Below are 68326 nucleotides of genomic sequence, written 5' to 3'. Positions count from 1 at the left end.
TCGCGTCAGGTAATCGATTAACCCAGTTGGTAATCGATTATCTCGCAACTGAAACAGGGTAATTATGCAAGTGAGTGAGTGGTAATCGATTAACCCGATAGGTAATCGATTATCACAGTGAAATGTGTGCAGATACAGGGCATACTGTGTTTTGTGTGATTTCCTATTATGAGTGCACATACATCAAGTTTAAACCTATAAGTGCTTAGCAATTTCATGCATATTCACACAATCATACTTTAATTATGAGATTTAGGATAGATTGGACTCACTAATGATACCAAGATTGGTTCTTAGCTTGAAAAATCTTTCCTTTGGTAGAGGCTTTGTAAAGATGTCAGCAAGTTGATCTTCTGACATTATGAATTTGATGTCACAGTCTCCTTTCTCTACATGATCTCTGATAAAGTGATGTCTAACTTCAATGTGCTTAGTTCTTGAGTGTAGAATAGGATTCCTTGAAATGTTAATTGCACTTGTGTTGTCACACTTCAGTGGTATGTGATCAATCTTCAAACCAAAGTCTTGAAGTTGATGTTTAAACCAAATTGACTGAGCACAGCAGCTTCCAGCAGCTATATACTCAGCTTCAGCAGTTGAGAGTGCTACACAAGCTTGTTTCTTGCTATGCCACGATATGAGACATTCTCCAAACGTGTGGCACGTTCCACTTGTACTTTTCCTATCCAATTTACAACCAGCAAAATCGGAGTCAGAGTAACCAGTTAAAGATGGAGAAGTACCTTTAGGATACCACAATCCAACATTGATTGTGCCTTTCAAATACTTCAGTATTTTCTTTACAGCCTTCAGATGTGATTCCTTTGGTTTTGATTGGAATCTAGCACATACACATACACTGTACATGATGTCAGGTCTGCTAGCTGTTAGATACAGAAGAGATCCAATGATCCCTCTATACATTGATTCTTCAACATCTTTTCCTGCAATATCACTATCTAGATAACAATTAGTAGACATAGGAGTATTTGATATCTTACAATTCTCCATATCAAATTTCTTTAACAGTTCTTTGCTATATTTAGTTTGATGTAGAAAAATTCCATTTTCCATTTGTTTGACTTGTAGTCCTAGGAAGAAGCTTAATTCTCCCATCATAGACATATCAAACTCCTTCTGCATATTGGAAACAAATTCTCCACAAAGAGATTGGTTAGTAGATCCAAATATTATATCATCAACATAAATCTGAATCAGCAGAATTCTTTTAATGCATGTTCCACACATAATGGTTCAATTTGAGAAACAAATGCCATATCATCACTTAGAAGATTAAAAGAGTGTCTAGTAGAAACTCCCTTATTTATATCTCCAAGAATGTTATCCAGAGATAGATCTTTGGGTTTCCTCCATTCTTTGGGTAGTGATGTGTCTTCAGATGGTGTTTTCTGTTGTAGTTCCAGTTTTTCTTCTTCTTGTGTAATACTGTCACCTATCTCATCTTCATCATTAAGAGATTTTCCTTTTTCAAGGATGTTAGTTTCATCAAAGGTAACATGTATAGATTCTTCAACAGATAAGGTACTTTTGTTAAAGACTCTATATGCTTTGCTAATTGCAGAATATCCAATAAAAACTCCTTCATCAGCCTTAGCATCAAATTTTCCAAGAGTGTCTTTTCCATTATTCAGAACAAAACACTTACAGCCAAACACTTTAAAATGTGAAATGTCAGGCTTTCTTCCTTTGTAAAGCTCATATGGTGTTTTCTTTAAAATAGGTCTAATCAAGATTCTATTTAGAACATAGCATGCAGTGCTTACTGCATCAGCCCAAAAGCATTTTGGTAAACCATTTTCATTTAACATGGCTCTTGCTAGCTCTATTAGAGATCTATTTTTCCTCTCTACAACTCCATTTTGTTGAGGAGTTCTAGGGACAGAAAAATTGTGATTAATACCATTTTCTTCACAAAAAGTTTGAAAAGATTCATTTTGAAATTCACCACCATGATCACTTCGCAAAGATTTAATTTTCAAGTCCTTTTCATTCTGAATTCTTTTTGAAATGATTCTAAAGGCTTTAAAAGCATTGTCTTTATGGGATATAAATGCAACCCATGTGAATCTGGAGTAGTCATCAATGAGAACTAAAGCATAAGTGTTTCCACCTAGACTTTTGGTTCTTGATGGTCCAAAGAGATCCATGTGCAAAAGTTCCAGCGGTCTAGAGGTTGACATAACTTTCTTTGATTTAAAAGAAGCTCTAGTCTGCTTTCCCTTTTGACATGCATCACAAAGTCCTTGTTTAGAGAACTTGATCTTTGGAAGACCACTAACAAGATCTTTAGATGCAAGTCTATTTAACTGATCTGCATTTATATGTGCAATGCGTCTATGCCATAACCATGTTACATTATCATGTGATGTGAGACAAGAATTGGGTGATGAATACTCTAAGTCTAAGATGTATATGTTATTGACTCTTTTTCCTATAAGCAGGACTTCATTTGATTCCTTATCACAAACCATACAGCATTGATTATTAAAAGAGATATTGTAATTTTTGTCACAAAGCTGGCTAATACTAAGCAGGTTATATTTGAGACCTTCTACATACAGGACATTTTCAATGAGAGTATTGGAATTGTTACCAACACTGCCTGAGCCTAGTATTCTGCCTTTGTTGTTATCTCCATATGTTACAGATCCTCCTTCTTTTTCCTGTAATGAGATAAATTTGCTTTTATCTCCTGTCATGTGTCTTGAGCAGCCGCTGTCTAAGTACCACATTGATTGCTTTGCTCTCAAGCACACCTGCAACACAAGTTATTCAATTTGATTTTGGTACCCAATGGATCTTGGGTCCTGGAGAATCAGTGAGTACATAATCTAATTTCTTAATCCATTTATATTTTCCACTAGGAATGCCAAATTTCCTTATCATGCATCTGTAGTAGTTATGACCAGATTTCATACAATAGTTACATGAGTGGGAATTAATGGATTTCATAACATTAACATTCTGTTTTTCTTTATCCTTTGCTTTTAATGCAGCATACAATGTTTCACAGTTCTCACATGGTGACTTTAGTTTAGAGATATCTGAAAGTAGTTTCCTGTTATCATTCTCTAAATCAGAAATTTTATCTCTCATGTGTGTCATTTTCTTTTTGTAAACATTATTTGATTTTTCTAATTTCTTTGCTTCAGCATACAGTTCAGCAAATGCATTTTGCAATTCATCATACGAGTCAATAGATGAGTCAGAATCATATACCTCATAATCTGAATTATGTTTGGTCATGAGACAGAGATTTGCTTCCTGATCCTCATCACTATCACTTGAAGTTGTTGAGGCATTCTCTTCCCATGCTATGTATGCTTTCTTTTTCTTTGATCTGAACTTTTGTTTCGTCTCCTCATTCTTTTTCAGGCTTGGACAGTCAACTCTCATGTGTCCAGCTTTTCCACATTCAAAACATTTGAACTTTGGAGATGAGTTTTCATTCTTCTTGAAGGATTTCTTCTGACTGGAGAATCTCTTATTGTTGTTCTTCCTTCTCATGAATTTTCTGAAATTCTTCACCATTAGATTTAATTCTTCTTGTTCAGAACTTTCATTGCTGCTATCCTCTTCATCACTTGAGGATTCTTTTACCTTTAAGGCCAGACCTTTTGCCTTTTTATCTTTTTGTTCTTCATCAGCAATCCTTGACAGATCCATCTCATATTCTCTTAGCTTTCCAAATAACTCAGCACTTGTCATCTGAGCTAAGTTCTTTGACTCTGTAATTGCTGTGACAGTTGGTTGCCATCTTCTGTTTAGTGACTTCAGGATTTTGACATTTACTTCTTCTTCCACGAAGTCTTTCCCTAATCCTTTTAGGTGATTTATTATGTGAATGAACCTCTTTTGCATATCCATGACAGTTTCACCTTGATTCATTCTGAAGGTTTCATATTCCTGAATGAGTGTGTTCTTTCTAGCTCTTCTCACTTCTGGAGTTCCTTCATGTGTTACTTGGATTAAATCCCAAGCTTCCTTTGCTGTAGAACAAGCTGAAATTCTAAAAAATTCATCAGAATTTAGTGCAGAATGTATGATATTTAAAGCTTTTGCATCATTCTCTGCTCTTCTAATTTCACTTTGATCCCAGCTATCATATGGTTTCTCAATTTCTTTTCCTCCCTCTATCTTAGTGGGTATTTTGTAATCTGTGATTACAGCCTGCCAAATATTTCTATGAACAGATTCCATGAAAATTTTCATTCTAACTTTCCAAAAGGGATAGTTATCTCCACAAAACAATGGGGGTCTGTTTATAGAAGCACCTTCAGCAAACGGTAATTGATTACCAGCCATCTAACCTTTCTAAAGATCTAGTCTTGAATGTTTTACAAGATACAGCTCTGGTACCAATTGTTGGTCCCTACGGTTAGAATCTAGAAGGGGGGGTTGAATAGATTCTATGTTATTTTTCCTTTTCTTCTTTGCTTTCTAAATCTTTACCAAACAAATCTTGATTTAAAACAAACCTTTAAACAAAAAAGGTAATTCAGAGTTATAAATGCACAGCTTATCCAACAAGATTTGAATAACAAGATATGTAAAGATTGAATTTATCAATTACCAAGAATCTTTAAAGTTCAGTTTCTGCAGATAATGTTTTTCTTCATACAACATTAATCATGAAACTTATACAGAATGTAAAGAGTGTAAGAGTTAAGAAAATCATGCACCAAGATATATACTGGTTCAGCCATCCAAAGGCCTACATCCAGTTTCAGATTTAGATACACCTCTAAATCCAGTCAAATCCACTATTGATATTCTTTACATGCACCCTGCACAAGCAATATCCAATCAATGAATTTAACAAGCAAATCTTGACACCTACAAGATTAACAAACCATTTCTTGACTCCACAAGAAACATATAACCCAAGAATATTGATCCCACAATATCCTACTTGAGAAAAACCTATCTCAAGATTTCTCTTTACACAACTCTTCCAGAGATTCTCTAATCTCAAGAGTTAAAACCATTCAAACAATAACAAAAGATCAGAAACGAGTACACCTGTTCGTGTAGATATGATCTTCAACAATGTAAACCAGTTTAGAATGAATTTTCTATATGAACTTCATCTTCTTGAATTGATCTTGCACACTTCTTTTTCCAAAAGTTGATTTTCAGCAGATATGTTCTTTCTTTCTTTTTCAGAAAATCTTTTTCTCTTTTGCAGTAATGTGTATTAAAAAAAATCTCTCTAGTTCGTGTAAGTATTTCTCTTCTTTCCGTGTGTGAAAATTCTCTTTTTAAAAGCTTCAGTTTTAATCTTATTTAAAGACAATTTTCATGTGCAAGGAAACAGTTATTTCAGTTATATTCATAACAGAGATAATCTATTACCTGTGATGGTAATCTATTACCACGAGTTAGAATAACTGAACTAATTGTTTCAGCTCCTGTTTTAATCTATTACCTAACATGGTAATCGATTAACACGATGCCAAAATAACACAAAACTCACATTTTGAACAGAGGTAATCGATTACTTTAAAGAGGTAATCGATTAACACGATCCTTTTTCCTCTTGAAATCATCAGAATCAGTTTGGTAATCTATTACCACACATGGTAATCGATTATTCCAGTATCAATCAGTTTTTCAACATGAGTCAGGTAATCTATTACCAGTTCAGGTAATCTATTCCTTAACTCAGAAAATTTCTGATGTTTTCAAGTTTTCATTTAAAGTCTCAAACACTCAGTAAATTAATACTTCATGTTCTCAACAATGAATGAAATAAGAAAAATGAGTATTATGATATTTTCACCTTCATGTTAATTACTAATTTTTAACACATAACAAACAAACACATACAAGCCTAATCTTTTAAACAAACAATACATTATCCTTTTGACATAGGCTTAAAATAAAAAGCAACATGAGCAAAACATCAAAACTAAAACTTCTAGGGAACATCTTCCAGATGTAGATTCTTCAATCTTCAACACATAAGGTTAAGGTCCATCCTCTTTTCTCTTTACTTTCCAAATACAGTCATTCGTAATAGAAACCCAATCAATCTGCACCTTATTCTTAATAGCAAACTTAAGCAATAAATCATCCCCGAACATTTGAGCATGTCTATGGAACCTAGGCTTAATCATCCATGCAATATTAAAAGAAATTAACCTATCATTTTTTTATGCCTCCAGCCATAGACTTACTATAGTTTACAATTTTTAGGGTTCCTTTGTCAATCCCTGAAGGTAGTCATATCATTGAAATCACCAAAGTTGGCATGTTGGGGGTCTCTCAAAGCCTATACCCTTTAGACCATCCACATTTAGAAGGGTAGGTCCATGTAACGTCACAAGCACTCCCTTTATCACAACACTTGTAACTCCAACTGCACTAGTTCCTAAGAAAAAGAAAACCCTCACCAGATTAATTAGGATAGTAGAGACCTTGAAGTTCCACAAATTTCTTTAATCCTTGGAACTCCATAAGTGGTGCAAGAGTGAAGCCCTCATTAGTGAATCACTCCAGGTTGAGATTTTTTAATGGGATAATACTTTTTCCCACATACCACTCAAAGTGTTATTTTTAAGCTTTCTCTTTCAGGAACCATTAGTTAACCAGAGTTTGTCTCTCTAAAGGAAGAGGCCTTTTACTCCCCTTACTTTGAGCTTTCATGGTCACTTAGTTGAAGATAAAGCCACTGATGGATTCAGAGAATAAGAGATAAAGAGTTTGTAGGTTTGAAGTTTAGAATGGGTTAAAATTTGAGAATGTGAAGAGAACCAAAAATATATTGTAAAGACTAAATGTTTCCTAATTTTAGAAAAATAAAAATATAGAAAAAATTTCATGAACCAAAATTCATGTAAAATATTTATACTTATTATTAATATTTGATGGAAAAAAATTATTGAAAAATAATGTTATATACTGAGATAATACTTTTCCAAAAATTTCACCAATTTTTTATTTATAAACTCGCATAAATATATAACAAATTATTAATATAAAAAACTATAATAACATGACATAAACAATTAGTTATAATAATTATTTATAATGAAAGATTAATTATATTAATTAATAATTATTGAATGTTTTATAATAAATTAAAATTATAAAATTTTACAAAAATTCATATTAACAAAATTTTGTTCGACATTTATATTTAATTGTAACTGATTGTATGCGTTAAATTTGGATGATAATTAATGTCATTTAATTGAGTCATTAAAAATTATTATTTTTAATTTTGTTAAAAATCATCATTATTTTATATTTTAGAGAGATAAAAATAAAAAGAAAAAAAATTTAGGACCAAAATTAAAATTCACACATGTTTTACAAGAACCAAAAATATATTGTAGAGACTAAAAATAATGTTTACTAATTCTAGAAAAATAAAAATAGAGAAAAAAAATTCAAGGACCAAAATTCATGTAAAATATTTATACTAATTATTAATATTTGATGGAAAAATATTATTGAAAAATAATTTTATGTATTGAGATATTACTTTTTCAAAAAATTTCACCAAATTTTTTGATAAAACTCACATAAATATATAACCAATTATTAATATAAAAACTATAATAACATGACATAATAAAAAATTAGTTACAATAATTAGTTATGATGAAAGATTAATTATATTAATTAATAATTATTGAAATTTTTAAAATAAATTAAATTATAAAATTTAAAAAAAAATCATCTTTAAAACAATTTTGTTCCACTATCTTTAAACAAAGATACAAGTATTTTTTCAACCACTTTTGGCTCAACCCTAAGTATTCTTTGACTTGTCTCTTCAAGAAACTATCCAAGTATTTTTTTCACAACAAATCTCTCAAAGCTTAACAACTAAGTATTCTTTTTCAAAAAAGTCTCTCTAGGCTGACTAGGCTTTCGAAATCTGTTCTTCTTTATGTGAAAGTTTTTTAATCTTTCTTTCTTTTTGAGCATGTCCTTGAACTTCTTAGACATAGGAGATATCTCATTGTCTGTGGAGTTTTTGAAACTATTATCTGAGTTGTTTGGCTCAGATTCTACCTTTAGAACTTTTCTTTTTTCTCTATTCTTGTTGGTCTCATCACCGTTTAAAGCAATAGTATCATTTTCTCTAGGATGGTCTCTATTATTTCAATGAACCTAATGAATTTGAAGAACTCCAAGAAATTCATCAATAGTGAGAACCTTTATGTCACACGCTTCTAGACCTTTGAAAGACTATCCAAGATCTATAGGTTGTTCTAAGCTTTGTAGAACTTGTTTCCCATGGATTTTAACCCATTTAGAATTGTTTAGAATCTTCCAAACATTTTGTTAATGGACTCGTTATCCTTCATAGGAAATAACTAATAGTGTCTCTGAAGTGTAGCAACTCGTCTGATCCTTACATCTTTAGTACCATTATAAGTTATCTTGATAGTATCCCACATTTCTTTAGCCATTGAGCAGCTACAAAAACTTGTTATACTATGTTCTAGACAAAGAATAAGCAAGGATGTACCTTGCTTTGGTGTTGAGCTACAATGTGTTGTAGTCATCCTGAGTCTATTGTTGAGTTTTCCGTTGAAATACTTTTGTTATAATTGTAAATTAGTTTAATTTTATCAACGGTCTCAAACACGACAAGTATACCGGCCGTTCAAGTAGTAAAATTATCGTATCCACAGGAATTAGAAGGTAACATAAGCATTTATTGACTATTCGTGACTAAAGAATGATTCCAAATTCATAGTTTGTCATGCAAGTTGAATCAAACGTTATGACTATTGGAATGAAAGCTATAAAAATATTTGTTTGTGAGTGGACAAGGGTAGAAATGGTATTATGGTTTTTGTGAGATTGTCGGGTCAGATTTCACCAAACATTAAACTAATGAATCCTTAATCACTTGTTACATGCATTGCTTAGTCAACCCATAAGTTTACTCAAACCTAATCCCTTAGAGCCAAAGCCTAGATGCGGACATTGAATATCAATCCCTTGAGTACCCAATATCTACACCCGCATTATTACGGGCTAGGGTTTAAGACTACTAATGGGCTAAGCTCCATTCCTAGATACATCTCCCACTAGGCATTTGTTTCAGAGCTAGTTTCAATGGTTATTTTCCAACATCCAATGGAACCTATATCATGCAAGGAGATTCAATCCAAAGCAAGCATTAAGAATAGAAACATACACAACAATGAATGAAACAACATGTATATATCATTAAAAACGTAAGGATTACAATAGAGTACGTTGGTTACATCTAATCCCACAAAAATGGGTAGACCACTCAACAATGAGGGTAAATACAAAATAGAGATGAAGGGAGAAATGAAGAACCGAAGGAAAGACCCACACACGAATGGCTCCAAGCTCCAGGAATCCCTTCCACAGCTCCTAAAACGCGCCCCTGTGTGAATGAGGAGAAAACCCTCAAAAATGGATTCAAATACGAACTTGGGGAGTCAGATTAGGGTTTCGCGCCCGGCGCATAAGTATTTGCGCCCGGCGCAGGGCCTTCCAGTGAAGATAAGCGCATTCTGCCTCAAAACACACCCAGCGCATTTCCTTTTACGCTCAGCGCAATGTCTTCCAGAGACTTTGAGTCACTCTCTGTCTCGATCACGCCCGGTGCGGGTCATCTTGCGCCCGGCGCAGCCACTCTGCTCTGCTTCTTAGCTCCTTAGATTTCCAATCCTAAGGACCTTCAATCTTCAATTCTCTAGCTCAATACCTGCACAAAAATGAGGTGTATTAGGTATTGTTAGCTAAATTATGGGTTAGCTATATCTGCACACAAAATGAATCAAAAAGAGAACAATTATCTTGCAATGATGCAAAGGATGAGTGGAATTGTTCAATAAGTCTTGTCCAAAAAGAAGCATAATTGAGACTTAACATCTATTCACTCTAAGGCTTGGTAATAGCAGCATCACCTTGATTGATGATTCTCCAAAGGTGGTATTAGGTGAATTTAATGAACATCTCCATTTTATCCTTCTAATACGGGTAGTCCTCTCCGTTAAAGGTAGGATTCCTTGTGAGAAGGGCTCTTTTTTTGTAGATACTGATCTTCACTATTTCACACAATGAATCTTTTTCCCTTTAACATGGTTAAATGCTTAAACCTATCAAAGGCTAAGCTCTGATACCAAATTGTAGAGAAAAGATAAACATTAGAAGGGAAATTGAATAATGTGTATCAAAATCTTGCACATTTGTGGAGTGAAGTAGTAATGCTAGTTAGATGGTGAGCGAAGAGAAGTCAAACGAATCATTGAGTATTTTTATACAAGTTTGTCTCAACCATAGAGACTACGTCCAATTCTTAATCCAACCAAATTGAGTTCCACTATCTTTAAATAAAAATACAAGTATTCATTCAACAAGTCACTTCTAGCTCACCCCTAAGTTTTCTTTGACTTACCTCTTCAGACAACTACCTAAGTATTCTTTTCACAATAACCCTCTTTAGGCTTAACAGCCAAGTATTCTTTTTCATATAAGCCTCTCTATGCTTAACAACCAAGTATTCTTTTTCACACAAATCTCTCTAAGCTCAACCAAGTATTCTTTTACACAAACAAGCCTATACAAACTCAATCTTATTACAATAATGGTTATAGAGGTTACAAAGATGTTATTTTTCTCTCACATAGACGTTATACAACCAATATATAGTCTAATAAGCTTTGTACAAGAATGAATGAAGTTTATACACAAGTATAATTTACAAAGTGTGTTTCTTATTATATATGTCTTTTATATATTTCTTTTTGAGTTTCGAATCTTCTTAGATAATAGTTTTGAAGAAGATAATCGTTGCAACACTTTGAGTCCAACTCACAAGTTTGTTTTGTTTGTCTTCAACATCTTTCCTAGTAATGAGAGGTAGTCGTTGACTCATTTAATGCAAACATTAAATTCATTTCACCAAATGATACCTCTTATCTGATTAAGGAAGCTACTTTTCATCTTTCCATTCCAAATAGAGTTTGCAAAAGCAATATCGATGCAAAGTAGACAGTAGTGCCTTTATCTACTTTTCTCCATGATTTTAGAGATCTTCATCCTTGATTTTGACGGGAAACATGATTTTACTCTCTTAATTAATAGATTTGTGAGTTCCAAAATAACTTTCTAGTTCAATTTGTTAAGGAATAAAAGATTCAAATGAATTTTGTCCTTAGTCTCAATAAATAATGAACATTTAATGTATATAAGACAGACTGTATGCTTGTTCGATTCACATTGTCTTACAAATGATTTGTATTTTACACTTTGTCTAATAATCATTTTCGTAGACATTTTCTCTTGTAAAAATGTTTCATTTGTTAACATTAAAATTTCAAATCTTAAGGAATTCAAGATCATCTTTTGACTTGACAATCTTATTTTTAAGATTCATTATGATCCTTTATTTTTAAAATATTCATTTTAGTTCTTTATTTCCTAAATTTGAATCGATTGAATCATTTTGAAATAATGATTATTTTCAATTTTGAATCTTATTTTACTAATTTAAAACTTAAAACTTATCTCATTAAATTTACTTATATGAAAATGATTGAATACAACTAAAATTTAAATAAAAAAAGTTTCATGCACATGGTGAAAATCGTATAAATACAAATTCAAAAAATAATTAAAAATTTCAAAAAATTTAATTGTATATAATTTTCTAATTACTCGTGGGTTATAGTTTTCACTTTATAGCTCTTAGATTCGAATGCTAATTAAATTTTATAATTTTTATATATTTAATATAATATTATAAATTTCACATTTTAAATTAATCAATAATTAATTTAAAATCGTGTTATAAAATTAAAATTAATCATTTTTTGAAATAACCAAATTGATTTAAAATGAACATTTTAATAAATAATGAACTAAAATAAATTTTAAAAATAAAATAATGGACAAAAATATAATTTAACTTATTTTCACTTGTATGCAAAATTACTCTCACGTAATTATATATGCAAATGTTTATTCCCATAATTTAGATATTAAAATATTTTAACGTAACTTTTTACTATTCTCACAAGATAAATACGCCCCTTTGTAATTTAAACATTACAGCAACATATTAGAAATTAATAATAATTAAGATATTAGCCGCGTCATGTATATATCAATTTTATACATTAATTGAAGTATATGAAAATATAAAGAAACGAAAAATATAAATTGGCAGCAAACCAATTTTAAGTTATTTCAATTACAAGTTCTTTGATTTTTTTTAATTTATCAATTGAAAAATAAATGAAAAATTACTATTGTAAATATTGAATTTCGAAAATTCTTATATATAATGCTATGAAAAATTTATTGATATTTTATTCGATAATCAATGTTTATTATTATTTTGATACCCGTGCTTCTAATTTAAAATTTTAAGAATTATATATGTATTTAAATTAAGAAATGGTAATATATCTTGTTAATACGAATATATATAAACGTGGTTAGCTTTTAATATACAAATAGCTAAAAATTTACATGGAACATCTTGAATTACTTTTGAAAAATTCTGTGTATATAGCCCCTTTCCGAGAGACTAAGTGTAGTACCATTATTGATTTAAGATGGGGTACTTTACCAGCTTTTGAGTTGTCATTTAGGTTGACTAGTTTGACGAACTCCCCAATAAATCATTATTAACTACCTAACAATCAAAATATGTAGTTTAAGTAATTTAACATTTCTATTTTTTAATTATAACTGAAATTTAATTTCCGTTCCAACATGAAATTGAACCTTTTTTTTTCTTTCTTTCTATAAAGTTGATGATGAGAAAAAGTTATATTTCATTATTGAACAAAATAAAATAAAATAAAAACTACCTAACAAAACAACTGAATAATTATTAGCTTTAAGATAATGCATAAATCATGTTTATATATTGAAGAAAATAAAAAAGTGTCACCAGGAAAATAAAGCTTATAACAAAACTCACTTCCAAATACATTCTATACACACTTCAATATTGTCAGATTCCAAAACAATCACAATCCATCAGACATACTTACTGTCAACCAAAAGAAGAATGAATACAAGTAAATAATGTTAAAAGAAGAAAAAAAAAATCTCTCGCAAAGCCTACTTTCCTATACATCTTCACTCACACAATTATGTGCTCACTTTGTTTTCCAATAGAATCCAAAATGAAATGAAAAGAAAAAAAAAATCATGTATCAAACCATGTATATATATCAATCTTGCACTCTATATATGTCAAATTAGAAAATGAATATTTGATGAGATCAAATATTAATCAGGAACTTCGTGCTAGCATCTCTTGGAATTCAAGCATTGACCTCTCTTTCTGCAGCCTCATATCTTCACGAAACTTGCTTATGAATTCTTCTGCCTTTTCATCCACGTGTAGTTGTGGAGACTTAGCAACCACAACCTTCCATGCATCCTCTATAGTGTTCAAGTCACTACTCTCACCAACCATACTATTACCCTTGTAAATGCAATGTTCCTTCTCTTTCTCTTTCTCTTTGCTTTTGCTTGTTTCTCCTTGCCCTAATTGTGCATGACCACTTCTCTTGTTGGTGGCATCATGCATGATGGACACAGAGTTAACCTTGTCAAAGAGGTCATCTATGTGTATGGCTGCACATGATGAGTGCCTGTGTTGAACATGGTGGTAGTAAGAAGCAGTGGCACGTGGCCTTGTGGTAGTGGTCATGAGTGAGTGATGATGATGAAGTCTAGAGTGTATGAGATGGCCAAGGGAGTGAAAAGCTGAGAGGAGGCGTTGAAGGGTGGTTTTGAAAGCCTTGGGGATGTTGAGTTTGTGGAGTTTGTGTTTGACTGTGTTGGAGCAGCTCTTCCATGCCTTCTTGGCAGGTTGAAGCTTCTTGGTTAGCCTCATGCGAGACATATCACAAAGTGATCGATGATGAAGGGTGTTTTGCCTTTGGTTTGGTTTGATGAGAGAAAGAGATGGAAGGAAGAATTAATGTGTCTCCAAATGAAGGGAAGAGCAATGGTTCTCAATGATCTCATGAAGGAAACTTTGATGCCCCATTTTAGTTTTTATATAATCAATTTGTTCTACAAGTTGCTACCATCTTTTTGGTGCCTCCAATTGGCACATTATTTGTCGTTAGAATTACACATGTGCCATTGCTTAGATTTTTAATAGAAAATATACGTTATGGCACGAGTTGTAATAAATATGAAATACTAAAGTTAAGGGTCTAATTCTCACTTCTAATTCAAAGCTTTCGGCAGAATTGACAGCGTGGAAGCAACCTTGGGTGCTAAGTATAGTGAGAATAAGGAAAACTAAATATTCTGTAAAGACCAACATTATGGGTTTTCCCATGTGGTGTGTTGTGTCCGTATGCAACTTTTGGGTTGTGGGCTCCTTTTTTTCTTTCTAACGTAAAAGGCAAGTTGATCAGTGATCAGTGATCAGTACCCGCTCCTCATAACAGAAAAAGAAGTGTCATTTTATTCATTTGATAGTTTGCCATTGCCATTAAGTTATGAGTAAAGTGATGCATATAATATTTTATGCTAAAATATGTTTTAAAATACATATAACAATAAACCTTTCTTAGAATCTCGCGGTCAAATCTCTCAAATCACTTTATTTTCATATTTCTTAGAATCACTTTATCTATACACCTGAGTCTATAATCACTCCGCTCTCTAATAATTTAGTTTCACTTCTACTACATTAAGTAACCACTACTAGAAAATTGCAAAATTAGTGATCGAAATTTATTAGTTATTATTTAGCGACTGATTTAGCGACTAATTATGAAAAATCAAAATAGCTATATCAAAATAAGTTGTCGCTAGCAAATTGGTCACTATTTCGGTCGTTAAATAAAAAGTTTTGATTTTTTAGCGACGGAATTAAATTTGGTCGCTATTTCGATCGCTAAATTATAAATTATAATTTTTTTTAGCGACAGAATTAAATTTAGACTCTATTTCCACTAAATTATAAATTTTGATTTTTTTTAGCGACGAAATTTAATTCGGTCGCTAAATATTAGTTCAAATTAGCGACGAAATTGAATTTGGTCGTTAAATAGTAGTTAAATTTAGCGACAGAATTGAATTCGGTTGCTATTTAGGTCGCTAAATTATAAATTTTGATTTTTTAGCAACGGAATTTAATTCGGTCGCTAAATAATAGTTAAAATTAGCAACGGAATTGAATTCGGTTACTAAATTATAAATTTTGATTTTTTTAGCGACGAAATTTAATTCGGTCGCTAAATAATAGTTAAAACTAGCGACGAAATTGAATTCGGTCGCTATTTCGGTCGCTAAATTAGAAATTTTGATTTTTTAGCAACGAAATTGAATTCTGTCACTAAAATTAGCGACGGAATTGAATTCGGTCGCTAAATAGTAGTTAAATTTAGCGACGGAATTTAATTCGGTCGCTAAATCAAAAATTTTGATTTTTTTAGCGGTAGAATTTAATTCGGTCGCTAAATATTAGTTAAAATTAGTGACGGAATTGAATTTGGTCTCTAAATCAAAAATTTTGATTTTTTTAGCGACAGAATTAAATTCAATCGCTAAATATTAGTTACAATTAGCGATGTAATTCTATTCGGTTGCTAAATATTAGTTAAAATTAGCAACGGAATTCTATTCGGTAGCTAAATATTAGTTAAAGTTAGTGACGAAATTCTATTCGGTCACGAAGTAAAACTTAAAAAAATTTATAAATTGCTTAAAAGTGATGATAATATTTTTGTTGAGTATCAACCCATTTTCTTTTTTTTTCTCGTAAGAGCAAGACATTAATTTATATTAAAAAAATATTTATATGCACTCCTACATAATTAATTCCAATAGTTATTTATGTGAAAAAATATTTAGAGGTTTTTTTTTATGATTGGATTTTTAGGCAATTTTTTAATTAGAGTATATGAATTTTAAAATTTCTTATTTATTTTGATCCATATTTATAATATATATTCTAACTTATGATAACTTTATTTTTAAATGAATTTTTATATTTAAATTTTAAATTAGTATTTTATTAATAGTTGATAATTAGAAAATAAAATAAGGATAAATACATTTTTTGAATTTTATATCTTACATTTAAGATGAATAAATATATTAATTTAATTAATAATTTATTTTAAATGTTAAAATTTAATTTATAAAAATAATATTTTAAAAGAGAAGGGTTATAATAACATCGGTGTTACTTTTACTAAGTTTTACATCGCTCAATAACTTTATATTAAATGTGAATTTTATAAATTCAACTGTTAGATTGAAAGTTTTTTACTCTTAGATCATATATACAGAATCTTATATGAATTCAAGATGATTTGATACTTCATTCTTGTAAAACAAAATTGACGTAATATATTCATTTCAAATAAAATATGAGCACTTTGATTACTTTTAAGTTGTTGTTTAATTTTAACAAAAATTGATATAAACATATAAAGTGATATGAACTTTCAATCTATCGGTTGAATTTACAAAATTCACATTTAATATAAATTTATTGAGCGGTGTAATACTTAGTATAAAAGTTATACCAGTGTTATTATAACCCTTCTCATTTTAAAATATATAAATTATTACTTAAACTTTTAAATTTATAATAAATAATTTAAATTGTATCATAAAATTAATTTTAAATAGAAATAAGTAGATTGTTAGTTATAAAAGTAAGTATATATATAAATAAAGATTAATTAAATATAATATAATTATTATTATTAGTAATATAATTATTATATATTTATATCGGTCCGGATATACCAAAATGATAAGGATCCAAAAATAATATAAGTATGAGATTGGATAGTTGAGGATGACTTAAATGAATTAATTTGTACTACTTATACTAACAACATGCATTTACCTTTCAGTAGCTTATTTCATAAGAACTTCACAGTTAAGTGTGCTTAACTTGGAGTAATGTAGGGATAGGTGACATTCTGCAAAGTTTCCAAAAATTGTGTAATTAAAGGACAAAACATGCTAAAAACTTAAGTATTGTGAAATAAAATCCTTAAGAAACCAAATATGAATGGTTCATATATAGCCACCAAATTTGCGACGTCTATAAAATTTAATAAAATAAAAAATAAATATTTAGCGACCGATTTATTCGATCACTAATTTGGTCTCATACACTTCAGCAACCAAAATCATTTCAACCATTTAGCGACCGAAATTTTCGATCGCTAAATAGTGACCGAAAATTTTTCAGTCACTAAATAGCTTAGCGACCAGAGTTTTAGCGACTGATTAAATTCGGTCGCTAAGGTAAATAGCGACCGATTTTTGTAATTTTGCGACCGATTTTGGTGGTCGCTAAATTGCATATTTTTTGTAGTGAACTATGAACAGTTTATAATAATAAGTTTGGATAAGTAGTAGTACAACTTTTTTCCTTTTCCTTTTGGTGAATAGTACTACTTTTCCCCCATCTCAGTCTAGCGATAAAATGATCATTGTATGGATACATCTGCTTTCATTTTCCACAGAAGACATTGAGAATTTGAATGTACCCAGTTGAATAGACTAGACGAATGAAAATAGACCAGCACTAACCTGCACTGAAAGTTTAGACCACTATTTCCCATTTGATTTGGAAGCATTGTGATTTGGCCATGTTTGGCTGTCAATTAGAGAGGATAGTGATAAGTAACCCACCACAAAACACAGCACGCCGTCCACTTTGCTTAGAAACAGATAACTACAAACAGTAGAGTATGCATATTTTTCATTATGACATTAAGTTCCTGTTTTTTATTTCATAAACATTTGCAAGAAAATAAAATAAAAAAAGTAAAATGAATTAAGTTCTTCTATTGAGTTGAAGTCAACTTATGTACTTCAATCCTCAAAGGAGTTAGATGAGAGAGTTTCTATAAAAGTTAAGTTCATTAGTTGGTTTTAGTTTATAGAATAAGTTTAATTTATTTTCTTTTTAAAGTATTCATGGAAAATTTATTCAATTGTCTAAATGTTTAATGTATTTAAATGTCTTTCATCTAATCACTAGGGTTAACCTATTAGTTGGGTGGGAGAGGAGTTGGGATAGTTAGAAGTATTGAGATCTAGATTTAATCCTCATTATGACCATCTTTATAATTTTTCATATCTTTACAAAAAAAAAAATGTATTTAGTTTATGGAGCGCAAATAACATAGGGTTTATTTGGATGGATAAATTTTTTTCAAATTCACTTCTAGAAAAAAAAAAAAAAAAAAGAAGAAAGAAAGAAACAATGAAATAAATTTTTTGAATAGTTAAAATTAATTTAAGCATAAGCTAATTTGTACAAACTTTCCTATTAGTTTCTTTAAAATCTTATTTTTAACTAATGCATAAATTAATTCTAGTTTATAGAAAAATTGATTTAATTTTTCTTCTTATTTTGTTCTTCTATAAACATAAATAGAAAAGTTTATCGAAAGAGGTCCATATCCTTTTCCTTTCTGATGAATAAATATGAAAACTCAAACTTCATTTAATATACCCTTTTAGGAACAGTAACATCAGCCTGAAACAACTGCTTCAGGATATTTAATATAGCCACTGATACTGGCTTCCACTGTTGAACCAACAGCCTGCTACATCAAATTTAACAGAACATGAACTTAGTTTCTGTATAGGTCATAATCACGTTATTGTTTTTAGTCAAAGGTAATAAAAAAATTAACTGCAGAAGCAAGAACTATGAAATTATTATTATCTATACCTATATATAAAAGTGAGTCCCTATTTTCATGTACACAATTTTTAAATTATTTTATCTTTAAATTTTTAAATAATAAAAAATAATATTAAAAATTAATTACTTTTACAAACTTAAGATTCAAATTCGAGATCTTAATGTCTAAAAACTTGACACAAGACCAGTTAATTCAATAAATATTAATAATTCCAAAACATTTTTAGATAAATATAGAGGTACAGGGTGTTTTGACTCTACTAATATTATATAAAGTGTATTTGTAGCATTATTCATCATCATTCATATATTAACTGCTTCTCTAGAATTTTTAGAGGATTTAAACAAATTACACCTGTCCCAATGTACAATACGAATAACAAGACCTCTATGACTGTAGACCCAAAATACAAAACTAACACATGGATTTATAGAGGAAGAGTTACAAGGAAAGAATGAGATCCAAAGCATGTTAATGAAAAGTAAATTTACTACCTCTAAACCTTACTACATGTTCTATCCTCTATTGCATGTCATATCCAGATTGTTGTAGATGCTGTCAAGTTTTTTACACTAATTTGCCTAAGATAGACTTTTTTACACTTGATAAATAGATGCTGCTTCTATGCTCTGGATCATTCCATCAGACTATGGGATGCCTGGGTAGACCACAGAAATAAGTTTAGGAAGAGGGTAATGCCTCACTATCATCTTCAGCACATGCACTATATTTATTGTGCACCCTATCTTTGTTTTGGTTCCACCATTCTGCTGCTTGTTGCTCATTGAATCTTCGTTTACTGCACAAGAAAAGGTAATTGAAAAGAGAAAACAGGTACAAATAGTATTAAAGATAGAAAGAATATAAATATGAAAATCAACAATCAAATCAATAATGTTGTAAAGCTCAAACCAATTGCTATCAAACTAAAAGGTACGGGGGGAAATAAAAAAACCAAATTAACATAAAAGCTTTTCAAATAATAAAATGATAACATTTGTCACCCTCATGACAATATTGTAAAAGAAAAGAATCTATATCTATCTATCTACTTACATATATATATATATATATATATATATATATATATATATCAAGTAGCACCTATTGATAAAAAAAATAAAAATTAGAAGCTGTTATTTACAGTAATAATCACACATAATAGTTATGTGCAACCCCCACATTGAGAAGCAGGGTTTTTATGAAATAGAATAAGTTAGTAACTACTAAAAGAATTGGTCCACAGATGCATGGAATGAACACATTGACACAGAAAATAAATGTGGAAATTTGTTAGATTAACCAGTAGCTCTTATACCTGAATCTAACTCGTTTGAAAACTTTGGAACCACTAGGGAGTACAATGAGTGTGACATAAACACCATGCTCAAATTGTTCAATGACTGATCTTTCTCCTTCTCTTACTCGTATACTAGAGTCATGTAATCTTGAACCATATCCGGAGGTTGGCTGAGGCACTCCTGTACTAGATACAGATGATTTGTTGCTTTCTTCAAGAACATTTCCTCCAATTATACCTGGAGCAGCCCCAGCAGCATCATCATTTCTTTCCATTCTTTGCTCTTGCAGTTTCAAAGAGTCGCTATTTGAGGCAGTTTCATCGGGTGCACTTTGTTGCTCAGGCTCAAGCCTTGGTGGTGAGGAAGAAGATTCAAAATCCTTTTCCTCAAGAAGAAATTCTTCAGCTTGAGCTTGCATTGTTCTCAAGGTTTCGTCATCAGAAATTTCAGGTGGCAACGTCTCAGCCACTTCCCTCAACTAAATAAAACCAAATGTAGAAGCAAGTTTAACTATTTTTGTATAAACTTCTCAACAAGCACTAATGCAAAGAAAGTAAAATAAATCAAGGAGATCAAATGAATCAAACTTTTTGCATAATGTAAAAACATGTTATGCACCTCAACTTTGCAAAAGTTCTCTCCTCTAACTAAATACCTATAAAATTTTAAGGGCCTTTTTTTGTATGTTAGGAATCAAATACTTGTCTAAATTGAAAAGCTCTCATAAGCTAGAAGCCAATCCAAAGTGGGCCTTAGTATGACAAACCAGATTCCTGATCAACTTCCTTTTCCTTCCCATCAGGTTCAAACATTAAGCTTATTATGACATTAGCAGTCAAGGTGAGTATATTGATGAAAAAAGAATGAAGGTTCATCTGTGTTCAGAATTAATTCAGATTGAAAAATTAAGCTTATGTCTTTAGCTAACAAAGTTAGTCATTAAAGGAGAGCAAGTAGACAAAAAAAAAATGATGGTTCATCTATCTTGAAAGCTGTTGCTCCTTTAAGGAGTCTGAGAATACCAATTATCACAAATAAAGAATGCAAAAAATGTTGTTTTAATTAGTGTAACAATAAACATATATCTGTAAAATCCTAAATTTGAACTTCTTTGTTGGCACCATCAACCCAATGATTGCTTCCCATGTTGTTCAGTTTAGGGATTGTTGAGATTCAATGAAGATGGGCATCTATTTTGTTGCATAATTTATTCTAATTCTTGCTGAAAGCCTTTGGAACATTAAAAGGTTTGTAATCGACATCTGCCCATCATAAGATATTTAACTAATCTTGGTTTTGCCAAATTTATATACGATCATACAATTAAAGCCAAAACTTTGACATTTTTTTTCCTTTTTGTCATTTGGGGATAATAAAATTTAGGACACATTCAAATCACCAAAAATATTTTTTTATGTTGCTGAAATTAAGTATAGTTAGTTTTAAAAGAACAAGCTGTATGTTTTGATTGAGATTTTGTTTTGACAATGAATCACAACACAGAAATGATGAAAATTTATAATAACTCAAATTTTCAGGTATAAATCATCTTTATATTTAAAATATAGTTTTTTTAATCCCGCAATAATCCAGTGATATTTGTGATGGAGAGAAGGAGCCCATCATTTAGTCCCATACACAATTACAAAATTGAGGAATTTTATTGTAGAGAGCACTTGGATAACATAATGATATTCCTTCATTTCTTCATGCATAATAGTCACTCCTAGTTTTAGTTTCCAAAATGAATGCATATCCTTCATTCAACTATGATGTCAAAATATAGAATTAAGATACCTTATCTGTCATGGACTTGATAAATACCCTTGCTTCTCTAAGCTTAGAAGATTCCTCTCCAACTTGTGACATGGCTTTTTCAATATGTTTCTGAAGCTCCTGAATCTTCATATCTTGCAATTCGCTCTTTTGCCTCAAACTTCGATTCTATATGCAAGAAAAGAAATATTCACAAATCTTATTAATTGAGAGATGTTATGCTCTGAGAATAAAGAATATAATTACTGGATCTGAAAATAGTATAAAATATGAGATATACTTTGTTGTGCAATTTTGAGACTTCTTGATTCAAATAATCATTTCTCCTCTTTAAATTATCAACAAGGCTTCTTGAAAATCCAGGGGAGGTAGAACGTGGTGGGCTTGGTGGTCTTTTAGCATATGGTGACATAGGTCTCAAAGTAGCTGGTGTTGGTGGAGTTGGAGGTTGACTTGACGGTATAACAAGCTTGAATAAATTCTGGGCAGAACTCAATGAACTTGGAAATGTTACATCTTTTAATTGTAAACTTGAAGGAACTTGAGCAGCTCGGACTATGGAAGAGGAGTCATGTGTACTTCCAGGCCTATTACTCCTAATCTCAAGGTATTTTACCGGTTCTGTGATGGAAGGCAAGAGAACTCTTGAAGACTTTATCTCTCCCCTGTCAAATCTTTCCCTTCCACTTATGGAACTAGAAGGACGAGTAATTTCTCTATTAAAATTGGAAGAACTATCAGAACCTTTTAGCTTAGTATAACAAGCATCACACACGCGATGTGGTTTGCTAGGTGTTGGAGCCAGTGCTGCTCTCAAGGCTTTTTTTGAACTACAAGGATGGCAGAACACAATTCCACAATGATAACAATTATGCCTTTTTCTAGTAAAACCAAATGGTTGTCGACAATCAGAGCAAACAGATTGATCAACTCCAGAAACCCATTTATGTAGGCATATACAAGATGTAAAGGTCGAGCCACATGAGATATTCTTAACATGCCTGTCTTTCAATGCTTCCACCAATGTTGGAGTTTTCTGGTCTTCCGTGTCTCCATGTCCTAATCTTCCATTGGCACCTCTCCCCCAAGTATATAGTTCACTTCTTGAAGTCAATACAGCTACATGATGTGCACCACATGATATTTCCTCAACAAACTCGCCTAATAACTTGTCTCGGACTAGAATTGGAACTTTTCCATCAGACATTGGATTTCCTAATTGACCATATGTTGTGCCTCCGACAGTGAAAACATGACCAGATGCCGTGAGTGCAACAGTCATAGTGTACCCACATGCAATCTGCTGAAAACTATATTCAGCAAGTGCAGCTACACAAGTTGGTTTAAGGTAAGTTTCCTTGTTAACATGACCCAAGCGATATTTGTCACCATCACCCCATGTGAAGAGCTTCCTGGACAAAGCATTTGAACTAGGTGGATCAGTAACCTCTACAATAGCAGCTGTGTGCCACACTCCACATGCAACCTTAATAGTCTTGTGTCCACTCGATAATTGTACCTCCTTTGGATATGGCACACTCTCTCGATCTCCATGGCCCAATACACCAAATTTTCCATCACCAAAGGTAAACAATTTCCCATAAGAGGTTGCTAATGCTGAATGCCATGTGCCACATGCTACAGATACAACCTGAAGTCCCTCTAAAGGGCCACTAACCCTCTTTGGTGTCCAGTAGCTAACATCACTTCCATGACCAAGAAGTCCTGCACAATGTGTACCATCACCCCAGGTGAATAGGTCACCAGATGCAGACACAGCACATGTATGATGTTCACCACATGCAACATAACTCACATTAGTAACTGCCAGGGACTCCACAAGATGAGGTCGGCCAAAATCTTTTTCAAACCCATGACCAAGTCTTCCACCAGAGTCCTCTCCCCAAGTAAAAACCTCCCCTTGCCTTGTAACTAGAGCAACATGACGTACACCAGGCCCAATTTGATGAACATCAAGAACAACATCAGACTCTAATGACTTAGGAATCAGCACATCTGTCTTAAGAGGGGTCTGACTCCCCAATCCATCAGATGGTATTCCATCTGCCCAAACTTCTCCCCATACATAAACATCACCTAGCGATTCTATGTCATCTATTCCTGATCCTGATCCTACACTACTTGAGTGGCTAATACTTGATACACTAACACGAGCACCATCTCCAACGCTTGTCCTTAGTGGCATACTAGCATCTGATCTTGACCCAGAAGATGTAGATTCATGAGACACCGATTCAAATGAAAACCTGCCACGGGCAACGCTTGATGCATACTCTAGTGTTCCAGCATGAGGACGATCATTTGGAGCAGAGCGACTAGAGTGAACAGAGTCACCACTATCCTGAATCAAAATAATTATTTTATTGAAACGTTAAAATATATAGATAATGGAAATGAAAATTTATATATATATAAGAACTTAGGCTTTAACAAGAATTTCTCATGGTTTCCAGGACCAAGTAGATAAAACATTGATATTTGTCGCCCCCACTTGTCATAATTTTTTAAAACAAGCTTGCATGATGGAACACTAGAGAGTATATTGGTTTAGGATTTTGTAAGATTTAAAAAAAAAAAATTTGAGGAAAAAAATCTATTGGTATTCAATCAGGATTTTATGTCACTTAAAAATAATCCAGTAGTATTCAATCTGGATTTTCAAGATTTTTTTAAAGAATCCATTAAAATTCATTGGTATTCATTTGAGATTTTTTACAACTTAAAAACAATCCATTGGTATTAAAAATATAAGGATTTTAAAAGATTATTGTATGAGAGAGATTTTGAAGAACTTTCTAGTGTTATCTATAAATACCAAATTTATAAAACAATTTCATTCAAACCCATCGGATTTTGAAGGATTGTTTGAAGTGACTTTTCAAGAATTTTCAAGTGAGTTTTTCATCTTTTTTTTCCTATGTTCCTGTCTTCTCCATTTTTTCTCTGCTAATAATACTGCACTATTGTTCATTGTTCATATATAATATTGTAGTACTGTTCTCATCTCATTCCCCTATTTTGTGAAGCTCCGATATGTAAATGATAGTGTCATTGATTTGGTCTATTTTTCTATTTTCTGTTCGTTCTCTTTAATTGACTTGTTTTATTTTATTCTATGTAGTTGAATTTATTCCTTTATATAACACAAAAAAATGCTTGAAATTTCAACATTTAAGTGGTAGTTTTTTTTATAACTCACGTCAAGAAAAGAAAAAGGTGAAAGATGAAATTGATATCATAATCTCTACAATATATATATATATATAAGATGAATTTGTTAGAGTTTCTGTGAGTAGAATGAGATGAAAATGGATCTTAGTTGGGGAAAGAACCCTCTCAGCATAAAAACTGTGATTTCTCTCATTCTCTTAAGTTTGTTACTCTTATCCCCCTCCTTTTACTACTCAACAATTATTTTATTTTTTTTACTATGAATTTTTCTTTTTATTTTTATATTGTGAAATTAGGACTTTTTTATATTTTAAAAAAAGAAAATTAACATAAGACATTGCAGTATTTAATTTTTTAGGATTTAGGATTTATGTCTTCATTAGCTTATTTTTTAAAAGAGAAAATATTGTTAAAATATTTGTTAAAATAATTTACATTTATAAATATCGTTAAAAATTATCATATAATATATAACTAAAATAATATATATATATATATATATATATATATATATATATATATATTCTATATATCTAAATGCTTATTCTTTAAATAATAATAATAATTATAATTATTATTATTATTATACTATTATATATATTGCTTATGTAATTAGGTAAATATTTTTTTGGTGGATTGTGGATTTCCTAATCAACGCCAATTTTTAGCTTCATTTCGAGGTATAAGATATCATCTACAAGATTTTGCAGGTCAGGGTAATGACCCTGAAAGTGAGAAAGAATTGTTCAATCTTCGTCATGCGTCTTTAAAGAATGTGATCGATAAAATATTTGGTATTTTTAAATCAAGGTTCACAATTTTCAAGTCAGCACCTCCATTTTTATTTAAGACACAAGTAGAACTTGTGTTAGTATGTGCAACACTACATAACTTTCTACGTAAAAAATATCGTTTTAATGAATTTTCAATTGAAGCGGTGGATGAACATTCATCTTCAACGTTACCGGTTAATGAAGATCATACTTTTGAACCTATTATTCAAACCCAGGAGCAAGAGCGAAAAGACGTTAATGCTTGGAGAACTAGTATAGTTATGGATATGTGGGTAAATGCTATTTAAGAGGATAAGATATTATGGAGAATTATTATTATTATTATTTATCTAGACATTATTATTTTTTATTATTTTTGTCTTTGACTCTTTTTAAATTTGAATGTATGAAAATTTTTTTGAAATCTTATCAAATGTCAAAAATCCACGAAAATTTTACAGAATCCACTAAAATCCTGATTTAAAAGTCTTGCAGAATCCATTAAAATCTTGATTTTAAGTCTTGTAGAATCATGCAAAATCTTAAAAGTCATGAAAATCCTGCAAAGTCTTTTAAAATTCGTAAGATTTTTTTTAACTAAAAAAGTCTTTTAAAATTCTAATCCAATACACCTCCCTAAAGCTCATCCTGAGTATTGGGATATTTTGATGAGTTTTTCATATATAGATTTAATCTTAAGTCAATAAGAATTTTGATTTTGCATATTCCTGAAATATATTTTTTGAATATATTATTCTAAACATCCTTGAGATTTTATACAGCGGGATACCTGCTCCTACAGTATAAGATTATGCTGATCATAGTGCTAAGTGGTAATTCAATCTTTCAATACATAAACTTAAAAATTTAATCTACGAGAAATTAAAGGAATAAATAGGAAGTAGCAACTGTTTAACATGTAAACTAAGATAAGTTGAAAATTAAACTATCATTTAAAAAAATTGTATTAAAACTCACATTGGTTAAATCACTTGTTCCATGCCTAATACGCTCTCCAGTGGAAATTAATGCCTTAAGGCTTGAAAACCATACCTCTACCTCTGCTTGGTCCTTGCAGATCTAGCAATATGAAAAGGGGAAGAAATAGATTAAAAATTTATATGAAATTGAGAAATTTAAATTCAATATGACTGTTTTCGAACCAGATCAAGTGATCGTTCCCCCTTTTTATAAATAAGTGAAAATGACAGATAATCCTTTTCAGGGCGCAAGTATCTGTTAAAGACAGCCTGCAAATTAAAAAAAGAAACCCGGGATATCTTTATCAGAGTGCTCATATGACCACAAATCTAGCCTCCAAAGACCAAGCATTTAACTTACTGTTCTCTGTCCAGGGATGATGTGTGAAACAGAAGACAATTTTAGACACTTTTCCTTTCCATGAGAAATCCAAATCAGTTTTGTTTCATCCTGCTAATGCCGCTAAATATGAAATCATTCATACAGAGATATGAAATTCAATATACATAATATGCATGTATGTGTTTGTTTGGACTCAAATGAATTTTTCAGTATAAAATCTCACCGATGAGAGCCTGAATGAACAAAATTTTGGCTTCCCTTTTCGACAATACTTTACTAGCTGAGTGCCCTTTTTTAAAGCAATCAATGCCTTCACAAAGAAACAAGACAGAAATTAAATTGAAGTGGAGTACCTCAGCAACATAATCTCTAGAAAATCATACCAGTTAGTGACAATTTCTATTCCAGAAAAAATGTTTTCTGTAGTATTTCCCCATTTAGATAAAGTGAATTTGATTGTTACTCAATCAAAAACCACTTAGAAAGGAACAATATCATGAACATGTTCAATGAAAGTTTCCTTCCCCATGGATCCATGATTTTAGTAATCACTCAGTTTGCCTCTTCTATAATACCATCAATTCCCGTTCAATAAAATGATTCAAGTTTCCTATTACATTGCCTGTATATATAAACCAGGGCACTTCAGTATTCTTCTAAATAGTAATCAAGAGTACTATGACTACTTTTTATATATCATACATGGCATGTTTTTCACAAAATATTTTCCATACCCTTCCTTTTATCCCTGAAATCAAACAAATTATAGCTTCTAAGGTTATGCCTTATCTCCAATCACACTTCTTGCTAGGACAAACAATTCATTAGGATTTCGGAGGAATATCACGAACAGCCATAATTGTCAACGCACATATAACATTTTAGCTATAAGACTATGATTACTACACCACAACATAAGATCGCTCAATATTTTGAGTTTGCTTTTCAAGATAACATCTTAGAAAATGAATACTCACTTTAAACAAGCAAGCATGAAAGAAAAAAAAAATCAAAATTCTAATCTTTTACAGCTACAAAGCAAACTATTTCAGATTAATTCGGTTGTAAAACTAACTTGCTCAATATCACGCTCATGACTCCCATAACTCTCAGGATCTGCCATTCCATCTGAATAAAATTGTATGGAAACCAGTGTAGAGGACAAAGCTCAAGCATCATGCTTTCTACTCAGGCCTCTCATCTAAGTCTCCAAAAACCTCAAGATGAAAAAAATTGGACAAGGTTAAAAAAAATTAAAAATAAAACCCTTAAACTCAGACATGGCACTAGTGGGGCGGCATGATGTGTGCTATAGATTCAGAATCAGAGAATGACCCAGATGAAGATTTCCCATGTCACTGCCAAAAAGATTGAAATTTTGAAAAAGGGGGTCTGAAAGTTGCATCAACAAGGTGTATAATCAGTTTCAGAGCGAAATTGGATTCAGCATTTGACAGAGATGCGAAAGTTACGTTAAAGGAAAGGGAATGAGATATTGGCGCGCTTCTTAAACCGGTTCCACGTCCGCCAACTAACTAAACACTAGTACCTTCCTTCATCTTCTTTTCTTTTTTTCTTTTTTTGATCAATGGGAAATAGTTTCATCTTCCTTCTTAACATTTTATTCTCTCCTTTCCTCAGTTTTATGTATTTTTCACTCTACCCTTGTCTTAGTGATTAATTTTTTTCTTTGTTGATAAATAAGTTTTTTTTTTTTGTCTGGAACATTTATCTAATGAGTAATTGACTAACAATAATTTTTTGTCAATAGGATTACTCTAATGATTGATTTTTTTAAGAAAAAAATTAATTGCTTGTTAATTGATAAATAAGTAATTTTTTTTTGTTGTCAAAAGTGTTTCTCTTTAGATTTATTCTATTCATTACTCTTTTTTTATTCCAATTTTATCCATTACTTTTTTTATTAAAGAAAAATTTAACAATATTAGTTAACAAAAATGGTAACAACTTGTATCTCTTAATCAAGATGTTTGAGATTTGAGTCTTGCATTGAGTATAGAATAGATTATGTTAGGAAGAAACTATAGAATACTCTTTTTTTGAGAAAAAAAAATAAATTAAATACTTTTAATAAAAAAAATAAGAAATTCTTAAAAAAGTATTTTCTTAGAAGATAAAATATATTTTTAATTCATATATAGTTAAGTGCAATTTTAGTTTTTCAAAGGATTTTTTTTATTAATTTTGGTTAAGTGCAATTAATTACCATGATGACACGTATTCTCTCTCCTAGTTGGCATGCAACAATTACAAATCATGTAGATTTAGCAAAGTAAAGGTTTAATTTTTAATTTAATTTAAAAATAATTGAAGTGATGTTTGAATGACTAATTTCTTCCCACTTAGTCCAATTATTACTGAGCTCTTCTCCACTTTTACCCGAATTTTGTAATTCATTAAATATAGTAAAAATATTCATATTCAATTGACACATCCTTGCTTAAGATCTTTCAGAACGATCGCTCATTTTGTTAAATCCAAATTCAATAACTTGGAATTTACAACCTTAGAGCTGTAGCCAAAACAAATGAAGAAATTAAGGATTGTTGAGATAAAAAAGTCTAACTATAAAAACTCTTATGAAACTATTATGGTAGAGGATAGTGGACAGAAAAATGCGGTTAGGCATAGCAAGCGTGTCACTCAGGCTCCTTTGCGGTTTAGGGACAGTTAGTAATAATATAGGTGTAGTGGGGAAGAGGTGAAGGGGAATATACTTTGTGAACCTCTTTTTCTCTCTATTTTTCCTCTTTCTTTCTCTGTTACTTTCTAAATTCTGTATTGCATTTTCTTGTATTCTATAGTGTAATTCCTCACAAACAAGACTGATATTTATCATTGAATATAATTATCCGGAGGAAGTCTTCCCTTCACTATTGTTATGTATTCAAACTATATCAATAGAAAGGGGAATATACTTTGTGAACCTCTTTTTCTCTCTCTTTGTTACTTTCTAAATTCTGTATTGCATTTTCTTGTATTTTATAGTGTAATTCCTCACAAACAAGACTGATATTTATTATTGAATATAATTATCCGGAGGAATTCTTCCCTTCACTGTTGTTATGTATTCAAACTATATCAATAGAAACTAATTTAGCAAGAACCATTCTAGAAACCCAACAACAACTTTCCATTTTAACTAGAGCACCTATGACTAGAATATTTAAACATGACAAAGTATTCATTATTAATTGAAAAATATAAAAACTTTATATTATGGTTCATATTAGGTAATTAAAAAAGAGAAAAATCTACTTAGAAAGAGAATAAATGTCAACATCACACTTAACTGTTAATTATTCAAGAAACTAATAAAGTTAGTAATTGATTATAAAGGAATGACTAACATGCATAATAGAGTTAAAATCTAGGACAGATGCTAAAAAAATCTTTCAATAATCTATCGGCCACTTCCACTATCTTTCAGAGACCAAATTAAATGTGTACTCAATGAGATGGAGTGTCAAATACTTTTCAAACCAACAACAAAACATGCTGGAACCAAGTACTCATTGTATTAGCATGCCTTGAAGATGACGTGCTCATCTTTGCAAGAAAATTCTTATTCTTTTTAAGTAATAAAAATAAAAAAATAAAAAATAGTAAATTTATTCAAGATAATTATATACTTTTAAAATACTGTTTTCAATTCACTAAATTATCATATCCAAATGTAATATGGTTCCGAAAGATGAACCGGATAATTCCAATATGATCTCATTTTTGAACAAAAACTATTTTGGTGTTGATTTAATCTATTGGCCGAAACACCCCACAATGGGTGCCCTCCCCATGCATAAGCACGACAAGAGAACCACTCCAGTCCCTAGTGATCCAATTCTCAACTTCATTAGTATCTTTTTAACCTTAGTTTATGCACAAAATATTCAATATTTAAAACAATAATTAATCTCTATCAATAACCATATGCGTACACAAGTTGAATATTAATATCTCAATATAGTCTTTTTTATACCCAAAACTAAGCTTCAAATCCTAAACAATTTAGATAAACAACACACGCCGTTCACTTGTGCCTAATGTAATCTTGATATTTCATTAGTTTAATTACACAGTAAATATATTTATACGGTAAATTTGTACAATAGAGAGATGATAGAGAAGTATGGAATAAGACGAAGAAAGTCGGACGACAAGAGTCGGAGAGAAAAATATAATACTGTAAAAAGTATTTTAAAAAAATATTATATGAATAATATAATGCATTGATAAGTATCATGTATCTATATGTTCAGAAAATATGGCGGGCATTAATTTGGTTGATTATAATAGAAATCTCGTTCTAATGTCCAGTCTTATCAACTTTCATTTTCAATTGCATTGAATATTTTCTTCACTCAACATGTGAGGTGAAATAAAGGTAAGAATGTCATCTAAACCATAAAAATGACTACCAGTTAATACTAGAGACTTAATTAACAAAAATGTAAATCCTAATAACATTTCTGTAATTCAGGTAAGGAATGCAGACAGTTACTGTAAATCCTAGTTTTAATGTATATATTAAAATTCAATTATTTTATTCACTCTCTATTTTTAATCATTAAAAAATGGCAGGATCTTTGTATCTCTTGAAGACAGTTTCAATATCTGTCATGACTTCTGCCGGTAAAGGTCTCTCAGTTGATGTAAAAGCATCAATGTCCTCTTTTAGCTGGTCCACAGAGGTTGCACCAATAATTGTACTTGTCATGAATGGATGATCTCTCGCAAATCCAAGTGCAAGCTGAACAGGAGTTAGACCATGATTCTTGGCCAACTCAAGATACTTAATAGTAGCTTCCTGAAATCCAGCCACAAAAGAAAGGGAGATTCTCAAGTATTGTCATCACTGGACTATTTGGATAAACTTCTCCATATACACTTCTAAATGAAAAAAATAAGAAAGAAAATTCAAGTAAACTCCATAAGTTGAAACTACCTTATGCATAAGCTAATTGTAGAAATTCTCTCTTATTAGCTTCTCTAAAATCTTATTTTTAACTCATACATACGCTAGTTTTAACTTATGAAGAAATTTATTTCAATTTTGTTCCTATTTTTCTCCCCAATAAATGTTTCCAGAGAAACTTATACAAATATACTCATATTTTAAAATATAGTCTAAACTACAAATACAAGAACTAGAATTATATATAGCGCACCCGTGAAGCCAAATTTTTATATCTTTCCATGTAGCCAGGGAAGAGGTTCAGCCTTCCTCTTTTTGCAGCTTCAGAATTTATGTCTATATATTTTCCTGTGAGTATTCCACCTCCAAGTGGGGAATAGGATAGTAAGCCAATATTGCAATTCTTTGGATGGCAAACTTCCACAAGATCAACTACAAAAAGTTAAACACATAATTGAAAGCATAGAAAAGGGAAAGGTACAATTTACCCCTGCCAACTAAGGGTCATATGCACTTTGATCATAAAATCATGTGAACAATTTTTGTTGCAATTTTCTTAATGGGAAAGGTTCAATTGTATTGTATCCCTTCCAACTTAGGTTCAAGGGCACTTAGAGCATCCACAATGCATGTTGTTTATGTTGGAGAATAATTAAATATGCTCAAGATCCAATTCATCATGTAATCATATTTAAATTGATAAAGTGTTATTAATTTCATTTTGTTAAATACATAAAGTCCTTGATTAAAATTAGACTTGTTTTCATAATAAAGATTATGATAATAAGAAGCAAAAGTTTGTTATTATTTTAATCTAAATTGTTCTTGATCATAGGATTATTGTATATGGAACATCAATAAATCCATATAGATCAATATATATGTGAATGTCTTTATAGGATAAAGATTAATACATCTCATTTATTAATTACATATATAGATGATGTATATGTGAGTATGATCATTTGAACTAACTCAATTGAGAATCTTTAATGGTTTACATTACCTTAATTCGTCAATAGAAATTTCTCAAGAAGAAACTAAATGTTTTTCTTTGACCTGAGATTATCATAATGATTAACAAGTAATTTATTATATTTTAATTTCGGACACCTAATGCCTCAGGGTACTAGTTGAATGAATATTGGATATGATCAAATGGTTGTAGAATTAATGATAAATCAGGAAAGAACTCATCAACTCTCAATAATGAGTTTGAGCTCTATTAATAAAATAATATCTTGACCAGGAAAATTGATTGAAAGAAGAAATGAATTTCTTAATTCAGTCGTGATAGGTTAACTTAATGGAGTTTGACGATAATATCATACTCTATAGTTAACTAAAGTTGTAATGATGGAAGAAAAATATTATGTTTTTCTAACTTCTTGAAAGTAAAATATTTCTCCATACTATCTAGACGTTAAGGAGTATTGTTAAATGCCTACCTTGATTAATATATTAATTTGATTAATTTATTACCAGCTTAGTATTGAACTTACAGGGTCACACACAAACAAGTGTTCTAATGTCTGTAAAAGAAATTATTTTAACATTTAATGATTGAATAAGAGTATTTAATTTGATCAAATTAAATAATTTAAAGTGAAATATAATTATATTCTTTGCTAGCACTTAGAGTATACATAATGTAAATTTTTTGAAATATTTTTGAATTTCAAATTGGAAAAAGTAGTTGATAAAGAATATATGATTAAAGTATTAGACTTGATCAATGTTGTTTATACGGATAAATAAGAGGAAATGAAAATCTTTAAAGATACATATTTGATATTGTTTTTATTTGAAAAACAAAATAAAATATGAATCTTTATAAATTAGGATGCAATCCTTTAAAGATACATATTTGATATTGTTTTTATTTTATATTTTTTTTATTTAAAAAAATAAAATAAAATATGTTACAAGTTTTCTAATTTTAGGAAAAGAAGATCTTTATTGTGTTATAAGTATGACTTTCTACTGCACAAAAAGCATATGTGTTTTTCTACTATCTCTTCTACCTCCTTTCTCACATATAATTTTTAAGCATTTTATTTTTTATTTCATTTTTTTAAAAGTGTTTGAAAAATAGAGGTTGGTCTCGATGTAGATACATGTAAGATCTTCACATTATTAAAGAGAAGCTAATAGTCTGATAGAGGATACACTTGGAGTACTCTTCTCATTGATAAAGAGAAATTTTATGATTCAACAGCTCGCTAGCAGGTACATTTAGAAAAAAAATTTATCACAAACTTTAATATAATTTATATAAAAATAGATCATATTATTCCGCATGCATGTGTTATGAATATTGTATTATCTTTCAGTTTAATCATGTATCAAATTTTATTTTACTTTACTTTATTGGATCCTCTATTGCCACATCACATCTAAGCAAACCATTTAAGTTTCACTGCAATGTAAGTTCTTATAAAAAAATAAAATAAAATTGCTTAGCTCACAAATATTTTTCTCTCTTCAATATCTCATATTCTCTCCCGGTCCCCTACATGTACACACAAATGATTAGCAACTCTTTTTAATTTTAAGCAACTAAAAATCATACGTGGCATACAAAATAATATTTTATTTTTAAGCAACTCTCATTGGAAATGGGGTTAAACTCAAGTATAACAAATGTGACGGTTTCTGTTTTATGGTTTATGGAAAATCGGATGGAATGCCTAAAATGCACACTTGAAAAAAGTTTAAGGGTCATGTTACTCAGTTAACAAGGACCAAATTGTAATACCTTATTTTTTTATTATTATTATTATTTATTATTAAAATGGCATTTTTGTGAATTTTATAAAGGTATAGGGGTATTATTGTAATTATTGATGGCATTTTCGCAATTTTCAAAAAGTTTGAAGGGTGTTTTGGTAACTTGGAACGGGCCGTTCCAAAAGCAAAACGGGCCGTTCCAAGCTTTAAAATTTTACTAAAAATCTTGATTGAGAACGGGCTCAGAACGGCCGTTCCGACAAGGAGAACGGGCCGTTCTGATTGTGAAACGGGCCGTTCTAAAGGGAGAACAGGCCGTTTCAAAAGGAGTACGGGCCGTTCTGCTGGAATTGGGAACGGGCCGTTCCGGTTTTGGAACGGGCCGTTCCAGTTCAAAAAAATTGCGTAGATTTTTCGAGCCCAGAACGGGCGTTCCGATTTTTGGAACGGCCGTACCGGGTAGGTGAGCCAGAATTGCTATAAATAGGGGCTTGGGGAGTTATGAAAAATCATACCTTGGGAAGAGAAAATCCTTAGAGAAAGAGGGAGGAAAGGAAAGGAGGAGAAAGAGGAAGAGGAATCCGGTAGAGGTGGTTCTGTCAGAATAAAGAAAAGAGGAGAAAGAGGAGGAGGTTCTGCTCAAATTTCGGTTCCTATCTAAGGAAGAGAGAGGAGGAGGTTCTGCCCGAGTTTTGGTTCAGGATTATCCAAGTAAGGGAAGTTAGTTTTTGAAATTATTAATTGTTTGATGACTAATAATAAATGAATATTTTTGAACTGTGTCAAATTTTGTTGTTGAGTCGAGCTGAATTATATGTTGATTTTTAACAGTATTGTACTATAAAGATGTTGAACTGAGTTATGAGTAGTAAGTTGTGTTGAATACTACTTAGCTGTGTTGTATGCTGATTTGCTGTACTATATAATGCTGAACTGTATGCTGATTATACCCACTTGAGGTGGTGTTGTTGCTGCTGTTATTAGCCACTATTGTGGTGCTGTTGTTGCCGCTAAGTCGGTGTTGTTATTAGCCACTATTGTGGTGCTGTTGTTGCCGCTAAGTCGGTGTTGTTATAGCCACTAGAGTGGTGCTGTTGTTGCCGCTAAGTCGGTGTTGTTATAGCCACTAGAGTGGTGTTGTTGTTGCCGCTAAGTCGGTGTTGTTATAGCCACTAGAGTGGTGCTATTGCTGCTACTAAGCAGTGTTGATATAACCGCATTACGGTGCTGATGTTGTTGAGCAATATAAGCTGTGCAGATGTGTTGATAATTATAACGATGAATTTATTTACATTGCTAATCCTTTACTAGTATGTTTTGATTGATTTTAAAAGAATACTAGCTTACCCTTGCATGTTTTCCATGTGGTTGGAACTGCGATGATCATACTATGTATGGGAGCAGAGCAGGAATAGGTGGGCTTCTTGGGATGAGTCTCCGGCGGACTTTGGAGTTAATTTGCTTGTGTGGATATTTTGCTTGTAGCTACTTGGGATAGTAGCATTTGGTTGTAATTTTCCTTGGTACACTTTAACTCTAGTCAGACTGGAATCTTGTATATTTATATATTCTAGATCCTATATTTATATACTTGTTCTATCTGTCTGGTGTTTTAGTGTGCTATACAGTGTGTAGTGACCAGCCGGGTCGTTACACTTAATGGTATCAGAGCAGTTCGAGTCTAATGGACACTCTTTGGGGGTGGTTCCTTTAGGCTTTTGTTGTGCTAAACTCTGTGTTGTGTTGTCTTGTTGTGTTGATTGTTGTGTTAATTGTTGTAGTGATTTGTTGTGCTTGTGTGGCTTAGTTACTGTTTACTAAAGAAGTTGTTATCTTTGTAGAAGATGACTAGGACAAATGAGCAGATAGCCCGTGCCCTCGAGATGTTGGCCATGGCTATGCAACAACAAAATACCTATTTAGCTAGGATGGAGGTTGAGAGAGCTGCAGTTAGTGCAGCAAGACCTGCAGGGTCACAGGAGAGCCGGGATCTTGCTGAGTTCCGAAAGTGTAACCCTCCGCAGTTTACTGGGGATGGGGATTCAGAGGTAGCTGACCGCTGGATCCGTGAATTAGAGAAGATCTTTACCGTATTGGGATGTCCTCCAGAGAGGAGGTTAGCATATGCTGTGTACATGCTTGTGGGAGAAGCTGAGCATTGGTGGAGAGGCACCTATCAGATGCTTGTTGCTAGAGGAGTTACCGTTGACTGGGAGTGTTTCAGGACAGTGTTCATGGAGAAATACTTTCCTGACAGTGTAAGGCACGCCAAGGAGGTTGAATTTATGCGACTGCATCAGGGTGGGATGACAGTTTCTGAGTATGCGATAAAATTCGAGCACCTGGCCCGTTTTTATCCGCAGGTTATGCCTGAGGCTTGGAAATGCAGGAAATTTGCAGATGGATTGAGATATGAGCTGAAGAGGATGGTGGTGCCTATGGCCATCACGGAGTTCCCAGCCTTAGTGGAGAAGGCGAAGGTGGTTGAGCAGTTGGAAGGTAGCAACCGTACTGTAAGGACTATTGGAGGACCATATGGGTCCAAGAAGGGTGAGAGTCAGAGGAAACCATATGACAGGCCCCAACCACAGCGAGGGGGTTCTGTTTATAGGCAATCTTTCAGTGCTGCTAGTGGAGATAGACAGAGTGGAGGTGCCACTCTGAGATGTTTCAGGTGTGCTGGGCCCCACTTTATCAGGGACTGTCCGCACACGGAGAACCGTTGCTTCAGATGTCATCAGATGGGCCACGAATCGGCAAATTGTCCTACGGGGGATAGACCAGAGAGGAGCACTCAGAGGAGTAATGTACAGAGGGCTGATACTCAGAGGAGTGGTGCACAGAGAGCTGATACACAGAGGGGTGACAGACCTACTACTGCTGGTAGGGTATTTACTTTGACAGGTGCTGAGGCTTCGACTTCTTCTGATCTTGTGAAGGGGAAGGGCAAGGCCGCTGGTAAGGATGTGATGATTTTATTTGACTCTGGTGCTACGCATTCATTTATATCATATGCATGTGCTGCTTTGTTGGGTGTGCCTGTGTGTGAGTTGGGGTTGAGACTACTTGTGTTGACGCCCGCTTCTACTTCTGTGATTGCTTCTGAATTGTGCGTGGGTTGTCCAATTGTGGTGTATGAGAAGAAGTACAAGGTGAACTTGATTTGTTTACCTTTGGTGGATATTGACATAATCTTAGGGATGGATTGGTTGTCTGCCAATCGCATCCTTATAGACTGTGCCAATAGGCGGTTAATCTTCCCTCAAGAGGAGGATGAGCTGTTGATCTCAGCTGTTCAAGCTGAGTCCTTGCTGAGGGATGGGGCAGAGTGCTGTCTTCTGCTTGCTACCACGAGTGTGGAGACCGAGAGGATCTTAGCTGGTATCGATGTGGTGAAGGAGTATACCGAGGTGTTCCCTGACGAGGTGCCTGGATTGCCTCCTGTTAGGGAGATGGAGTTCAGCATTGACCTGGTTCCAAGTGCGGGACCAGTGTCAGTAGCTCCCTATAGGATGGCTCCTGCTGAGCTGGCTGAGCTGAAAGATCAGTTGGAGGACTTATTGGAAAAGCAGTTGGTACGACCGAGTGTTTCGCCGTGGGGTGCTCCTGTGTTGTTGGTAAAGAAGAAGGATGGGGGTAGTCGACTGTGTGTTGATTACCGGCAGCTGAACAAATTGACCATTAAGAACAAATATCCACTTCCCCGGATAGATGACTTAATGGATCAATTGAGGGGCGCGACGGTGTTTTCTAAGATTGACTTGAGGTCAGGATATCACCAGATTAGGGTGAAGGAGGGTGACATACCGAAGACTGCTTTCAGGACTAGGTATGGTCACTATGAATATGTTGTGATGCCGTTCGGTGTGACCAACGCCCCCGCTGTGTTCATGGACTACATGAACAGGATCTTCCGGCCGTTCTTGGATAAATTCGTGGTAGTGTTTATTGATGATATCTTAGTTTATTCAAGGACCCCGGAGGAACATGGAGAGCACTTGAGGACAGTGTTGGAGATTTTGAAAACGAAGCAATTGTATGCTAAGCTTTCAAAATGTGAGTTCTGGTTGGATGAGGTGAAGTTCTTGGGCCACGTGATTTCAGCTAAGGGGATTGCTGTTGATCCGGCTAAGGTGGAGTCGGTATTGCAGTGGGAACGCCCGAGGACCGTCACGGATATACGGAGCTTTGTGGGCTTAGCGGGTTACTATCGGAGGTTCATTGAAGGATTCTCTAGGATAGTAGCGCCTCTGACCCAGTTGACGAGGAAGGAGCAGCCGTTTATTTGGACAGATGCCTGTGAACGGAGCTTTGAGGAGTTGAAGAGAAGGTTGACTACTTCTCCTGTGTTGGTGTTACCGAATTCTGGTGAGCCTTTTGATGTGTACTGTGATGCTTCTCATCAGGGTCTGGGGTGTGTGTTGATGCAAAACGGGAAAGTAGTGGCGTATGCTTCAAGGCAACTGAAAACTCATGAGAGGAACTATCCCACTCATGATCTGGAGTTAGCAGCTGTGGTGTTTGCCTTAAAGACTTGGAGGCATTACTTGTATGGAGCTCGATTCAGTGTCTTCAGTGATCACAAAAGTCTGAAGTATCTGTTTGATCAGAAGGAGCTGAACATGAGACAGAGGCGGTGGATGGAGTTTCTGAAGGATTTTGATTTTCAGTTGATGTATCATCCAGGCAAGGCCAATGTGGTGGCAGATGCGCTGAGTAGGAAATCCATCCACATGACAAGTATGATGATTAGAGAGCTGGAGTTGATTGAGAAGTTCAGAGATTTGAATCTCTGTGTGGAGTTAGCTCAGGATCACATTAGTTGTGGGGCAGTTACCATAACTAATGAGTTCTTGAGGCAAGTTGGACTTAAGCAGTTGCAAGACACCGAACTGGTGAAGCTTCTTGGGATGTTGGGTACCGATAAAGCTGTAGGCTTTGAGCTGGGAGAGGATGGGATCTTAAGGTTCAGAGGCAGGATTTGCCTACCTCAGGATGCTGAGCTAAGGAGAGCTGTGCTAGAGGAAGGTCACAAGAGCAAACTTAGCATACATCCAGGTATGACTAAGATGTACCAAGACCTCAAGAAGACTTTCTGGTGGTCTGGTATGAAGAGAGAGATAGCTGAGTATGTGGCGGCCTGTTTAACCTGTCAGAAGGCAAAGGTTGAACATCAAAAGCCTAGTGGGTTAATGCAACAGATTGAGACTCCCGAATGGAAATGGGATAGCATTACTATGGATTTCATCGTGAGGTTGCCTAGGTCATCTAGGAATAGTGATGCTATCTGGGTGATTGTTGATCGGTTGACCAAGTGTGCGCATTTCTTGCCTGTCAACATCAAGTGGTCCTTAGAGAAGCTGACGCAGTTGTATATAAGGGAGATAGTTCGGTTGCACGGGGTGCCTTCCAGTATTATTTCCGACCGAGATCCGAGGTTCACTTCCAGATTCTGGCAGAGTCTACACCGAGCTTTAGGCACAAAGCTGAAGCTGAGTTCTGCTTATCATCCACAGACGGATGGTCAGTCAGAGAGGACAATCCAGTCCTTGGAGGATCTGCTGAGGGCTTGTATGTTAGATCACTTGGGTAGTTGGGAGGAAGTATTACCGCTTGTGGAGTTTACTTACAACAACAGTTTCCATGCTAGTATTGGGATGGCGCCGTTTGAAGCCTTATATGGCAGGAGATGTAGGACTCCTCTGTGCTGGTATCAGGATGGTGAGTCAGTGGTTGTGGGACCGGAGTTGATCCTACAGACTACTGAAAAGGTGAAGATGATTCAGGAGAAAATGAGGACTGCCCAGAGTAGGCAGAAATCATATGCTGACAAAAGGCGTAAGCCTTTAGAGTTTGCTGAGGGGGAACATGTGTTTCTGAAGGTGACTCCGACTTCTGGTGTGGGTAGAGCGCTGAAGACTCGGAAGTTAACACCAAGATTCGTGGGTCCCTATCAAATAATACAGCGTGTGGGTCCGGTTGCTTATCGGTTGGCTTTGCCACCGTCTCTTTCAAACCTACACGATGTATTTCATGTGTCCCAGCTGAGGAAGTATGTTCATGACCCGAGTCATGTGGTGGAGATGGATGAGGTGCAGGTGAAGGAGAATCTGACTTATGAAAAGAAACCGGTAGCTATAATTGATCATAAGTTGAAGGAGCTTCGTGGCAAGTCCATAAAATTGGTGAAAATTCTTTGGGATGCAACTACGGGTGAGGCAACTTGGGAAGTAGAAAGTCAGTTCAGTGAACAGTACCCATATCTCTTCTAAGTAAGTGAATTTTCGAGGACGAAAATTTTTGTTGTTGGGGAGAATTGTAATACCTTATTTTTTTATTATTATTATTATTTATTATTAAAATGGCATTTTTGTGAATTTTATAAAGGTATAGGGGTATTATTGTAATTATTGATGGCATTTTCGCAATTTTCAAAAAGTTTGAAGGGTGTTTTGGTAACTTGGAACGGGCCGTTCCAAAAGCAAAACGGGCCGTTCCAAGCTTTAAAATTTTACTAAAAATCTTGATTGAGAACGGGCTCAGAACGGCCGTTCCGACAAGGAGAACGGGCCGTTCTGATTGTGAAACGGGCCGTTCTAAAGGGAGAACAGGCCGTTTCAAAAGGAGTACGGGCCGTTCTGCTGGAATTGGGAACGGGCCGTTCCGGTTTTGGAACGGGCCGTTCCAGTTCAAAAAAATTGCGTAGATTTTTCGAGCCCAGAACGGGCGTTCCGATTTTTGGAACGGCCGTACCGGGTAGGTGAGCCAGAATTGCTATAAATAGGGGCTTGGGGAGTTATGAAAAATCATACCTTGGGAAGAGAAAATCCTTAGAGAAAGAGGGAGGAAAGGAAAGGAGGAGAAAGAGGAAGAGGAATCCGGTAGAGGTGGTTCTGTCAGAATAAAGAAAAGAGGAGAAAGAGGAGGAGGTTCTGCTCAAATTTCGGTTCCTATCTAAGGAAGAGAGAGGAGGAGGTTCTGCCCGAGTTTTGGTTCAGGATTATCCAAGTAAGGGAAGTTAGTTTTTGAAATTATTAATTGTTTGATGACTAATAATAAATGAATATTTTTGAACTGTGTCAAATTTTGTTGTTGAGTCGAGCTGAATTATATGTTGATTTTTAACAGTATTGTACTATAAAGATGTTGAACTGAGTTATGAGTAGTAAGTTGTGTTGAATACTACTTAGCTGTGTTGTATGCTGATTTGCTGTACTATATAATGCTGAACTGTATGCTGATTATACCCACTTGAGGTGGTGTTGTTGCTGCTGTTATTAGCCACTATTGTGGTGCTGTTGTTGCCGCTAAGTCGGTGTTGTTATTAGCCACTATTGTGGTGCTGTTGTTGCCGCTAAGTCGGTGTTGTTATTAGCCACTATTGTGGTGCTGTTGTTGCCGCTAAGTCGGTGTTGTTATAGCCACTAGAGTGGTGCTGTTGTTGCCGCTAAGTCGGTGTTGTTATAGCCACTAGAGTGGTGCTGTTGTTGCCGCTAAGTCGGTGTTGTTATAGCCACTAGAGTGGTGTTGTTGTTGCCGCTAAGTCGGTGTTGTTATAGCCACTAGAGTGGTGCTATTGCTGCTACTAAGCAGTGTTGATATAACCGCATTACGGTGCTGATGTTGTTGAGCAATATAAGCTGTGCAGATGTGTTGATAATTATAACGATGAATTTATTTACATTGCTAATCCTTTACTAGTATGTTTTGATTGATTTTAAAAGAATACTAGCTTACCCTTGCATGTTTTCCATGTGGTTGGAACTGCGATGATCATACTATGTATGGGAGCAGAGCAGGAATAGGTGGGCTTCTTGGGATGAGTCTCCGGCGGACTTTGGAGTTAATTTGCTTGTGTGGATATTTTGCTTGTAGCTACTTGGGATAGTAGCATTTGGTTGTAATTTTCCTTGGTACACTTTAACTCTAGTCAGACTGGAATCTTGTATATTTATATATTCTAGATCCTATATTTATATACTTGTTCTATCTGTCTGGTGTTTTAGTGTGCTATACAGTGTGTAGTGACCAGCCGGGTCGTTACACAAATGGCACATGACCAAAAGTTTGAGGGGGTAAATTGGGATTCTTTTACCAGAAAAAGATCCTTAAAAGCAAGAATGACTAAAATACTTTGTATCTTTTTAACTCTTTAGGAGCAACAATTTATAAGGCACCATGTAATATATGGTGAAAAACTAGCACAGCTATTTCAAAAATCTCAAATTATATAGTAGAAGCAACTTTGTATCACAAAGCAAGAAAAATATTAAGTCAAAATAATGGGACTTGACTAATTGCCAGAATCTCACCTTCAAAACGACATCTAACAAGCAAGCTGTAGCTGTTTTGGATACTGACAATCTTTGGAAGGCCTCCAACTTTAGCTGCATGGACAAACTCCATCACTCCATATGAAGTCTCATTTGAAACACCTATGTAGCGTACCTGGTGCACATAGAAATCTCAAGAAACTGAATCCCTTTCACATGCATAAGAGAGTAAACATGATATTGTGATCAGAATATTCGAATTTCACATTACAATTGCCACAAATGTCATGAAAAAATAAGGAGAGGAGACATTCAATCCTAGCTTGATTGGACTGGAAGGTTATGGGTTTATACTGACCATTGAGAGAAGTAAAATAGTTTGTCTTCATTTACAGGCTTGTAATATGATGAGACACTTGAAAGCAAAGTAATCTATAAAAGTGATATGGCCATCTCATCCCTCTTGTCCAATCAAAAACTGAGAGACAAACAATTTATTCTACCACTCCCAAACTGCATTTCTCCATCAAGCATGCACTAAAACTTAGCAAAAGAAAGTTACAAATTACAAGTATAATAGTAAATATCAATAACTTCAGTTGGAATAAAAATATTTAGCAAATACAAAACCCTGCTCAGTTTCTCCAAGCCAAAACCAACATAAATCATTAGAACTCTTTAGAAATCTGGAAAAAGCTTAACCATAAAATAAATTGAAAGAAATCAACCACCTTTCCTTCATTGATAAGTTCTTGAAAAGCTTGCAACTGCTCAACAAACGGCACACTGGACCTCCAGTTTGAAGAATCATAGAAAAACTCACCAAACAATGCAACATATCGATCTGGCCTATAATGAAGCACAACATCATATATTTAGAAAATAGTTCAAACATTTTAGTCCTCTGCCTCAAGAAACTGCAATTTGTCTGCTTGCACATCAGGTAAATATTCAAAATGTATAACACTCCAGTTTGTATTAATAATCAAGATCACATTTTAGGTCAAGTACAAGTGTTGTAAAACTAGTATAAATCTGACCCAATATCACTACCAACATATCGGGAGCCTTAGAGACAAATGAGCCATTTGCCTAATATAAGAAATTCGCTTACTTGTTCGGCATCCCTCGCCTACTATTTTCAGCCTCTGTCGTATATCAAACAAACTTATCATAAATCCTAAGGACCGGAAAATACTAGATCAAGATTTCAAAGCGTTCTGTTACACAAGATCCTCATAAAGAAGCGAGTATAGAGCATACTTGCTTAGCTACTAAGAACATAATATCATAATAGGATCAAGAGCTTTCGAAAGAGAGGAAGAGAGGTTTAGCAATCCATGAGTAGTAAACACAAAGAAGTTTTTATTCAAACTCGACTTTTTTTTTTTTTTTTTTAGTAAACACAAAGAAGTTTTTATTCAAACTCGACTTGGTTACAGACGAAAAGAGTGCCTCCTTATATAGACTTGGAGGGGATCTCATATGACTTACCAACTACGAACATTTTACACATGGGCCAATTCTAATTGGCTGACTAAAAGATGCTTTCAGTAAAGGACCCTCGTGGGGTGTGCCTCATACAATCAGACAGATTATTATGACTCAGACGATAAGAATGAGTACAAACAAAGGACCTACATGGTCATGACTCATATAAAATACAAGCTATCGTACACACATATTACACCACTAGTGGCAAACATGGTGCGGATGGCAGGCATCTTGTACGAAAAGTAGATTCCTATCCTCTTTTGATGATGGGCTCGTGACTAGGAGAGAGATTCGGATCTGAAGCATCTGAATCCGAATAGCTGTGCATCATCAATTCAGTGTAGTAGAAATCTTCGTCGTTTCCTAGATCATTTGCTGTCTGTTCATCAGGCACGTAGTATTCAGTTCTGCTCATGAAAGTATTGATACCCTGATGGCTAGTCTGAGAAGGGACTAGACGACTGTGTGATGAGCTGGCTTCATTTTGACTCTTGTGTTGGATCTTTACTTCCTTGAGATGGTTGATTAACTGTGTCTTGTAACTTTGATCTGGAGAATATGCTTCAAAGGTTCCCCAGAAATATGCTTCATTTTTTGACCATAGCTGTCCTGTGGGTTTCTGGAAATAAGGACGGCTGATGATGGCTATGAAGGTTAAGGACTCACATTGTTTTTTGGTCTGTCCCATTTGATTTCTTTGGAAGTCAAGAACCTTTTTTAACTCATTTCTCCACCACGGAAGAGGTGAAAACCATTCTAATAAAGTCAAGAATAAAAAATCTGCCTTATCTGGATTTATCAGAATATTATAAGCTGATTGTGTCTTTATGTAAAAATTATAATAAAGTATTGATACTGGGCATTGGGTATGCAAAAAGTTGTCTTATGTCTTTCGCTGGGTTTAACTCCTAACTGCCAGAATCCAGATTTGAGATCAAATTTAGAGAAGATTTTTTATTCTTTCAGCAAGATAGGTAGGGTGGATGTCTTGGGTAAAGGAAACTTGTCATCTTTCAAGAAATGGTTAAGAGGTTTGTAGTCAACGACTAATCTCTTCTTTCCCCTGAGTCTTTCTGATCTTTTCTCTACATAGAAAGATGGACATTGGTGAAGGATTTTTTTACTCTTGGCAAGCGGACCAAGCTTCGTTATAGTAATTTGATATCGTCCTTAGGGATTTGGTGATACTAGTAATTTCCTTTCTTGTTTGCGGAGAACATGAGTGAAATATTGATTTAAGTTTAAATTAGAGCAATTAAAATAACAGAATGAATGTAACAGAAAACCTTATATGAGAAAGAGATTGGATTCAAATGTACTTTCTAATTCTTTTAATCTTCATCAGATAAATATGATTCCACTTCTATCACTTCCATGTTCAATAATTAGCTCAACCAGATTCCTCAAAATTGAGCCCTAAGGTGGTTAACCCTAAACATGATTCCTCTATGATTTAAGATTAACACCTTGCATTAAGACAATAACTTGAACCAAAATGGCTAATAAAATCAAGTCTATTCCTAGAACAAGAGATTATTAGGTGAATGATTCAGTTCAGGTTTTGAAAATGTTTCCCAACAAAGTTCAAAAACCTAAAATCATAAAACGGGTGATCAAACCGGATTAAGCATTAAGAGAAGAATCAAATACAAGTAATAGAACTGAATATCATATAGATCTAAGAAGAAATAGAGTTAGTAGTTACATTGAATCCAACCCAAGAGAAACTAGCCACTCATGGTGAGGGCCATAGCAAATAACAAGATGAGATTACACAATAGAAGAGAAGAAATGAAGATGGATCCTCGTTCCCAAGCAAGCCAATCTTCAAGTCTAATCTTCAAGCTCTCCTCTTCTCCTGGGTGATCTTTCTCTCTATTTTTCTTTTTGTTTTTCTGTTTCTGTCCGGTCCCCCTTTTTCCTTCCTTTCGTGCCCTAAAATAGGTTCTGTCTAAGGGAAAGTTGCGATTTTTAACCCAAGGCTGCAGCTCTGGATTGGTGGCTGTAGCTCTGAATTTCTGGACTGCCCAAAATGTTCCAAGGCTGGAGCTCTGGTTTCATGGCTAAAGCTTCAACTCTCTGGAATACCTCTTTGTTTCGAGGCTGCAGCTTTGGCTCTAGAGCTATAGCCTTAACTCTCTGGAACACTTCTTTTTGGTTCAGGATTCATGGCTGCAGCTTTGGCTTTGGGGCTATAGCCTTGGATTTCCAACTTCATCAAAACCTACACAAAAAGGAAATATTTTCAGCCAAAGAAACTACATTCTTGTAACTCCTTAGATTAATCTTAGTTCATCTATTTGGAGGGTCAAATACAACCAAAATTACTTACATCTCTCCCATAAAGAGTGCCAAATTAAGCATAAAAATATGCAATTTGAGCACTTATCAGACATGCCCAATTTGAAGTTGTCTGTTCTATGAGGCCTTGTCTAAGCAGTTCTTGACATTCTTGTTTGGCTAATTTAAGATCAGACGGAGACATGTCTGGATGGGATGCTTTTGTGGGATTTACATCCTCGTTTAGCTTGAATGGCAGTTGTATAAAGAAATCAGGATTTTTCCAGAGTGGATTTGGATGAGTGAAATCTTTATGATTATCAGAACATAAAGACCTCAATTGTATCTTGATTTCTTCTAATTCTGGCGGAGCTTCAGAAAGAGAATATAGCTTACTAGTTGGCACGAAAGGCTTGAATTCTCCTTTGAATCTAAGTCCACTTGGATGAATGAGTAGCTTATGTGCTTGACTGAAGACATCCATTCCAATTAGGATATCTTTGTTGGGTAACTGAGTTCCAACGACTTTAGACCAAATTATGTAGTCTTTGAAGAGACGAATACCTACTGGTGCTTGGGAAATGACCTCTGTTTTGAAGGTTTTTCCATCAGCAGCTATAAAGAAGGTATCTTCCTTTCTCCAGAAATGAGGTGGCAAGATTTTTGGGTTCATCATTGTCTTTGATGCTCCTGTATCAAGAAAGCCTATAACTTTGATAGGCTTTTCATACTTAGATGGTAGGATTTCAATTTTCACATTGGGGTGTGAAGGAACAACAGTTGTCATACTGTCAAATTGATTGACAGCGAAGATAGGAATTGGTTCTTCCTCTTGACTATCTGTATCACTGCTAGAGTCATCTGAGAAAGAATCTTGTAGAGCAAATGCAGTATCTTCATCTGCAGAGCTTTGTTCTGAGTAGAGAGATTCTACTTCATCTCGGTCATTTAGATGTAAAGATGTAATCATCTTTATGGCTTTTTGAACTTTGTTTGGGCAGGACCTAGCAAAATGTCCCTTTTTCCCACAGATGTAACATCTTTGACCTGGTTTTTTCCCTCTAGTCTCCTTAAAAAACCTATAAGGTTTTTTATACTTCTTCTTCTTGAAGTGAGATTTGAACTTCTTGCCTTTGAATTTGTTTTTTGGACAGTGGCATCGGTCCTTGTCTTTGCATTTAATCTCCAAGAAGGGTTTTCTGCAAAATAATATGTGTGTGTAGGAGAAATACTAGCAACACACTCTTTTAATACACTATAGTACTATACTATTAGTTGAAATTTGTTAAAAATCACTGAATTGTGTGGCTGAGTCTCGTTCCTTATTTAATCAAACCTTAATTGTGATTTTGGATTTATCAATAAATTTAGCCCAATAAAGGAGATAAAAGAGAGTGTGTCAGAAGAAGTGTGTTCAAGAGTGCATTGTGCATTCATAGCACACCTTTCCCTCTATATATAATGTGAGAGGTGAGAGAAGTTAATCTCTGCTATACTATCATACATGCTTATTCAGATAAAATTCACTGTAAGCATTTCTAAGAGAAGAAAAATAAAATAAACTTCTTCATAAGCTACAATTAACTTATGCAAAAAACACATTTTGAAGAAGCAATGAGAGAACTTACTTCCATAAATTAACTTATCCATAAGCTAATTTTAGCTTTTGAAGATAATTTTTTTTGTTTCATTTTTCCGTTTTATTTTTCTCCTATGAGTGATTTTAAAAAGTCAGCACTGTTTAAATTTTAACAATCCATTTGAATTACTTGGTCGAGACTCACTCCTCTCACGCTCTCAGTATGATTCACACGCCCATATATATATAAAAGGATCGAATCTCAACCACATAGTCGAAATGGACTGTTAAAACTTAAAATTAAAAACTTTAATTAAAATAATATTGTGCATGAGCATATGATTGTATTGAAAAAATCCACTCATCTCGCCTCAAGCTCTCCGCAGATACATCACCATGCACACACACGAAAACGATTATTATCTAAATAATTGAAAGAAGAAGAAAAAACTAAACATTTCAGCAAGATTTCAGCATGCCTGGCAAATGCAGATTAAGATTGGAAGAACTTACGGCCTCAGAAGTATCGAGAGCGTTGATGCCACGGTCAAAAGCGTAATGAAGAATGTCGTGAGCTTCTTTCTCCTTGTTTTGCTCCCCAAAGGTCATCTGAAACCAACCAGAACGCAAATGAGAGAAACAACCGATAATAAGAACAGCAACGTCGTCGTTTTGTGCGGAAAGGAATGAATAAGAAAAACATAACTTACAGTACCAAGAGTGATTTCGCTTATGTTGAGGTCGGAGTCGCCGATGTTCCTGTACTGCAACGCGGCGTTTTTGAATGCGCAAAACAGAGGCCTCGTTCTCGCACCGCTCTTCTTCTTCTTCATGTTCCTTGGAAGTGTGAAGGAGTTGGTGAGAGGCAACGATGGTTTGAGAGGGTGAGAAAGGGAAACGTTGTCGCATTGAGAAGAGAAAGAAGAAGCGGTGAAGGAACATAGAGAGGCCATGATTTTTCAGCTTATCCTTTACACTAACTCTCTCGCACTTGGACTGAGGCAGAATAAGAGAGAGACAACATAAACGCCGCTTGTAAGCTGTCTTCATTTATACTTAATGGGGAGAAATACCGATTTTGTATGCATTCAGTCACTTCCAAATATTGTAGGTTTCCAAAATGCATCTAACTCAAGACTAAGAAAACCATTTGTGTATTTATAACTTGTGTATACATTCTTCGGGTTAAGTATTTATTATATATTAGAAAATATTTGTAAAAAATAATGTGTCGTGACATTAGACAATATCTTGAAAGCAAATTAATTTAAAGAGATTTTTGGTGCAACACAAAATATAATTTGTTCTTCAAAGTTTATACTGTTTGGTGTTTAAATCTGTGCACCCGAGATCAAAATACTTTAGAATTTACGAACAATGTTCAGAGGAATAAAGTTAAAAAGTAATAATGTGTAACTTACAATGTTCCAAGACTTGTTCTAAGACTCACTATATCACTCTTTATGTAGTATACTATAAATCAATCCATTAGCAAATATTTAAGAAATTTTTTTAATACCAACAACAACAAAGTAATTAATATACCAACAATATTAGAGCAATTAATATGTCAATATTAACAATGAAATAATTAACACTTATATGTTATTATTTTCACAATCCCTTACTAATAGCATATAAGTGAAGAGAGAGAATACATTTTAGACAAGGAAAGGTTCTTGTACTTAAGTATTAATGTCCATAAGATTAAAATAACACATAGTGTAGTGAGGCAACTCGAATGTCCAAAAAGTGAATTACTCTTAAACTCGATTTATTTAAGATGAGACCCCCACAATACACACTTTTACCTTTAAAACGTGATAATTTTGTGATTTAAAATTTATACAATAATTTAGGTCTTTTTATGTATTTGCACATTGGATTGTTCATGAGTATTCTAGAAAGATAATCAAATTTCATGGAAGGTGACCTATTCCTTCACACTCACGTAAGTAGATAAATTAAGTGTGTCTCTATAGCACCACTTATATCAAGGGCTATGCATATATTTTAAGAGTTCATGGCTCAACCTCATATGAAACATTATCATATGCTATAGGGTGAAAAATGTAGTGCATGGAAGTATTCATATAGCTTGTTTGACCACTAATTGAGTGTTCACCTCCACTCATGGAGTTAAGCACATCCACCTCAACTTATCCATGACAATTTCATGAATAATCCTTTTGTGAAAGGATCTACAAGATTTTTCTCACTTTTTACATAATCGTGTGAGATACTACAATTTTTAATTAAAATTGTGACAACACCATTGTTAGATCAAAAGATGGTCTTGGATCCCTCAATGTATCAATTTTAATGATAATAAACTTAGATGTTTTTTAGAGAAAAGTTTTTCAGATCATACTATAAGACAAATCAATATAGATGATTGGTTATGATGATGTGTAGTTGCTTAGTCAAACTACTTCATCCAAGACAAATACATTTAATATATATCATTTATGATGTTTGATAACCAAATCATATTTGTCTATGATATTTCTTAATAAATCGGAAGGAACAAAAAGCTTCTTCGATACCTACACTTGAAAAAGGAATGAAGACATGTTTTGCATCAGAAAAAAGGTAAGCAAATCCCTCGAAGCATGTGAAGTCTCAGAAAAAGTCATTCTTGACTAATACATGCAATAATTCCTTTTATTTGGTATCATAAAGGCGATAAGTAGCCTCCTTAATTAGATAAAAAGTAACAATTTGGTAAAATATATTTAATGTTCACAATTAATGCACTAATGGACACCTCTTCTCACAAGGAAGGAAGATGAAGACAAGCAAAGCAAGCATGTGAGAGATGCTTAAGGATTTGCAACAATTATCTTCATAAAGTATATATATAAAGAAGCTTGAAGATTCGAAAAGAAGTGAGAACAATCATTGTAAAAATATATATTCATTCTTTCTGTGAAAAGCTATGTACTTAATTTGGTTGTATCATATCTTGATAGGAAGACAAAACAAAAAGTGATTTCCCAATTTTAACTTTATGTTATTACTTGAAGCCTACAAAGACTTGATTGTAAAGAATACTTGTTTATTGTAGCTTAGAGAAGCTTTGTTGTAAAGAATACTTAATTATTGAAGACGGAGAGGCTTCGTTGTTCAGAGAATACTTTTGTAGTTACTTGAAGAGTCAAGTCAAATAATTATTAGGTTGAACTATAAGTGGCTTGTGAAAGAATATTTGTATCTTTGTAAAAGATAGTAGAACTTAATCAAGTTGATCAAAAACTAAACATAGTCTTAGTGGTTGAGATGAACCACTATAAAAATACTGTGTTCTTTGTTTTAAACTCTTCGTTTGCTCTTGTAAGATTTTTAATACTACTTCATTATTGCAAAAAGTCTTGAGTTTTGATTAACACTATTCAACCTCCCTTTCTAATGTCCATCTTTTCTTCATAACCATGTCTCATACACATGTTTCATTTCTTATCATTATAACTATTAGTCACACAAATTATAGATTATTAATCACAATTAAGATATATAAAAGATTTAAATATGTTCCATAATAGTATATTAGTCATTAGGCCTCTTAACTATTATTCTTATTCACCTGCAAGTTAAAGTATTAGGAATTTTGATTCCATTGTAAATCATTCTATATACATGTTTGTTTTGTTGATTTTCTAAGAAATAATAGCACTTCCTAAAGTGAATATAAACTCACTTGCCTCATCATTTTTTGAGTCAGTGGTGGATCCAAGACCCTAGGTTAGTAGGAATAAATTTTTAAAAAAATTAAAAATTAATAATCGTCATCATCATATATACAAAGAATAAAACATGGTTTGAGACATAATGTAATAGACTCTCCCTCCTTAAACCACTGAGTCACCTTTTAAAAGACAAAATCCTAATGCTCCAACGAGTACCAAAGTAAACAATACCTCGAAAGCGATGACTCTAACGATGTCAACAGATTTACGATTTGAACACTAGTGCTAAAAGGAGGACTCAAGCCACTCTTACCCCTTAGTCTTGATTGGGGAGCTTGTTTTGGTATGGCTAAAAGTTTGTCGTCGCTCAAAAATCAAGACTAAGGATAGTTTATAAACACTCTCCCCTTTAACCTACCAAAGCACCTTTTAAAGGATAAATCCGTGACAGCTCTATGAGTGCCAAAATGGACAATACCTTGAATGTGATAACTTTAACGATGCTAATGGACTTACAATCGGAACAGAGTTAGTAACTGATTATAATGAAATGATAACTTATATAACAGAATTAAAATTTAGGGATAGATGCCACAAAATATCCTAACAGTTGCCTCCACTATATTTCAGAGACCAAATTGAATGTTTACTTAATGAGGTGAAGTTTCAAATACTTTTTAAACAAACAACTAAACACATTGGAACCAAGCACTCATTGCATCAACATGCAATGGCCCAGCTAACTCCCGTGGAGCTTGTTCCAAAATCTCTTACTAACTTGGAGATGACGCACCCATCTTTATAAGAACATTCTTATTCTTTTCAAGCAATCGAAAAATAAAAATAAAAAAAAAAAATTTATTCAAGATAATTATATACTTTTAAAATAATATCTCAGTTCACTCTATTTCATCGTATATAGGATGTAACATGGTTCTAAAAGATGAACTAGATAATTCTAATAAGATTTTATTTTTGAACAAAAATCCATTTTGAAGTTGATATCATCTAGTATGACCTAAACACCCCCACAACAGCTCCCCTCACCGAGGGTATACACAAGAGAGTAGTTTCAGTCCTTAATGATCCAGTTCTTAATCCTCATAATTTCATTACCATTTTTTTAACAATGGTTTAAGTACAAAGTATTCACTATTAAAAATATCAACTAATCTCCATTAACGATCGTATATGTATACAAGTTGGTTATTACCTCCTAATATACTCTTTTTCATACTCAAAACTAATATTCAAATCCTAAACAATATAGTTAAAGAATACAAGCAGGTCACTTGTGTCGACTAATGTTAATATTTCTTAATTGTTTAATTACATACAGTAAATATATTTACACAATAAATTTGTACTATAAAGATTGATGAAGGAGAAGTATGGAATAAGTCGAAAAAATTCGGAAGAGTCGGGTAGAAAAACATAATACTGTAAAAAATATTATAAAAATAATATAATGCATTGATAGGTATCATATATCTATTAACCTTGCTGATATTGTATGATCAAATTTTGTTTAACACGTTTTCAGTCTTATTATATGTTCAGAAAATAAGGTGTTCATTAATTTGGTTGATTAGAATAGAAGACTCACTCTAATGTCCAGTCATATCAACTTTCATTTTCAGTTGCATTGAATATTTTCTTCATATAACATGTGAGGTTAAATAAAGGTAAGAATGTCATCTAAACAATAAAAACCACTACCAATAAATAGTACTAGAGACTTGATTAACAAAAATGTAAGGCCTAATAACATTTCTGTAATTGACGTAAGGAATGCATACAATTGCTGTAAATCCTAGTTTTAATGTATTTATTAAAATTCAATATGCATTTTATTCATCCTCTATTTTTAATCATGACAAAAAAAAAATAGAGGAATGGGGAACAGGGTGAATCAATAGCAGTAATTTGGCCACAATGGTAAACTTGAAAGGTATAATCATTAAAAAATGGTAGGATCTTTGTATCTCTTGAAAACAGCTTCAATATCTGCCATGACTTCTGCTGGTAAAGGTCTCTCAGTTGACGTAAAAGCGTCAATGTCCTCTTTTAGCTGGTCCACAGAGGTTGCACCAATAATTGAACTTGTCATGAATGGACGATCTCTAGTAAATCCAAGTGCAAGCTGAACAGGAGTTAGACCATGCTTCTTGGCCAACTCAAGATACTTAATAGTAGCTTCCTGAAATCCAACCACAAAAGAAAGGGAGATTCTCAAGTATTGTCATCTCAGGCTATTTGGCTAAATTTATCCGGAAACACTTCTAAGCAAAAAAAAATAGGAAAGAAAATTACAATAAATTTTTTCATAAACTAAAATCACCTTATGCATAAACTAATTATAAAAATTGTCATTAACTTCTCCAAAATCTTATTTTTAACTCATAAATAAGCTAGTTTTAACTTATGAGGAAACTTATTTCAATTTTGTTTCTATTTTTTCCCCCTATAAATTCTTGTAGCGAACCTTGTCCAAACATACTCATATCTTAAAATATAGTCTAAACTACAAATACAAGAACTAGAATTATATATAGCGCACCCGTGCCACCGATTTGTTATATCTTTCCATGTAGCCAGGGAAGAGGTTCAGCCTTCCTCTTTTTGCAGCTTCAGAATTTATATCTATATATTTTCCTGTGAGTGATCCACCTCCAAGTGGGGAATAGGATAGTAAGCCAATATTGCAATTCTTTGGATGGCAAACTTCCACAAGATCAACTACAAAAAAGTTGAACACAAATAATTTAAAGCATAGAAAAGGGAAAGGTACAATTTAACCCTGCCAACTAAGGGTCATATGCACTTTGATCCTAAAATCATGTGAACAGTTTTTGTTGCAATTTTCTTAATGGGAAAGGTTCAGTTGTATTGTATCCCTTCCAACTTAGGTTCAAGGGAACTTAGAGCATCCACAATGCAAGTTGTTTAGCCATGTATCATTTTTTATTTTATTTTACTTTATGGGATCCTCTATTGCCACATCACATCTAAGGAACCTATTTATTTCTACTACAGTACAAGTTCTTATAAAAAGAATTTGCTTAGCTCAGAAATATTTTTCTCTCTCTTCAATATCTCATATTCTCTCCCCTACATGTAGACACAAATGATAAGCAACTCTTTAATTTTAAGCAACGAAAAATCATGTGGCATACAAAATAATATTTTATTTTTAAGCAACTCATTAGCAATGCCCATTGGAAATGGGCTTAAAACTCAAGCTTAACAAATGTGATGGTTTCTCTTTTATGTTTGATGGAATATTGGATGTAATGCCTACAATGCACACTTGAAAAAAGTTTAAGGATTATGTTACTCAGTTAACGAGGACCAAAGGGCACATGACCAAAAGCTTGAGGGGGTAAATTGTGATATTTTTACCAGAAAAAGATCCTTAAAAGCATGACTCAATTACTTTGTATCTTTTTAACTCTTTAGGAGCAACAATTTATAAGGCACCATATAATATATGGTGAAAAAGTAGCACAGTGTAACAAGTCCACATACTAAAGGGGCAAACGAGGAAATAGCAAAAACAGAAGGAGAAGGATAGGTGGCTGAAGATCCTTATGATCAGGGAAGGAGGCAAAGCACTAGGCCCAAAATAACCAACTCAAGGCTCAAGGACTACATGTTGAGCTAGACAGTAGTATAAGAATGGCAAAAATACTAATTTAGTCCCTTATAATATTTTAAATTTTCAATTTAGTTTCACCTTAAATTTTTGTTTCAATTTGGTCCCCCATAAGTTAGATCATTGCAATGTCGGACCTTCCGTCCAAATTTTTTAAACGGAGTTAACTGTTGGTCACGTAGATGCATAGGTGGCAAGGTCACATGTCCTCCTCCTCCTCCTTCTTTAATGCATCTGGAACAGCCCGTTCTAAAACTAGAACGGCCCAGGTTACACTATTTGTGTGTTAATTTTGCATATGGAACGGGCCGTTTCAGATGCAATATTTTAAACACGAGTGCAAGCAAAACGGGCCGTTCTGGTTTCAGAACAGGCCACGTGGATGCCACGTAGATGCATAGGTGGCAAGGTCTCATGTCCTCCTCCTCCTCCTTCTTTAATGCATCTGGAACGGCCCGTTCTGAAACTAGAACGGCCCGTTCTTGTTACACTATTTGTGTGTTAATTTTGCATCTGGAACGGGCCATTCCAGATACAGTATTTTAAACACAACGAGTGCAAGCAAAACGGCCCGTTTTGAAACCAGAACGGGCCATTCCAGAAAGCCAACGTATGTTTAACAAAATGTAACAATGTGGTTCAGAGATTGAAAACAAAAATTCATAATATAACATAAATTCAAAGACTGAAATATGGTTCAAAGACTATAAACAAAAATTCATAACATAACATATACTAAGAAAGTTCAAATAAATTACTGAGGAGGGAAATAAAACCATGTCATTTCATCCTTGACTGTATAGTGCCGATTTGGTAGTAAGTAATTCACTCTAGTTTGACTAACAATGAAATAAAATCTGTCACCATTGTCCTTAGTATCCTTAGTGATACATTGCATTGCATAACAAGTATTATAATTAATACTTCTAGGAGTTCCTATATCCTGCAATTGGTCTAGAAATGGTGTATAGCTAAAATGTTTAGCAATTGAAGTTATCAATCCCCCATTGACAATATTACCAAATCCAGTGTTTGAAATATTTTGTACCTTGGACTTTTTTTCCTTGAACAATTCACAATCGTGATTTAGAATCACGAGCGTGAACTATAATCATTGACCGTTTGTAGTTGGCGTTATAGGACTGGAACGGCCCGTTCTGAAACCATAACATCACGTTCTGGTTGCACTATTTGTGTGTTAATTTTGCATCTAAACCAGATGTAAAATTAACACACAAATAGTGCAATCAGAACGGGCCGTTCCAGATGCATTACGTAGCACCTTGCCACCTATATATCTACGTGGCATCCACGTAGCCAACAGTTAACTCCGTATAAGAAATTTGGACCGAAGGTCCGACATTGCAGTGATTTAACTTATTGGAGACCAAATTGAAACAAAAAATTAAGGTGAGACTAAATTGAGAATTTAAAATATTATACGGGACCAAATTAATATTTTTTCCTATAAGAATTCAATTTTGGAGAGAGAAAGGGGGGAATATTGTTGTTAGAGTCTTCTCTCTCTCTTGGCCTTGAGGGGAACTTTCTCTTTTGCTTATTCTCTGTATTTTTGTTGCACTGTTACAATACTAGCTTTCATTCCATGATATAAGAAATTTTCACTCCACTATATCATAAAAGAATACAGCGGTATTTTGTTCATCATTTTTGCTCCTTGTTGTTTCTATTCTTGAGATAGCCTTACAATTGGTGCTTTCATTGCTTCATGGTGGAGAATACACGCATGAAGGAGCTGTCAGCTGGCGTTAAGCGTATTTTGGAATTAATGGAGTCAAAGAATACAGAGTATGCGTTCAGATTTGAGACGATAGAGACGACAAAGGACATGTTGCTTAAACAGATTTTTCGCGGGTGAATCACCTACTGCTATTCCAGTTCGTCAACCATTCCAGATGCGTAATGTTAAATTGGATTTTCCATGATTTGACGGTTCTGATGTTCTTCAGTGGATTTTCAAAGCGGAGCAGTTCTTTAGCTACTATAATGCGTCGGATGATCAATGATTGACCATAGCTGCTGCCTACCATTCATTTGGATAAGGAGGTAGTTCCTTGGTACCAGATGATGCTTTGTGCTAATCCTTTTCATTCTTGGACTGCCTTTACCCGCATGTTGGAGTTGGAATTTGGACCTTCTCCGTATGAATGTCCGCAATCCCATTTATTCAAATTAACACAAGTTAATTGAGTTCAAGAGTATTATGTGCAATTTAATGCTTTAGCAAATCGCGTTCAGGGCATTACAATCGAGGCACTCCTAGATTGTTTCATCAAGGGTTTAAAACTAGATATTAGACATGATGTGATTGCTCAAATCCCCAACAACTTTGATTAGATCAGTTTCTTTGGAAAAATTATATGAGGAAAAGTATCTTTCCAAGACCAGATCATATAGCTCGACCTATGTTTCCAAAACACCAAGCATCATCGTGCAGCCATCCATTTCTCAAACATTAAAATCCACTAGTCTACCACCATTATTACCTACCCTTAGATACACACCACCAAATAGTAGCTTCCAACCTACCAATGTTAAAAAAATTTCTCCCGTCGAGATGCAATTACCCAGAGAGAAAGGTCTTTGTTATAGATGTGATGAAAGGTTCTCACTTACTCATAAGGGTCCTAATAAGCGGTATCTAGTTTTACACGTGGAGGAAGAAGAGAATATTGCTTTACAACCAGATCCTCCTGATACTGAGGTTCATGAGTCTATGGTTGTGCAAGAGCATCATGTATTTTATAATGCTCTAAAAGGTTCTTCTGGCCTTGGAATAACGAAATTTAAAGGGTATATTGATGGCGTGATGGTTCAGATTTTATTGGACAATGGGAGTTCTAACAATTTTCTTCAACCAAGAATAGCACATTGTCTCAAATTACCAATTGAACCTATTCCTAATTTTCAGGTGTTGGTTGGTAATGGAAATTCTTTGGTAGTAGAAGGATTGGTTAAAGACTTGGAGGTTAAAATTCAAGGACATTCCTTGAAATTACTATCTCTTACCAGTAGCTGGAGCATCTTGGTTAGCCACTTTGGGATCACACATATCTAATTATAGCCGTTTATCACTGAAGTTTTATTTGGGTAGCCAATTTGTGACCCTGCATGGTGAGCAGCTCAATCTTCCTAGTCCTGCTCAATTTCACCACTTAAGAAGAATGCAGAGTACTCATGCTATAGCTGAAATGTTTACACTTCAGTTTCAGCATCCTCATTGCCCACAAGACCAGTTGTTGGACTTGTCTATTGATCTCAAGCCTGAATTAGCTATGTTATTGCATACTTATAGAGAAGTTTTTGCTATTCCTGTTGGATTGCCCCTGGACAAGTCTCAAAATCATTCCATTCCTCTGTTACTGGTGCTGATCCTGTCAAAGTGAGGCCTTACCGATATCCTAATAGTCAGAAACAACAAATCAAAACCATGATTCAAGATATGCTGCAAGAAGGTATTATTTTTCCTAGCAATAGCCCCTTTTCTTCCCCAATTATACTTGTTAAGAAAAAAGATGGCACTTGGAAATTTTGCACCGATTATAGAGCCTTAAATGCCATTATAGTTAAGTATAGTTTTCCTATTCCCACCATGGATGGATTGATTGATGAATTGCATGGCGCACATTATTTTTCTAAGTTGGATTTGCGATCTGAATACCATCAAATATTGGTTAAGGAAGAGGATAGACATAAGATAGCTTTTAGAACTCATCAAGGGCACTATGAGTGGCTGGTGATGCCATTTGGGCTTTTACTAATGCCCCCGCTACCTTTCAAATTTTAATGAATGAGATTTTTCAAGGTCTGACTATATTGAGGAAATTTGTATTGGTATTCTTTGATGATATTTTAGTATACAGCCCTTCTTAGTCCTTACATTTGGCTCATTTGGAAGAAGTACTTTAGTTACTGCAACAGCATAAACTCTTTGCCAAACTATTTAAATGTTCGTTTGGATTGCAGCGAGTGGATTATTCAGGGCACACTATTTCGAGCGTAGGTGTCGCCATGGTGAAAGACTAATACAAGCAGTATTAAATTGGCCTCTACCCTTGAATCTCAAGTAGCTGAGAGGATTCTTGGGTCTTACTGGATATTATAGAAGATTTATCAAGGATTATGCTACCATAGGTGGCCCCTTAACAAACATGTTGAAGAAAGAGAGCTTTCATTGGAGACTGAAGCACCCGGTTTGAAAGCAGCAATCATCCAAGCTCCAGTCCTTGCTCTTCCTAATTTTTCCCAACCATTTATCTTGGAGATTGATGCATCCACTTTGGGAGTAGGTGCTGTTTTGAGCCAAAATCATCATCCTATTGCTTATTTCTCTAAGAAGTTGACTCCTAGAATGTAGAAGCAATCTGCTTATGCCCGCGAATTCTATGCTATCACGGAGGCTATTGCTAAATTTTGTCATTATCTACTTGGTCACAAGTTTGTGAGTCGCACTGATCAACGAAGTTTAAGGAGTTTAACTGACCAGGCAATCCAAACACCTGAGCAACAAAATTGGCTGCACAAATTGTTGGGATATGATTTTACAGTTGAGTACAAGCCTGACAAGGATAATGTAGCTGCTGATTCCTTGTCAAGATCATTTTATTCAGCTTGGTCTTGCCCAAAACTACAAATTATTCCTATGATAAGAGAAGCATTAGGTGCTGACTCTAAACTCAAGGCTATCATGGAATTATGCAGGAACAATCAGCCACCTCATCCTAATTATACGGATAAGGATCAATTGTTGTTTTGGAAAGGTAGACTAGTTATTCCCTCTGGTCATACCTTAGTGTAGCAGGTTCTCCATGAGTTTCATACTTCCTTGATCAGGGGACATGCTGGAGTTGCTAGAACGCTGACTCAGATCGCCGCCCAATTCTATTGGCATGGTATGCATACGGATATCAAACAATATGTACAGGATTGTTTGGTATGCCAACAGGCAAAAATTGATAATATACTACCTTATGGGTTGCTACAGCCTCTCCGTGTTCCTGATCAAATATGGGAAGACTTGGCTATGGATTTTATCACAGGTCTCCCTCTTTCCAATGGTTACACAATGATATTAGTGGTAATTGATAGATTATCCAAGTATGCACATTTTTTTACCTTTAAAACTGATTACTCCAACAAACATGTGGCTGAAATCTTCATGAAAGCTATTGTAAAATTACATGGGTTTCCCAAAACGATTGTGACAGATAGAGATAAGGTGTTCACTAGTCAGTTTTGGCAACACTTGTTCAAGTTGAGTGGCACAACCTTAAACATGAGCATTGCCTACCATCCTCAGACTGCCAGTCTGAAGCATTGAATAAGTGTTTAGAGATGTATTTGAGATGTTTTACTTATGATGCTCCTAAAGATTGGGCCAAATTATTGCCATGGGCTGAGTATTGGTACAATACTTCCTACCATCATAGTAGGGGAATGACACCTTTCAAGGTGGTCTATGGTAGAGATCCCCCTGTTCTAGTCAAGTATGTTCCGGATAGCAAGGATCACATTTCAGTTCAAGATCAATTGTTGGAACGCCATGTTATTTTGAGTAAGTTGAAATTGAATTTGCAGAAGGCCCAACAGCACATGCGCAAATATGCAGATCAGAAGAGGAAAACAATAGAGTTTAATGTTGGTGACAAGGTGCTTGTAAAATTACAATCTTATAGGCAGCATTCGGTAGACTTGAGAAAGAACCAAAAACTGAGTTTGAGATACTTTGGTCCTTTTCCTATCACTGCCAGGCTGGGTAAGGTTGCTTATCGGTTACTACTACCTCCTAATACTAAAATACATCCAGTGTTCCATGTGTCTCAGCTGAAATTGTGCAAGGGAGATCATTCTACTCCTTATGTGCCACTTCCTATTACTGCTACAGATATTGCTCCAGTTATGCAACCTGCAAGAATTCTGAATTCTAGAGTCATCTTGCGAGGCCACCAACACATGCCACAACATTTGGTCTTATGGGAAGGCTTAGATGAGACTCAAGCTACTTGGGAATATCATTCTGCATTGCAACAACCTTACCCTGCCTTCAACCTTGAGGACAAGGTTGACTTTAATGGGGGAAGAATTGTAACAAGTGCACATATTGAAGGGGCAAACGAGGAAATAGCAAAAAAATAGAAGGAGAAGGACAGGTGGCTGAAGATCCTTATGATCAGGGAAGGAGGCAAAGCACTAGGCCCAAAATAACCAACTCGAGGCTCAAGGAATACGTGTTGAGCTAGACAGCAGTATAAGAATTCAGTTTTGGAGAGAGAAAGGGGGGAATATTGTTGTTAGAGTCTACTCTCTCTCTTGACCTTGAGGGGAACTTTCTCTTTTGCTTATTCTCTATATTTTTGTTGCACTATTACGATACTAGCTTTCATTCCATGATATAAGAAATTTTCACTCCACTATATCATAAAAGAACACAGAGGTATTTTGTTCATCATTTTTGCTCCTCGTTGTTTAAGTTCTTCAGATAGCCTTACACACAGCTATTTCAAAAATCTTAAATTATATAGGAGAAACAACTTTGTATCACAAAGGAAGAAAAATATTAAGTGAAATGAATGGAACTTGAGTAATGCCAGCATCCCACCTTCAAAACGAGATCTAACAAGCAAGCTGTAGCTGTTTTGGATACTGACAATCTTTGGAAGGCCTCCAACCTTAGCTGCATGGACAAACTCCATCACTCCATATGAAGTCTCATTTGAAACACCTATGTAGCGTACCTGATGCACATAGAAATCTCAAGAAACTGAATCTATGCATAAGAGAGTAAACATGATATTGTGATCAGAATATTCGAATTTCACATTACAATTGCCACAAATGTCATGAAAAAGTAAAGAGAGGAGACAGTCAATCCTAGCTTGATTGGACTGGAAGGTTATGGGTTTATGCTGACTATTGAGAGAAATAAAATAGTTTGTTTCCATTTACAGGCTTGTAATATGATATGAGACACTTGCCACATGACAAAGCAAAGTAATCTATAAAAGTGGTACGGCCATCTCATCCCTCTTGTCCAATCAAAAAAACTGAGACAAACAATTTATTCTACCACTCCCAAACTGCATTTCTCCATCAAGCATGCACTAAAACTTAGCAAAAGAAAGTTAGAAATTACAAGCATAATAGTAAATATCAATAACTTCAGTTGGAATAAAAATATTTAGCAAATACAAAACCCTGCTCAGTTTCTCCAAGCCAAAACCAACATAAATCATTAGAACTCTTTAGAAATCTAGAAAAAGCTTAACCATAAAGTAAATTGAAAGAAATTGGTCACCTTTCCTTCATTGATAAGTTCTTGAAAAGCTTGCAACTGCTCAACAAACGGCACACTTGACCTCCATTTTGAAGGATCATAGGAAAACTCACCAAACAATGGAACATATCGATCTGGCCTATAATGAAGCACAACATATATTTAGAAAATAGTTCAAACACTTTAGTCCTCTGCCTCAAGAAAGAAATGGGAGAATGTTTGCGATTTGTCTGCTTGCACATCAGGTAAATATTCAGAATGTATAACACTCCTGTTTGTATTAATAATCAAGATCACATTTTAGGTCAAGTACAAGTGTGGTAAAACTAGTACAAATCTGACCCAATATCACTACCAAGTACCAACTTACAAAGATTCCTAAAACAATAAGAATCATAACATTTTAACAATGCAAACTATACACAAGTTTCCCATGGCTATTTAAATAAGTTCAAATTACATATACCATTAATAAAGTAACAAAAAATACAAGAAATCAATGCTTTACATTCTATAAACTCACCAGTGAATTTGCAGCAAATCAATATAATCAGTGCCAAGACGCTTAAGGCTTTTCTCTACACTTTCTCTGATATTTACAGCATCAACCCGCAAAACATTTGTATTCTCACGCAAATAACTCGACCTCTCAGAATAACCACATACTTTGGTAGCCAAAATAATCTATCAACACAGATGTTACACAAATAGTTTCAAACTTGTGGCTCAACAAAGAGTGAACTCAGTAAAAAACCATCCAAAACACTTGAAAGCCAAATCTCATGGTCAACCCATCATCATATATTGCAAAAACAAGCCAAATTAAATTTTAATTTAATGAGCATTTTTTTATTCAATGCAGAAAACAACTTACCATAAATTCCATAGGCTTATATGCAAGACAATTGAACTTTTGTAGCATAATTTCACATTGAATTATTGAAAGTAATCATGTATTATTACTTTTAACCTTTAACTATTAACTAACCATGTGTCCAAAACATGTAGAAAAGTAAGCATAGACATAGTTGTAAAGTGAGCACCCAATACCTTGTCACGAGGTTGAGACTTAAGCCAGCTACCAATATAGAGATCGGTTCTTCCTTGTGTCTCTTTCTTCATTGGAATTGGGTACTGCAATCAAAAACCAACCGTTCATTATAAAATTGCAACGATAATGACTGGATTTTTACACAACAAAATAATATGTGTGTGTAGGAGAAATACTAGCAACACACTCTTTTAATACACTATACTATTAGTTGAAATTTGTTAAAAATCACTGAATTGTGTGGCTGAGTCTCGTTCCTTATTTAATCAAACCTTAATTGTGATTTTGGATTTATCAATAAATTTAGCCCAATAAAGGAGATAAAAGAGAGTGTGTCAGAAGAAGTGTGTTCAAGAGTGCATTGTGCATTCATAGCACACCTTTCCCTCTATATATAATGTGAGAGGTGAGAGAAGTTAATCTCTGCTATACTATCATACATGCTTATTCAGATAAAATTCACTGTAAGCATTTGTAAGAGAAGAAAAATAAAATAAACTTCTTCATAAGCTACAATTAACTTATGCAAAAAACACATTTTGAAGAAGCAATGAGAGAACTTACTTCCATAAATTAACTTATCCATAAGCTAATTTTAGCTTTTGAAGATAATTTTTTTTGTTTCATTTTTCCGTTTTATTTTTCTCCTATGAGTGATTTTAAAAAGTCAGCACTGTTTAAATTTTAACAATCCATTTGAATTACTTGGTCGAGACTCACTCCTCTCACGCTCTCAGTATGATTCACACGCCCATATATATATAAAAGGATCGAATCTCAACCACATAGTCGAAATGGACTGTTAAAACTTAAAATTAAAAACTTTAATTAAAATAATATTGTGCATGAGCATATGATTGTATTGAAAAAATCCACTCATCTCGCCTCAAGCTCTCCGCAGATACATCACCATGCACACACACGAAAACGATTATTATCTAAATAATTGAAAGAAGAAAAAAAAAACTAAACATTTCAGCAAGATTTCAGCATGCATGGCAAATGCAGATTTAAGATTGGAAGAACTTACGGCCTCAGAAGTATCGAGAGCGTTGATGCCACGGTCAAAAGCGTAATGAAGAATGTCGTGAGCTTCTTTCTCCGTGTTTTGCTCCCCAAAGGTCATCTGAAACCAACCAGAACGCAAATGAGAGAAACAACCGATAATAAGAACAGCAACGTCGTCGTTTTGTGCGGAAAGGAATGAAAAAGAAAAACATAACTTACAGTACCAAAAGTGATTTCGCTGATGTTGAGGTCGGAGTCGCCGAGGTTCCTGTACTGCAACGCGGCGTTTTTGAGTGCGCAAAACAGAGGCCTCGCTCTCGCACCGTTCTTCTTCTTCTTCTTCTTCTTCATGTTCCTTGGAAGTGTGAAGGAGTTGGTGAGAGGCAACGATAGCTTGAGAGGGTGAGAAAGGGAAAGATTGTGGCACTGAGAAGAGAAAGAAGAAGCGGTGAAGGAACAGAGAGAGGCCATGATTTTTCAGCTTATCCTTTACACGACCTTTCTCTTACACTTGGACTGAGGCAGAGTAAGAGAGAGAGAGCATGAACACCGCTTGTAAGCGGTCTTCATTTATACTCGGGTTTATGTTTGTTGAATTAGGATTTTAAAAGCTATTTAACCAATAAATAAAAAGTCTTAGATTTTCACAGATTATAAGAATGTGATAATTTAATAACTAATTTTTAATTTTATTTTTCTTATTAAATAAATATGAAAGTTTACTTTCATAAGAGAATGAATTATCACTAAAAATAACCGTTGAATGTGACAAAAATAAGTTTTGTGTGTAATACATTACATAATATCGTTAAATTTAAAATATAATACTGTAAAAAGTATTATAAAATAAATATAATATTAATAATATAATTTATTGATAGGTATCACATTTTATGGTCAAATTTTGTTCAACAAGTTTTCACTCTTATTATATGTTTAGAAAATAAGGAGTGCATTAGTTTGGTTGATTAGAATAGAAGACTCATTCTAATGTCCATTCATATCAACTTTCATGTTCAGTTGCATCGAATATTTTCTTCACTCAACATCTGAGGTCAAATAAAGGTAAGAATGTTCTCTAAACAATAAAAACCACTACCAGTAGGAAAATCCTTAATGTGGCTAACATGATGACTAGAGAGTTTAACTTTTAGGATAAGATTTGAAATCTTAGTTGATATGTAAGTAACCTTTAAAGCATCCTAAGTGGGGCACGCTAAAGAAAGCTTAAAGATTGATAGATGAGATTAATAAAGGCAAAAGTTTGGACTCATGTTGTTAACTTCAATTTAGAATTGAATCAAGGTAGGAGAATGGCATTGAGATAGTATATAAGTGAAATTCTAAGACTCCAAGATAATCATAGTGCACAACAAAACCTTGGAATTCATTTGAGCTTGTTAGAACTTTGAGAGAACCTTGTATTGAGACTTGAAAAAGTGCAACAAACTTATAAAAATGTTAGACTAAACTAAGAAAAGATGAGAGACTTTTTTAAGAAGACAAAAGAGATACCATATAAAGAGGAAAGAGATTGAGCTTGGTGAAGGAGATCTTGCATTCTTGCAAGAAACTCCTAAACTAGAATTGGTTGATTTTATAATCTTGCAAGCTTGCTCCATGTTCATTAATTGATCCTTGCCTATACTTGAAAAAAAATATGTTAACAAAGTTATTTATAAATAGTCTTGTTTCTTTCTTTATTAGACATTTTTAATGTTGTTTCATGTCACCCTACTCAAAAATTATATTCGTGTGTTTTCTTCTATCCATCATTTCCTTTATGAGTAACATTTCAAGGATAAATTTTTTTAGTAGGGGAAATTTGTAATATCCTAAGTTTTCATAAAATTATTAAAATGATGTTGTGATTAATTAAAAGAGTTTTATAAAATAAATTAGAGACTTTTAAAATAATTATCAATGTTTTTATTAAACAAGAAAGGTTTGTGAAATTATATTTTATTATATATATTTGTTTAGAGAAAATATGTGTTTTTATTGTGATTTTTAATGAATTTTATTTTATAAATTTTTAATTTAATTAAATGAGGAAAATTGGTTTAAATAGGGGGGTTTTGAGAAAAGCTAATCCATTTACACTTTCTTTTCTTTTAAATCCAAAAACTCGGAGAGGAGAATGCAAAGGTCATAGGAGTGCATCCTAGAGATTCATGTTCATCATTAAGTGTTAATCGAGGTGAGGGAAAAGTAATAGTTCTCTCTTTAGGATGAGTATCTATGTTAAGAAGCAAGATTGACCCCAATCTCATTGTTTGTCTTTTGTACTCTATGGGGAAAACCCAAATTCATATGTGCTCTATGGTTAATCTTTTAGTTATATATGTTGTGAATTGCAAATTATTTGGGTTAATTGTGAATATATGAAATCTTGTAATTCTTATAAATAAATAAAAAACCTTAATTTATAGAATAAGATAAAGATCGACAAAATCGAGAGAGTTTTGTGAAATTGATTATGTCTTTTTGATTAATTGATGATATCAAAGTGTGTTTAGGCATTAATTATGTTTTTAATCCATTAGATTGGGAGAATTGAGTTTGGGTGTGACTTATGTTTTATTATCTAATATTTTTTGTATGAATATACCTTAGTATTTACGTAATATCTCTCTATGTGATTAATCAAATATAATTATGTTTAATAGTTGGAAAATTGACATTTAGGGTTATAATTTAGACTCAAGAATTATATAAAAATGTTAAGAAATGACTGAGGTTAGAAGATGAACCTCATGCTTCGTGTGTGAAATGTAACATATGTATCTTGTAAGCCTTGCAAGGTGACTTAAATGGCCAAATTAGCTTTTAACATCTTCATAAGAATTGAATCCTCGGATATTAGCTTTCCAATGGCACTAAAATCATCCAAAAAGAATGTCTGGAACTCAAGTTATGATTAAATTAGAGATAGAAGGTTAAATTGTCAGATTTAGGCTTAAATGATGTGATTATGTAATTTTTAAAAATAGTAAATGGTAAAATAAACTCTTAAAGTCAACATAGAATTTGTACATAATGTTCTTATCTTTCCAATAAAATTTAGATCAACTTGATACCATAAGTATAACTTCAAGTATTGCGTTTAGATCCCACAATGTCGCACATGATTAAGATAAAAAGAGATAGTTTGTGAGTTATAATGATGTGTTGTTTTATCCTTTAAGTGTTTAATCTTGGGAATGACTTGAGTTACTTATATCAATAGTTGAGAAAGATAAAGTATGAAAGGGGATATTTGTTTATGAGTTATAAGTGTGTT

The 68326-nt window shown here is 33.7% G+C and overlaps 4 protein-coding genes across 8 annotated transcripts; all 4 read right to left on the bottom strand.

Annotated features, from left to right (window-relative positions):
- Nucleotides 1–12929: 12929 nt before the first annotated feature.
- Nucleotides 12930–14027, bottom strand: LOC109805247 (uncharacterized). Its single transcript, XM_020367268.3, has one exon. The coding sequence runs from the start codon at nucleotides 13889–13891 to the stop codon at nucleotides 13274–13276; it is 618 nt and encodes a 205-aa protein (XP_020222857.1). The 5' UTR covers nucleotides 13892–14027; the 3' UTR covers nucleotides 12930–13273.
- A 4966-nt stretch (nucleotides 14028–18993) lies between these two features.
- Nucleotides 18994–28642, bottom strand: LOC109805267 (PH, RCC1 and FYVE domains-containing protein 1). Of its 2 annotated transcripts, none has more exons than XM_083060305.1 (10): nucleotides 28530–28642; nucleotides 28133–28415; nucleotides 27281–27367; nucleotides 27076–27165; nucleotides 26898–26984; nucleotides 26713–26814; nucleotides 22050–24131; nucleotides 21791–21937; nucleotides 20011–20471; nucleotides 18994–19491 (listed from the first exon to the last, which is right to left on the bottom strand). In XM_083060305.1, the coding sequence occupies exons 2-10, from the start codon at nucleotides 28178–28180 to the stop codon at nucleotides 19374–19376; spliced, it is 3222 nt and encodes a 1073-aa protein (XP_082916431.1). In that variant the 5' UTR covers nucleotides 28181–28415; nucleotides 28530–28642; the 3' UTR covers nucleotides 18994–19373. The 2 variants fall into 2 exon arrangements, with proteins under 2 accessions (XP_082916431.1, XP_029128566.1); XM_029272733.2 differs by having other exon boundaries at nucleotides 28133–28449; nucleotides 28530–28639.
- Nucleotides 28643–31489: 2847 nt separating this feature from the next.
- Nucleotides 31490–49486, bottom strand: LOC109804670 (uncharacterized). Of its 3 annotated transcripts, XM_029272621.2 has the most exons (5): nucleotides 49060–49486; nucleotides 48863–48958; nucleotides 43036–43171; nucleotides 32247–32425; nucleotides 31490–31885 (listed from the first exon to the last, which is right to left on the bottom strand). In XM_029272621.2, the coding sequence occupies exons 1-5, from the start codon at nucleotides 49300–49302 to the stop codon at nucleotides 31646–31648; spliced, it is 894 nt and encodes a 297-aa protein (XP_029128454.2). In that variant the 5' UTR covers nucleotides 49303–49486; the 3' UTR covers nucleotides 31490–31645. The 3 variants fall into 3 exon arrangements, with proteins under 3 accessions (XP_029128454.2, XP_082915595.1, XP_082915594.1); XM_083059469.1 differs by lacking the exons at nucleotides 31490–31885; nucleotides 32247–32425; nucleotides 43036–43171 and adding exons at nucleotides 43852–46714; nucleotides 46823–47969 and having other exon boundaries at nucleotides 49065–49109; XM_083059468.1 differs by lacking the exons at nucleotides 31490–31885; nucleotides 32247–32425; nucleotides 43036–43171 and adding exons at nucleotides 43852–46714; nucleotides 46823–47969 and having other exon boundaries at nucleotides 49060–49102.
- A 4292-nt stretch (nucleotides 49487–53778) lies between these two features.
- On the bottom strand, nucleotides 53779–65603 carry LOC109804820 (NAD(P)-linked oxidoreductase superfamily protein). 2 transcript variants are annotated; one of them, XM_020366683.3, is made up of 8 exons: nucleotides 65263–65603; nucleotides 65066–65161; nucleotides 64035–64118; nucleotides 63508–63668; nucleotides 63006–63123; nucleotides 62310–62445; nucleotides 54596–54774; nucleotides 53779–54235 (listed from the first exon to the last, which is right to left on the bottom strand). In XM_020366683.3, exons 1-8 carry the CDS (start codon nucleotides 65512–65514, stop codon nucleotides 53996–53998), a joined length of 1266 nt encoding a protein of 421 aa, XP_020222272.1. In that variant the 5' UTR covers nucleotides 65515–65603; the 3' UTR covers nucleotides 53779–53995. The 2 variants fall into 2 exon arrangements, with proteins under 2 accessions (XP_020222272.1, XP_020222273.1); XM_020366684.3 differs by having other exon boundaries at nucleotides 65268–65410.
- Between the last annotated feature and the right edge of the window lie 2723 nt (nucleotides 65604–68326).

Source organism: Cajanus cajan, chromosome 7, assembly GCF_000230855.2.
Source record: "Cajanus cajan strain Asha chromosome 7, NIPB_CcT2T_4, whole genome shotgun sequence".
Classification (NCBI taxonomy): domain Eukaryota; kingdom Viridiplantae; phylum Streptophyta; class Magnoliopsida; order Fabales; family Fabaceae; genus Cajanus; species Cajanus cajan.
The sequence above is the reverse complement of the archived record's forward strand: the minus strand, read 5'-3'. Positions and strand labels throughout refer to the sequence as shown.

Bases quoted from the DNA above. Each gene is read 5' to 3' on its own strand.
- LOC109805267 (XM_083060305.1), bottom strand. From the start codon at position 28,180: ATGGCAGATCCTGAGAGTTATGGGAGTCATGAGCGTGATATTGAGCAA. The intron at 21,938-22,049 runs GTATATCTCATA...TCTTGCATATAG, and splicing joins TCTCAAAATTGCACAACAAA to AATCGAAGTTTGAGGCAAAA. The intron at 20,472-21,790 runs GTATCTTAATTC...GGTTTTATTTAG, and splicing joins TCAAGTCCATGACAGATAAG to TTGAGGGAAGTGGCTGAGAC.
- LOC109804820 (XM_020366683.3), bottom strand. From the start codon at position 65,514: ATGGCCTCTCTCTGTTCCTTCACCGCTTCTTCTTTCTCTTCTCAGTGC. The intron at 64,119-65,065 runs GTAAGTTCTTCC...TTTTGATTGCAG, and splicing joins CTCTCGATACTTCTGAGGCC to TACCCAATTCCAATGAAGAA. The intron at 63,669-64,034 runs GTATTGGGTGCT...CTGTGTTGATAG, and splicing joins AGTCTCAACCTCGTGACAAG to ATTATTTTGGCTACCAAAGT.
- LOC109805247 (XM_020367268.3), bottom strand. From the start codon at position 13,891: ATGTCTCGCATGAGGCTAACCAAGAAGCTTCAACCTGCCAAGAAGGCA.
- LOC109804670 (XM_029272621.2), bottom strand. From the start codon at position 49,302: ATGGCCTCTCTATGTTCCTTCACCGCTTCTTCTTTCTCTTCTCAATGC. The intron at 32,426-43,035 runs GTGAGATTCTGG...AACTTTTTGTAG, and splicing joins TGTTAGATGTCGTTTTGAAG to TTGATCTTGTGGAAGTTTGC. The intron at 31,886-32,246 runs GTGCGCTATATA...GCTGGATTTCAG, and splicing joins ATAAAAATTTGGCTTCACGG to GAAGCTACTATTAAGTATCT.